The sequence below is a fragment of the Engystomops pustulosus genome, chromosome 9 (assembly GCF_040894005.1).
Source record: "Engystomops pustulosus chromosome 9, aEngPut4.maternal, whole genome shotgun sequence".
Lineage (NCBI taxonomy): Eukaryota > Metazoa > Chordata > Amphibia > Anura > Leptodactylidae > Engystomops > Engystomops pustulosus.
In genome coordinates, this window is record NC_092419.1 from 1,163,570 (window position 1) to 1,235,658 (window position 72,089).

The 72,089-nt window shown below is 46.1% G+C and overlaps 1 protein-coding gene across 1 annotated transcript; it reads left to right on the top strand.

The window, feature by feature from the left end:
• Window positions 1-5,938: 5,938 nt before the first annotated feature.
• Window positions 5,939-36,853, top strand: LOC140077903 (complement factor B-like). The gene is made up of 18 exons (XM_072125506.1): window positions 5,939-6,081; window positions 6,840-7,037; window positions 7,442-7,627; window positions 9,025-9,198; window positions 9,372-9,467; window positions 10,295-10,428; window positions 10,518-10,656; window positions 15,475-15,606; window positions 16,824-16,919; window positions 17,002-17,139; window positions 17,382-17,485; window positions 19,399-19,516; window positions 19,637-19,781; window positions 25,435-25,514; window positions 32,045-32,148; window positions 36,063-36,195; window positions 36,331-36,380; window positions 36,546-36,853. Exons 1-18 carry the CDS (start codon window positions 6,048-6,050, stop codon window positions 36,702-36,704), a joined length of 2,220 nt encoding a protein of 739 aa, XP_071981607.1. The 5' UTR covers window positions 5,939-6,047; the 3' UTR covers window positions 36,705-36,853.
• Window positions 36,854-72,089: the final 35,236 nt, after the last annotated feature.

Sequence of the window (72,089 nt, forward strand, 5' to 3'; positions counted from 1 at the left end):
TGCTCCTGGAGGGTCGGGAGAAGCGGCTCCTGGAGGGTTGGGAGAAGCGGCTCCTGGAGGACATTCTGCTCCATTCCTTATCCATGGAGGTGTTATTAGGGCGATCCCCTTGGCTGAGAAGCCCCCCCCCCCCACATGAATGGCTGCAGGAGCTTTACAGGTGCAGGAGACAGGACTGGGGCATCGCTCACCTTGTCTTCTCCCAACAATCGGAAAGGGGATTCATCAGAGACAATGGGGCAGATTTACTTACCCGGTCCATTCGCGATCCAGCGGCGCGTTCTCTGTGGAGGATTCGGGTCTTCTGGTGATTCACAAAGGTAGTGCGCCCGACGTCCACCTGGTGTCGCTGCTGCGCTGAAGTTCATCGGAGTTCACCAATCCGGGCCGAGTGCAGGTAAGCGCGTGTCCAGTGTCACTTTTTTTTTAAATGCGGCGGTTTCTCCGAATCCGCCGGGTTTTGTTCGGCCGCGCCCGCGATTTCCGTCGCGTGCACCCGGGGCAATTCAGGGAAAATCGGTGCAAAACGGAAAAATTCGGGTAACCCGCTGTAAAATGACCCCCAAGTCCTCAGCAGTCCACTCCCTGCACCTCCTGCAGAATATCCGTCTGTCCCCCAGTCCTCAGCGTCCACTCCCTGCACCTCCTGCAGAATATCCGTCTGTCCCCCAGTCCTCAGCGTCCCCTCCCTGCACCTCCTGCAGAATATCCGTCTGTCCCCCAGTCCTCAGCGTCCACTCCCTGCACCTCCTGCAGAATATCCGTCTGTCCCCCAGTCCTCAGCGTCCACTCCCTGCACCTCCTGCAGAATATCCGTCTGTCCCTGATGGTTTCTGGAGAGAAGCGGCTTCTGTGCTGCCCTCCTGGACACCAGGCCTTGCTCCGGGAGTCTCCGCAGTGTCACAGTGCGTGCAGATGCCTCACACCTGCTGCTGCCATTCCTGAGCTCTGCGATGCTGGGAGCCCCATCCCCAAGCTGAGACACTTGTAAGAGACGCTCCTGGCGCTTGCTGGTCCATCTTGGGCTCCTGGAGCCTTTTTGGTAACAATGGAGCCTCTCTCCTTGGATTCCTTGATGATGCGATAGATTGGTGACTGAGGTGCAATCTTTCTCGCTGCGATACTCTTCCTTGTTTGGACAGTTTTGTGCAATGATGACTGCACGTGTTTCTTTAGAGATAACCATGGTTACCGAAGAGAAACAATGATGCCAAGCACCAGCCTCCTTGTAAAGTGTCCAGGGGTGGGATTTTTACTTAATCCTGACACATTGTCCCCAGCCCTGTCCCCATCAGCCCCCGCACCTGTGTTACTGGAGACATCACTGACACCATGTTACCTGCTCCTATTATACTGCCCAGTGGTGATTGTTACTTACACATGACACATTGTCCCCCAGCCCTGTCCCCATCAGCCCCCGCACCTGTGTTACTGGAGACATCACTGACACCATGTTACCTGCTCCTATTATACTGCCCAGTGGTGATTGTTACTTACACATGACACATTGTCCCCAGCCCTGTCCTCATCAGCCCCCGCACCTGTGTTACTGGGGACATCACTGACACCATGTTACCTGCTCCTATTATACTGCCCAGTGGTGATGGTTACTTACACATGACACATTGTCCCCAGCCCTGTCCCCATCAGCCCCCGCACCTGTGTTACTGGAGACATCACTGACACCATGTTACCTGCTCCTATTATACTGCCCAGTGGTGATTGTTACTTACACATGACACATTGTCCCCCCAGCCCTGTCCCCATCAGCCCCCGCACCTGTGTTACTGGAGACATCACTGACACCATGTTACCTGCTCCTATTATACTGCCCAGTGGTGATTGTTACTTACACATGACACATTGTCCCCAGCCCTGTCCTCATCAGCCCCCGCACCTGTGTTACTGGAGACATCACTGACACCATGTTACCTGCTCCTATTATACTGCCCAGTGGTGATTGTTACTTACACATGACACATTGTCCCCCAGCCCTGTCCCCATCAGCCCCCGCACCTGTGTTACTGGGGACATCACTGACACCATGTTACCTGCTCCTATTATACTGCCCAGTGGTGATTGTTACTTACACATGACACATTGTCCCCAGCCCTGTCCCCATCAGCCCCCGCACCTGTGTTACTGGAGACATCACTGACACCATGTTACCTGCTCCTATTATACTGCCCAGTGGTGATTGTTACTTACACATGACACATTGTCCCCAGCCCTGTCCCCATCAGCCCCCGCACCTGTGTTACTGGAGACATCACTGACACCATGGCAGCTGCTCCTATTATACTGCCCAGTGGTGATTGTTACTTACACATGACACATTGTCCCCAGCCCTGTCCCCATCAGCCCCCGCACCTGTGTTACTGGAGACATCACTGACACCATGTTACCTGCTCCTATTATACTGCCCAGTGGTGATTGTTACTTACACATGACACATTGTCCCCAGCCCTGTCCTCATCAGCCCCCGCACCTGTGTTACTGGAGACATCACTGACACCATGTTACCTGCTCCTATTATACTGCCCAGTGGTGATTGTTACTTACACATGACACATTGTCCCCAGCCCTGTCCCCATCAGCCCCCGCACCTGTGTTACTGGGGACATCACTGACACCATGTTACCTGCTCCTATTATACTGCCCAGTGGTGATTGTTACTTACACATGACACATTGTCCCCAGCCCTGTCCCCATCAGCCCCTGCACCTGTGTTACTGGAGACATCACTGACACCATGTTACCTGCTCCTATTATACTGCCCAGTGGTGATTGTTACTTACACATGACACATTGTCCCCAGCCCTGTCCCCATCAGCCCCTGCACCTGTGTTACTGGAGACATCACTGACACCATGTTACCTGCTCCTATTATACTGCCCAGTGGTGATTGTTACTTACACATGACACATTGTCCCCAGCCCTGTCCCAATCAGCCCCCGCACCTGTGTTACTGGGGACATCACTGACACCATGTTACCTGCTCCTATTATACTGCCCAGTGGTGATTGTTACTTACACATGACACATTGTCCCCCAGCCCTGTCCCCATCAGCCCCCGCACCTGTGTTACTGGAGACATCACTGACACCATGTTACCTGCTCCTATTATACTGCCCAGTGGTGATTGTTACTTACACATGACACATTGTCCCCAGCCCTGTCCCCATCAGCCCCTGCACCTGTGTTACTGGAGACATCACTGACACCATGTTACCTGCTCCTATTATACTGCCCAGTGGTGATTGTTACTTACACATGACACATTGTCCCCAGCCCTGTCCCCATCAGCCCCGGCACCTGTGTTACTGGAGACATCACTGACACCATGTTACCTGCTCCTATTATACTGCCCAGTGGTGATTGTTACTTATACATGACACATTGTCCCCAGCCCTGTCCCCATCAGCCCCCGCACCTGTGTTACTGGAGACACTGACACCATGTTACCTGCTCCTATTATACTGCCCAGTGGTGATTGTTACTTACACATGACACATTGTCCCCAGTCCTGTCCCCATCAGCCCCCGCACCTGTGTTACTGGAGACATCACTGACACCATGTTACCTGCTCCTATTATACTGCCCAGTGGTGATTGTTACTTACACATGACACATTGTCCCCAGCCCTGTCCCCATCAGCCCCCCGCACCTGTGTTACTGGAGACATCACTGACACCATGTTACCTGCTCCTATTATACTGCCCAGTGGTGATTGTTACTTACACATGACACATTGTCCCCAGTCCTGTCCCCATCAGCCCCCGCACCTGTGTTACTGGGGACATCACTGACACCATGTTACCTGCTCCTATTATACTGCCCAGTGGTGACTGTTACTTACACATGACACATTGGGGCAGATTTACTTACCCGGTCCGTTCGCGATCCAGCGGCGCGTTCTCTGCACTGCATTCGGGTCCGGCTGGGATTCATCAAAGCAGTTCCTCCGCCGTCCACCAGGTGGCGCTGCTGCGCTGAAGTCCGCTGGAATGCCTCGAAATACACCAGCCTATCCAAGATGAAGGTGAGTGAAATTTTCGCGACACAAATTTTTTTTTAAATGCGGTGGTTTTTCCGAATACGTCGGGTTTTCGTTCGGCCACGCCCCCCCGATTTCTGTCGCGCGCATGCCGGCGCCGATGCGCCACAATTCGATCGCGTGCGCCAAAAACCTGGGGCGATTCAGGTACAATCGGCGCAAATCGGAAATATTCGGGTAACACGTCGGGAAAACGCGAATCGGGCCCTTAGTAAATGACCCCCATTGTCCCCAGCCCTGTCCCCATTAGCCCCTGCACCTGTGTTACTGGGGACATCACTGACACCATGTTACCTGCTCCTATTATACTGCCCAGTGGTGATTGTTACTTACACATGACACATTGTCCCCAGCCCTGTCCCCATCAGCCCCCGCACCTGTGTTACTGGGGACATCACTGACACCATGTTACCTGCTCCTATTATACTGCCCAGTGGTGATTGTTACTTACACATGACACATTGTCCCCAGCCCTGTCCCCATCAGCCCCCGCACCTGTGTTACTGGAGACATCACTGACACCATGTTACCTGCTCCTATTATACTGCCCAGTGGTGATTGTTACTTACACATGACACATTGTCCCCAGCCCTGTCCCCATCAGCCCCCGCACCTGTGTTACTGGAGACATCACTGACACCATGTTACCTGCTCCTATTATACTGCCCAGTGGTGATTGTTACTTACACATGACACATTGTCCCCCAGCCCTGTCCCCATCAGCCCCCGCACCTGTGTTACTGGGGACATCACTGACACCATGTTACCTGCTCCTATTATACTGCCCAGTGGTGATTGTCACTTACACATGACACATTGTCCCCAGCCCTGTCCCCATCAGCCCCTGCACCTGTGTTACTGGAGACATCACTGACACCATGTTACCTGCTCCTATTATACTGCCCAGTGGTGATTGTTACTTACACATGACACATTGTCCCCAGCCCTGTCCCCATCAGCCCCCGCACCTGTGTTACTGGGGACATCACTGACACCATGTTACCTGCTCCTATTATACTGCCCAGTGGTGATTGTTACTTACACATGACACATTGTCCCCCAGCCCTGTCCCCATCAGCCCCCGCACCTGTGTTACTGGGGACATCACTGACACCATGTTACCTGCTCCTATTATACTGCCCAGTGGTGATTGTTACTTACACATGACACATTGTCCCCTGCCCTGTCCCCATCATCCCCCGCACCTGTGTTACTGGGGACATCACTGACACCATGTTACCTGCTCCTATTATACTGCCCAGTGGTGATTGTTACTTACACATGACACATTGTCCCCAGCCCTGTCCCCATCAGCCCCCGCACCTGTGTTACTGGGGACATCACTGACACCATGGCCGCTGCTCCGCCTGAGGCGCCTGCAATAAAGGGGAAATGTGTTTTGGGGGAAAAAGTTTATTTTCTAGGCAAATACTGACTTTGTAATGAATTGCTGATAAGCTGATCCCTCTTTATAACATTCTGGAGAATATGCAAATTACCATTATAACACCTGATGCCGGAGACTTTGTAACAATTACCATTTGTATCATTCTCACAACTTTTGGCCATGACTGTACAGTGTCTGCAGCATCTGTCTCTCCTCCTTCCAGGGGATATGATGATACCGGGTACAATATCTCCATACGTTCCAGGGGTGTAACTACAGAGCAGCTGCTATGGGACCCACAGTGTCAGGGGCCCCCGTCTCCCCCAGACATAAGAGGCATGATGTAGTATGGAATGGTTGGTGCACCCCAGGGCCTTGGCCAAGCTTCTCCTCCCCCATCTACCATCCGTTATCTCTCTGGATAATCCTCCTCTCATTTATCCAGGGACTGGAGAATATCCCGGGCTCCTCCTCTCTGCAAACATCAGTTGTGAAAGCCAAACTTTACTGTGATCAGGATTTCACCCGTCCTTAACCCCTGCTATATATACACAGCACCAAACCCTCAGCGAGGATCAGACCTCGGGGGAGAGAACAGACAAGATGTTCCCTCTGCTGCTCCTCGGCCACATCGCAGGTGAGTGACCAGAGAAGATCCTGATCCATGTTACGTCCATCAGTTTGTGTAGCGTAATATTTCCCAATGCCGGTAATTTCATAGAATAGGAGACCTGGATCTCTATAAAGATATCGGGAAATATTTAGTAAAATGTTGGCAAATTGCTAATTGCCTGTTTAGCCCCTATGAGACCGATGGATTGTCCCTGTGCAGGGCGTAAAGCTGGTTCTTACCAGGATGAGAGAAAAACCTGCACAGACATTGAGAAACGAAGAGAACAGAACTGTGAATGCAGCTCTGGAGCATAATAATAATAATATAATAATAATATAATAATATAATAATAATGTCATAATAATATAACAATAATATAATAATAATGTCATAATAATAATAATATAATGCTAATAATGATGTAATAATAATAATAATAGTGTAATAATAATGTAATAATAATGTAATAATAATGCCATAATAATATAATAATAATAATAATATAATGCTAATAATAATAATATAATAATGTAATAATAATATAATAATAATGTCATAATAATATAACAATAATATAATAATAATGTCATAATAATAATAATAATAATATAATGCTAATAATGATGTAATAATAATAATAGTGTAATAATAATGTAATAATAATATAATAATAATAATAATAATAATAATAATAATAATAATAATAATAATATAATAATATAATAATAATGATGTTGGGTTGCTCCAGTGCTTCTGTATAACTCCGCATCCTCTGTTTTCAGTATCCATCGCTGCCCCTCAATGTGATCTTGATAAAATTGCCATTGAAGGTGGTGAATATCATGTGATCGCCGGGGTAAATGGGGGCAGTAAGGTCGAGTACTCCTGTCCTGAAGGAATGTACCCGCACCCGGGCCGCTCACGTCAGTGTCTCTACAATGGGCAATGGATGAATGAGAAAGAGAAGGCAAAATGCAAAGGTGAGAGGTGACCTGAGGCCACACCTGGGCCCCATATGAGATGACCCAGTACTGTAAGTGGGAGCAGGTAGGTGGGGCTCATTGATTCTGGATTCTGTCCCTGTAGCTTTCATCCGCACCATTATTACACCTGGAAATGTTGTATCATCTCCTCCGTAGTCTTCAGGGCAGGTGGGCAATGGCCAAAAGGGTTTTTACAAGAGCAAATGTAGGCCAAAAATCCCCAAAACATGGACCCATCACCAGGAGTCACGTGACCCGCCCTCACCTCATCCGTGGTCACTGCAGGACCTTTTGTGGTCATCATGGACTCCTGGTGCTTTTGGGGTCTATTATTGAAGAAGGGCCTCGTGGTATCAGAACAGATATTTATCATGTAATACTTGTGTCCCATCCCCCTCCAGCCGTGCAGTGCCCCCGACCACTCATGTTTGAGAATGGAGAGTTCCAACCCCGAAAAGCCAGATATTCGGTAGGAGACGTCCTGCACTTCGAATGCTGGGGAGGATTCCTAATGTACGGACCCGCAAACAGAACCTGCCAGGCAAACGGGAAATGGAGCGGAGAAGTAACGAGATGCGGAGACAATGGTCTGTATAATGTAATATATACAATGTCACTGAGAAAGCGCCTCCTCCATAGGTCGTGTGTGACCCTATTCCCGGCATAGGAGTTGTAATACCAGACATAACCTAATGATTGCTGTGGCGCTGCTCCTGGCATGAAAGATAATTCTGTATCCAGAAAAAATAATGGGGCACATTTACTTACCCGGCCCATTCGCGATCCAGCGGCGCGTTCTCTGCACAGGATTCGGGTCCGGCTGGGATTTAAGATGGTAGTTCCTCCGCCGTCCACCAGGTGGCGCTGCAGCGCCGAAAATAATCTTAACGCCCCGGAATGCACCATCCCATAGAAGGTGAAGGTGAGCGCTCCCCAAGCGACACATTTTCGGTTTTTAAATGCGGCGGTTTTTCCGAATACGTCGGGTTTTCGTTCGGCCACTCCCCCCCGATTTCTGTCGCGCGCATGCCGGCCACGATGCGCCACAATCCGACCGCGTGCGCCAAAAACCCGGGGCAATTCATGTACAAGCGGCGCAAATCGGAAATATTCGGGTAACACGTCGGGAAAACGCGAATCGGGCCCTTAGTAAATGACCCCCAATATGTTTATAGCTGATCTTCATTTTATCAAACATCCAAGAGTCGCCATCTTTTAGCCACCACTAGGGGGAGCTAGCTGCTACACATTGTAAAGGGCTCCCCTAGTGGTGGCTGTAGGTAAATACTACAGGAAAAAGTGCCCAGGACACATTGGGGCAGATTTATCAAGCAGTCTGAAAGTCATAATATTTCCAATTGCCCATGGCAACCAATCACAGCTCCCCTTTAAAATATTCATATACACTGGTGAAATGAAAGCTGAGCTGTGATTGGTTGCCATAGGCAACTGGAAATATTCTGACTTTCAGACTGCTTGATAAATCTGCACCATTATTTTGGTGCCATAGACCCATTTCCTTATGTCCTGCACCGTGTAATAGAGAGATAAGTGACCCCATTAAGGCACCTAAACCTAAAGCACAGAACATCTCCCCCCGGATCACTACATGACCCCTCCATAAGGACAACAGACACTTAAACCTCAAGCTCTTCTGTCTGCAGCTCCACTTACTTGTTGAGGACCTGCACACATGTGGTCAGGTGACCTGATCTGCGCAGGTCCTTCTACACAAACAGGTCCTGCAGTTATGGTCATGTGACCCTGTCGATAAGGGTCCATAAAAATGAAAAGGACATGTGCAGTAAATCCCTTTCCTCTCCCCCGATGGTCGGTGCCGGTTGGTAGTTTGGTGCCTGTCTACCTGTGGCGCAGAGTCCTGGTGTGATTGGAGGATATTACACTGATACATCCTCTCGTCTTTGTATCTTTCTTGTCACTTCTGACCCCCCCCCCATCTATTAACCCCTTCTCCCCTGCACAGACGGCGACTGCCCAAATCCAGGGATCCCCATTGGAGCCACTAAAGCCGGTTCCATCTATGAGTTTGGAGAGAAAGTGTCGTATGAATGTCAGACGGGGCTCAGGCTCTTGGGTTCCCGGGAGAGAAGGTGCATGAAGAGCGGCCGCTGGTCCGGAGCAGAACCCGCCTGCAGATGTAAGAATTTACATAAAACACATATAATCCGAGGTAAAGCAGATGTTGTAGAAGCTCCTCAGGGCCATCGCTGGTCACCAAACTACAGCGTCTGACAACACACAAGCTGTTTGTAGTCTGTAACCGTGGAAACACACTTTTTTGAAGATGGTGGATGTGACTTTCTCCCCCAGACTGGCACTCGTACGATACCCCCCAAGAGGTGGCGACTGCTTTCTCCGCCTCCATTTCTGAAACGATTGAATCATCAAACCCGGATAAAGTAGAAGGTAGGAGACCGGAAGATGCCTCCCCCATGGAGACCCCCGGGTGTGAGGAGGGGGGAGCAGCCCTGGGGCAGTAGTATCCATGATACAGGAGAAGGCAATGAGACCAAATATATCACGAGACGCGTCTGCGACACGGATCCCACGTGACATAAAGGCCTGAAGTTCCAGTGGGGGGGGGGGGGGGGGTATTAAACTCACCCCTCACAATCCATCCTGATGAACCAGGGACATAGATCCGGGCACCGGGACTGTGGCATCTTCTTATATCTGTTATCCATGGCCTCCTTACTTCTAATATCAACTTTTGCAATTATGCTAATGAGAAAGAGGGACTCTGGGGGTTGTTACCAGAGCCCCTCCATACTGTAGCTTCACAGGCTGTTACACTGTGCAGGAACAGGTCTGCCTCACCCCCCTTCTCAGCACTACCCCCTCCGTTTGCCTAGTGTAATCTCACACAGTGGGAGGGGGGGGGGTGTAACAGTGACGCTCAGACAGGGAGGGGCTCTGGTAACACGCCCTATAGCCCTTCAGGGCTCAAGTTGCTTTTAGAAGGAAGGAGGCCAAATATTAGATGATTCCCTCAGTCAGCACACAGCGCTGCTCCCCCCTCCCCTCTGCTTCCCGTATAGTGAACGGTAGAGCCGGCTATGGCACAGTACATAGACACACGCGTGCTCTCCATACTGGGCCCTTCATGTGGCCCTAATGTTACAGCCCGGTCCTGGCCCTGAAATGTCTGTTTCATTGAGTTTTTGGGATGTCCCAGGACAGAAGATATTTGTGATTGTACTTCTCTTTCTCACGTTTCTCTCATTTTTGCACAGAGACGAACACACGCAAGATACAAGTGCGAAAAGACGCCGACATGAACATCTTCATTGTCATTGATAGCTCTAAAAGCGTAGGACCGCAAAACTTTCACACCGCAAAGGAGGCCAGCGCCGTGTTCATAGAGAAGGTATGAGGATCAATCACCTAGGATACCTGTATATATATATACTTCTATGTTATATGACTCCCTGCACATGGATGTAATTGTCTCCCCAGATGGCCAGCTTTGACTTCACCCCTCGCTACGCTGTTATCTCCTACGCATCGTACGCCAAACCCATTGTGCGGCTCTCGGATGATGACAGCACGGACGCTGACGCCGTCATCGAGAGGATAAGAAAGTTCAGTTATCGAGGTGACGTCACTTTCCCCATAACAATATTCCGTGCAGTTAAAGGGGTTTCCAGGATCCTCGTTTCTGGGCCAGAGCGGAGACTGATTGAACAGAATGGGGCAGATTTACTTACCCGGTCCATTTGCGATCCACGGCGCATTCTCAGTGAAGGATTAGAGTCTTCCGGCGATTCCCTAAGGTCGTGCGCCCAATGTCCACTAGGTGTCGCTGCTGCGCTGAATTCCGTCGGAGTGCACTGGAGTTCACCGTCCTACGCTGGGTGCAGGTAAGTGCGTGTCAAGCGACACTTTTTTTTTTTTTAAATGCGGCGTTTTTTCCAAAACCGTCGGATTTTCTTATGGCCACGACACCCGATTTCCGTCGCGTGGAACCCGGCGCCGATGTGACACAATCCAATCGCGTCCGCCAAAATCCCGGGGCCAATCAGAGAAAATCGGCGCAAATCGGAAATATTTGGATAACTCGTCGGAAAAACGTGATTCGGGCCCTTAGTAAATGACCCCCAATGTCTCTCATTCCAGATGATCGGGTCCTACATACATCATTTCCCCTGGAGAGAAACCGCTAAAATTACTGCCAGGTTCTGTCCTTCTACATGAAGCTTTTCTATCCTTCTACATGAGGCTTTCTATCCTTCTACATGAAGCTTTTCTATCCTTCTACATGAAGCTTTTCTATCCTTCTACATGAGGCTTTTCTATCCTTCTACATGAGGCTTTTCTACCCTTCTACATGAGGCTTTTCTATCCTTCTACATGAGGCTTTTCTATCCTTCTACATGAGGCTTTTCTACCCTTCTACATGAGGCTTTTCTATCCTTCTACATGAAGCTTTTCTACCCTTCTACATGAGGCTTTTCTACCCTTCTACATGAAGCTTTTCTATTCTTCTACATGAGGCTTTTTTATCCTTCTACATGAGGCTTTTCTATCCTTCTACATGAGGCTTTTCTATCCTTCTACATGAGGCTTTTCTATCCTTCTACATGAGGCTTTTCTACCCTTCTACATGAGGCTTTTCTATCCTTCTACATGAAGCTTTTCTATCCTTCTACATGAGGCTTTTCTATCCATCTACATGAGGCTTTTCTATCCTTCTACATGAGGCTTTTCTATCCTTCTACATGAGGCTTTTCTACCCTTCTACATGAGGCTTTTCTATCCTTCTACATGAAGCTTTTCTATCCTTCTACATGAGGCTTTTCTATCCTTCTACATGAAGCTTTTCTATCCTTCTACATGAGGCTTTTCTATCCTTCTACATGAAGCTTTTCTATCCTTCTACATGAGGCTTTTCTATCCTTCTACATGAGACTTTTCTATCCTTCTACATGAGGCTTTTCTATCCTTCTACATGAGGCTTTTCTATCCTTCTACATGAGACTTTTCTATCCTTCTACATGAGGCTTTTCTATCCTTCTACATGAGGCTTTTCTATCCTTCTACATGAGGCTTTTCTATCCTTCTACATGAAGCTTTTCTATCCTTCTACATGAGGCTTTTCTATCCCTCTACATGAGGCTTTTCTATCCTTCTACGTGAGGCTTTTCTATCCTTCTACATGACGCTTTTCTATCCCTCTACATGAAGCTTTTCTATCCTTCTACATGAGGCTTTTCTATCCTTCTACATGAAGCTTTTCTATCCTTCTACATGAAGCTTTTCTATCCTTCTACATGAAGCTTTTCTATCCTTCTACATGAGGCTTTTCTATCCTTCTACATGAGGCTTTTCTACCCTTCTACATGAGGCTTTTCTATCCTTCTACATGAGGCTTTTCTATCCTTCTACATGAGGCTTTTCTATCCTTCTACATGAGGCTTTCTATCCTTCTACATGAAGCTTTTCTATCCTTCTACATGAGACTTTTCTATCCTTCTACATGAGGCTTTTCTATCCCTCTACATGAGGCTTTTCTACCCTTCTACATGAGGCTTTTCTATCCTTCTACATGAGGGTTTTCTATCCTTCTACATGAGGCTTTTCTATCCCTCTACATGAGGCTTTTCTACCCTTCTACATGAGGCTTTTCTATCCTTCTACATGAGGCTTTTCTATCCTTCTACATGAGGCTTTTCTATCCTTCTACATGAGGCTTTTCTATCTTTCTACATGAAGCTTTTCTATCCTTCTACATGAGGCTTTTCTATCCTTCTACATGAGGCTTTTCTATACTTCTACATGAGGCTTTTCTATCCTTCTACATGAGGCTTTTCTATCCTTCTACATGAGGCTTTTCTATCCTTCTACATGAGGCTTTCTACCCTTCTACATGAGGCTTTTCTACCCTTCTACATGAGGCTTTTCTACCCTTCTACATGAGGCTTTTCTATCCTTCTACATGAGGCTTTTCTATCCTTCTACATGAGGCTTTTCTATCCTTCTACATGAGGCTTTTCTATCCTTCTACATGAGGCTTTTCTATCCTTCTACATGAGGCTTTTCTATCCTTCTACATGAAGCTTTTCTATTCTTCTACATGAGGCTTTTTTATCCTTCTACATGAGGCTTTTCTATCCTTCTACATGAGGCTTTTCTACCCTTCTACATGAGGCTTTTCTATCCTTCTACATGAGGCTTTTCTATCCTTCTACATGAAGCTTGTCTAACCTTCTACATGAGGCTTTTCTATCCTTCTACATGAGGCTTTTCTATCCTTCTACATGAGGCTTTTCTATCCTTCTACATGAAGCTTTTCTACCCTTCTACATGAGGCTTTTCTATCCTTCTACATGAGGCTTTTCTATCCTTCTACATTAGGCTTTTCTACCCTTCTACATGAGGCTTTTCTATCCTTCTACATGAGGCTTTTCTATCCTTCTACATGAGGCTTTTCTATCCTTCTACATGAGGCTTTTCTATCCTTCTACATGAGGCTTTTCTATCCTTCTACATGAGGCTTTTCTATCCCTCTACATGAGGCTTTTCTACCCTTCTACATGAAGCTTTTCTATCCTTCTACATGAAGCTTTTCTATCCTTCTACATGAGGCTTTTCTATCCTTCTACATGAGGCTTTTCTATCCTTCTACATGAAGCTTTTCTATCCTTCTACATGAGGCTTTTCTATCCTTCTACATGAGGCTTTTCTATCCTTCTACATGAGGCTTTTCTATCCATCTACATGAGGCTTTTCTATCCTTCTACATGAGGCTTTTCTATCCTTCTACATGAGGCTTTTCTATCCTTCTACATGAGGTTTTTCTATCCTTCTACATGAGGCTTTTCTATCCTTCTACATGAGGCTTTTCTATCCTTCTACATGAGGCTTTCTATCCTTCTACATGAAGCTTTTCTATCCTTCTACATGAGGTTTTTCTATCCTTCTACATGAGGCTTTTCTATCCTTCTACATGAAGCTTTTCTATCCTTCTACATGAGGTTTTTCTATCCTTCTACATGAGGCTTTTCTATCCTTCTACATGAGGCTTTTCTACCCTTCTACATGAGGTTTTTCTACCCTTCTACATGAGGCTTTTCTATCCTTCTACATGAGGCTTTTCTACCCTTCTACATGAGGCTTTTCTATCCTTCTACATGAGGCTTTTCTTTTCTTCTACATGAGGCTTTTCTATCCTTCTACATGAGGCTTTTCTATCCTTCTACATGAAGCTTTTCTTTTCTTCTACATGAGGCTTTTCTACCCTTCTACATGAGGCTTTTCTACCCTTCTACATGAGGCTTTTCTATCCTTCTACATGAAGCTTTTCTTTTCTTCTACATGAGGCTTTTCTATCCTTCTACATGAAGCTTTTCTATCCTTCTACATGAAGCTTTTCTACCCTTCTACATGAGGCTTTTCTATCCTTCTACATGAGGCTTTTCTATCCCTCTACATGAAGCTTTTCTATCCTTCTACAGGAGACTTTTCTATCCTTCTACATGAGGCTTTTCTATCCTTCTACATGAGGCTTTTCTATCCTTCTACATGAGGCTTTTCTATCCTTCTACATGAGGCTTTTCTATCCTTCTACATGAGGCTTTTCTACCCTTCTACATGAGGCTTTTCTACCCTTCTACATGAGGCTTTTCTATCCTTCTACATGAGGCTTTTCTATCCTTCTACATGAGGCTTTTCTATCCTTCTACATGAAGCTTTTCTATCCTTCTACAGGAGACTTTTCTATCCTTCTACATGAGGCTTTTCTATCCTTCTACATGAGGCTTTTCTATCCTTCTACATGAGACTTTTCTATCCTTCTACATGAGGCTTTTCTATCCTTCTACATGAGGCTTTTCTACCCTTCTACATGAGGCTTTTCTATCCTTCTACATGAGGCTGTTGTATCCTTCTACATGAGGCTTTTCTATCCTTCTACATGAGGCTTTTCTATCCTTCTACATGAGGCTTTTCTATCCTTCTACATGAGGCTTTTCTACCCTTCTACATGAGGCTTTTCTACCCTTCTACTTGAGGCTTTTCTATCCTTCTACATGAGGCTTTTCTACCCTTCTACATGAGGCTTTTCTATCCTTCTACATGAGGCTTTTCTATCCTTCTACATGAAGCTTTTCTATCCTTCTACATGAGGCTTTTCTATCCTTCTACATGAGGCTTTTCTATCCTTCTACATGAGGCTTTTCTATCCTTCTACATGAGGCTTTTCTATCCTTCTACATGAGGCTTTTCTATCCTTCTACTTGAGGCTTTTCTATCCTTCTACATGAGGCTTTTCTATCCTTCTACATGAGGCTTTTCTATCCTTCTACATGAGGCTTTTCTACCTTTCTACACAAAGCTTTTCTACCCTTCTTTGTTCAGCTTTTCTAGGAAACCACCTGAAGATTTTGCTGACTATGTAGTGTTTTTTGTTTTGTAGAACATGAAGATAAAACAGGAACGAATACTCGGGGAGCTTTACGAGAGGTTTACAGTATGTTGGCTTTGGATCTTATTACAAATCACCAAAAATTCTTGGAGAGGAAAAATGTTATCCTGCTGTTGACTGATGGTGAGTATCAGCCTCTGGACATTAAGTTGCGTCCTTATACAATGTGTAGTGTATTTTTCTTGTAACCAATTTCTATCTGACAGTTGTATGTTTTTACGTTTGCACTGCCCCTTTTGGCATCTTAAACCCTTAGAATGTAATAAGTCGCTTTTTGTAGACCTAAAGGACTTAGGTTTTCTGAAGAGATAATGTTACAGATACCAATTGTTAAGTTATCTTGTAGATAATTGGATTATCTATATTTTGGTTTACTAAATTGCTAAGGGATTTCTGTAGACAGGCGCCCATTTGCCTACTTACTATTAATGAGAAAAGTAATAGGTGGCGGGAGCTTAGGTGGGTAAGTGCAGGTCTAGAGGAGAATTGAATTTAGTGTAAAGGAGCCATCTGTATCTGCTAAATTGTGAGGTTCCCCAGTGTAGGTGCACCCTGTGATGTAACTGGAAGGTGGGGGCCTTGTCACAGTTTAGTATCAGTTACAATGAATATACACACAATACACATAACATTACGGCCTTACTAATGAATAACACCAGATATTCACACTGTGAGGTTTCAGCAGAAGATTCTTCCAGGCGTCCCCCCCATGTGGTCAATGAATTCCCCAAAAGATCTCAGATCTTCATCTGTAATATCCTGGCTCATGAGAGCACCAGAAGATCCTGTGGTGGACTTAGGTGTGGACAGGGTTATTAATGGGCTTGGAGAAGATGTGACCGTGGAAACAGATCAGGTCTGGTTGTTAAAATATGATTCTTAAGTAACCTCAAGTGAGATCTTAGTGGTCTTAGGTTAGACCCACTGCAGGTCCATCAAGTTCTCCCTATAATCCTTTGGTGTTGATCTAGAGAAAGGCAACCCCCCCCCCCCTACAAAACGGTTGATAGGCCTATAGTAGGAACCGATTATTTCCCAACCTCAATTATGTCAGAATAACTCCCTGGATGAACATCACATGACTAAGTATTTTGTTCCCATTATCTATGATATGTTTGCTGTCAAGAAAGGCATCCGGGTCCATCTCTAACATGTTCCAGTCCTGTTTGTAATGTAAGATAAAGGGTTAACCCTCAGAATTATCTCTTCAGGGCCCCCAAAACTCTAACAATGTCCTTATCTTCCTTGGAATTTGCGGATGATGCTTTATTCTCTCCCGATATCCATAACGACATTCATTGTCACCGTGTCCTCCTCACCACATGTCTTTTACCTATCAGGAAAGCATAACATGGGTGGACTCCCAAATCTAGAGATTATGAAGATCCGAAAACTTCTAAACATCCAGAAAGACTCGAATCGGGAAGACTTTCTGGGTATGAAATGCCCATCCAGGTATCAGATACAACCCACCAATGTCCAAAGAACCATGACCAGACTATATCTCTATCTCTACAGACGTCTATGTCTTCGCTCTGGGTGTCGATATAAATGAAAACGCCATCAATGACATTGCCTCCAAGAAAGATCCTGAGAAGCACGTCTTCAAGATGGAGTCTGTAGATCATATGAAGGAGGCCTTCGATATCATGTTAGGTAAGATATTGTATTCTGTATTTTGTGATAGTGTCATGGTCCTGTACAGGTAGGTATAGTCATGTGTGCTTCAGGTGTGTGGAGCTCTACAGACGTCAGGGGTCACAGCGTGGTCTCGTTTATGTTCCTGTGAAGGGCTATCAGTAATGTGCAGGCCTCATACATAAAGAATGATATATACATGTGGGCCATATACACATAGTTGTGTCTGTTCAACATGGCTGCTTCTTCTTCCCTCACAGATGAAGAAGAAGTTCTCCAGATGTGTGGCCTTTCCAAAGATCCATCTATAGGGGAAGAAGGAGTGCAAGAAGTGTATCCCTGGATTGCCAGAATTACCATCACTGTACGTATCCATCACCAGCTCTTAATAAAAAGGAAACCTCAAACCATTTTCGTCTTCATATGATAAGACTATTTCCAGAGGTCAGGCAGTTACAAGCCGGGGTCAGGGCAGGAGGAGGACAAGTGAATGGCTAGGCCATAGGTCAGCACAGATACAAAACCAGAGACAAGCCAGGGTCAGGGCAGGAGGAGGACAAGTGAATGGCTAGGCCATAGGTCAGCACAGATACAAAACCAGAGACAAGCCAGGGTCAGGGCAGGAGGAGGACAAGTGAATGGCTAGGCCATAGGTCAGCACAGATATAAAACCAGAGACAAGCCGGGGTCAGGGCAGGAGGAGGACAAGTGAATGGTTCAGCCATAGGTCAGCACAGATATAAAACCAGAGACAAGCCAGGGTCATGGCAGGAGGAGGACAAGTGAATGGCTAGGCCATAGGTCAGCACAGATATAAAACCAGAGACAAGCCGGGGTCAGGGCAGGAGGAGGACAAGTGAATGGCTAGGCCATAGGTCAGCACAGATACAAAACCAGAGACAAGCCAGGGTCAGGGCAGGAGGAGGACAAGTGAATGGCTAGGCCATAGGTCAGCACAGATACAAAACCAGAGACAAGCCAGGGTCAGGGCAGGAGGAGGACAAGTGAATGGCTAGGCCATAGGTCAGCACAGATATAAAACCAGAGACAAGCCGGGGTCAGGGCAGGAGGAGGACAAGTGAATGGTTCAGCCATAGGTCAGCACAGATATAAAACCAGAGACAAGCCAGGGTCATGGCAGGAGGAGGACAAGTGAATGGCTAGGCCATAGGTCAGCACAGATATAAAACCAGAGACAAGCCGGGGTCAGGGCAGGAGGAGGACAAGTGAATGGCTAGGCCATAGATCAGCACAGATATAAAACCAGAGACAAGCCGGGGTCAGGGCAGGAGGAGGACAAGTGAATGGCTAGGCCATAGGTCAGCACAGATATAAAACCAGAGACAAGCCAGGGTCAGGGCAGGAGGAGGACAAGTGAATGGCTAGGCCATAGGTCAGCACAGATATAAAACCAGAGACAAGCCGGGGTCAGGGCAGGAGGAGGACAAGTGAATGGTTCAGCCATAGGTCAGCACAGATACAAAACCAGAGACAAGCCAGGGTCAGGGCAGGAGGAGGACAAGTGAATGGCTAGGCCATAGGTCAGCACAGATATAAAACCAGAGACAAGCCGGGTTCAGGGCAGGAGGAGGACAAGTGAATGGCTAGGCCATAGGTCAGCACAGATATAAAACCAGAGACAAGCCGGGGTCAGGGCAGGAGGAGGACAAGTGAATGGCTAGGCCATAGGTCAGCACAGATATAAAACCAGAGACAAGCCGGGGTCAGGGCAGGAGGAGGACAAGTGAATGGTTCAGCCATAGGTCAGCACAGATACAAAACCAGAGACAAGCCAGGGTCAGGGCAGGAGGAGGACAAGTGAATGGCTAGGCCATAGGTCAGCACAGATATAAAACCAGAGACAAGCCGGGTTCAGGGCAGGAGGAGGACAAGTGAATGGCTAGGCCATAGGTCAGCACAGATATAAAACCAGAGACAAGCCGGGGTCAAAACAAGAAATCAATAGGTGACTCTTGAATGTTTTTGCTCAGGACCCGCCCAGTTGGGGAAGGAGTCTCATCCATCCCTTAGTCACTGGGTATTGGTTGGGGAGAGGACGTGGGCGGCTCTGCATGCTGGTCCTTTAAGAAGAAGTAGGAGCTCGTGCACCCAATGGGAAGAGAAGGAGCGGGAGGGGAAAGGGACAGAGCTGAGGTCCAGGACTCCTAGCAGAGGGGGTGTCAGAGTTACTTAGGTTTCTTGTCATTTTCTGTATTTAGTGGGACTGTTATGCATTTATTTTTATTGACTTTTGGTTCATTTATTCTTCTATGAAAGCGTCCGGGATCTGAAGAAAAATGTAAAGGATCAATCGTGAGCAAATCTTTTATCCTGACGGCTGCTCACTGCTTCCATCTGGATGACTCCCCCCAGGCTGTCAATGTCAGAGTTGGAGGTAAGTCCATCAGTCCCTCCGAGCTCCTGCTGTGGTCCACCTTGGAGACGACCCTGGAAGTGTGAGGAGCACAGGACCTTGAATGTTTCCGCTAACTCTATCCTCTTCTGTCTCTTGTAGATAAGACACTGAAAGTGAAGAATATTCACCGTCACAGAAAGTACAACCCCGCCGGGAAACAGGACAAGAAGGTGGAGAAATCCTTTGACTATGATTTGGCTCTCATCGAGCTGGAAAATAAGATTGAATACTCCAGAAAAGTCAGGTAAAATGAGCAGAGATTGTGTTAACCCTCATAATACCATAAAATGGAAACACTGGACCATAAGGTCCTACATAGACATCATATAAATATTTATATATACTGTATATACACTCAGTGGCCACTTTATTAGGTGCACCATGCTAGTAACGGGTTGGACCCCCTTTTGCCTTCAGAACTGCCTCAATTCTTCGTGGCATAGATACAACAAGGTGCTGGAAGCTCCTCAGAGATTTTGCTCCATAGTGACATGATGGCATCACACAGTTGCCGCAGATTTGTCGGCTGCACATCCATGATGCGAATCTCCCGTTCCACCACATCCCAAAGATGCTCTATTGGATTGAGATCTGGTGACTGTGGAGGCCATTTGTGTCCAGTGACCTCATTGTCATGTTCAAGAAACCAGTCTGAGATGATTCCAGCTTTATGACCTGGCGCATTATCCTGCTGAAAGTAGCCATCAGATGTTACAGGGTACATTGTGCTCATAAAGGGATGGACATGGTCAGCAACAATACTCAGGTAGGCTGTGGCGTTACCAAGGGGCCCAAAGACACCATGACACCAGCACCACCAGCCTGACCCGCTGATACAAGGCAGGATGGATCCATGACACCCCCACCACCAGCCTGAGCCGCTGATACAAGGCAGGATGGATCCATGACACCACCACCACCAGCCTGAGCCGCTGATATAAGGCAGGATGGATCCATGACACCACCACCACCACCAGCCTGAGCCGCTGATACAAGGCAGGATGGATCCATGACACCACCACCACCAGCCTGAGCCGCTGATACAAGGCAGGATGGATCCATGACACCACCACCACCAGCCTGAGCCGCTGATACAAGGCAGGATGGATCCATGACACCACCACCAGCCTGAGCCGCTGATACAAGGCAGGATGGATCCATGACACCAGCACCACCAGCCTGAGCCGCTAATACAAGGCAGGATGGATCCATGACACCAGCACCACCAGCCTGACCCGCTGATACAAGGCAGGATGGATCCATGACACCAGCACCACCAGCCTGAGCCGCTGATACAAGGCAGGATGGATCCATGACACCACCACCACCAGCCTGAGCCGCTGATACAAGGCAGGATGGATCCATGACACCAGCACCACCAGCCTGATCCGCTGATACAAGGCAGGATGGATCCATGACACCACCACCACCAGCCTGAACTGCTGATACAAGGCAGGATGGATCCATGACACCAGCACCACCAGCCTGAGCCGCTGATACAAGGCAGGATGGATCCATGACACCACCACCACCAGCCTGAGCCGCTGATACAAGGCAGGATGGATCCATGACACCAGCACCACCAGCCTGACCCGCTGATACAAGGCAGGATGGATCCATGACACCACCACCACCAGCCTGACCCGCTGATACAAGGCAGGATGGATCCATGACACCACCACCACCAGCCTGAACCGCTGATACAAGGCAGGATGGATCCATGACACCACCACCACCAGCCTGAGCCGCTGATACAAGGCAGGATGGATCCATGACACCACCACCACCAGCCTGAACCGCTGATACAAGGCAGGATGGATCCGTGACACCACCACCACCAGCCTGAGCCGCTGATACAAGGCAGGATGGATCCATGACACCACCACCACCAGCCTGACCCGCTGATACAAGGCAGGATGGATCCATGACACCACCACCACCAGCCTGAGCCGCTGATACAAGGCAGGATGGATCCATGACACCACCACCACCAGCCTGAGCCGCTGATACAAGGCAGGATGGATCCATGACACCACCACCAGCCTGAGCCGCTGATACAAGGCAGGATGGATCCATGACACCACCACCACCAGCCTGACCCGCTGATACAAGGCAGGATGGATCCATGACACCACCACCACCAGCCTGAGCCGCTGATACAAGGCAGGATGGATCCATGACACCACCACCACCAGCCTGAGCCGCTGATACAAGGCAGGATGGATCCATGACACCACCACCACCAGCCTGAGCCGCTGATACAAGGCAGGATGGATCCATGACACCACCACCACCAGCCTGAGCCGCTGATACAAGGCAGGATGGATCCATGACACCACCACCACCAGCCTGACCCGCTGATACAAGGCAGGATGGAAACCATGACACCACCACCACCAGCCTGACCCGCTGATACAAGGCAGGATGGATCCATGACACCAGCACCACCAGCCTGAGCCGCTGATACAAGGCAGGATGGATCCATGACACCACCACCACCAGCCTGAGCCGCTGATACAAGGCAGGATGGATCCATGACACCACCACCACCAGCCTGAGCCGCTGATACAAGGCAGGATGGATCCATGACACCACCACCACCAGCCTGAGCCGCTGATACAAGGCAGGATGGATCCATGACACCACCACCACCAGCCTGACCCGCTGATACAAGGCAGGATGGAAACCATGACACCACCACCACCAGCCTGACCCGCTGATACAAGGCAGGATGGATCCATGACACCACCACCACCAGCCTGACCCGCTGATACAAGGCAGGATGGATCCATGACACCACCACCACCAGCCTGACCCGCTGATACAAGGCAGGATGGATCTATGACACCACCACCACCAGCCTGAGCCGCTGATACAAGGCAGGATGGATCCATGACACCACCAGCCTGACCCGCTGATACAAGGCAGGATGGATCCATGACACCACCACCACCAGCCTGAGCCGCTGATACAAGGCAGGATGGATCCATGACACCAGCACCACCAGCCTGACCCGCTGATACAAGGCAGGATGGATCCATGACACCACCACCACCAGCCTGACCCGCTGATACAAGGCAGGATGGATCCATGACACCACCACCACCAGCCTGAGCCGCTGATACAAGGCAGGATGGATCCATGACACCACCACCACCAGCCTGAGCCGCTGATACAAGGCAGGATGGATCCATGACACCACCACCACCAGCCTGAACCGCTGATACAAGGCAGGATGGATCCGTGACACCACCACCACCAGCCTGAGCCGCTGATACAAGGCAGGATGGATCCGTGACACCACCACCACCAGCCTGACCCGCTGATACAAGGCAGGATGGATCCGTGACACCACCACCACCAGCCTGACCCGCTGATACAAGGCAGGATGGATCCGTGACACCAGCACCACCAGCCTGAGCCGCTGATACAAGGCAGGATGGATCCATGACACCACCACCACCAGCCTGACCCGCTGATACAAGGCAGGATGGATCCATGACACCACCACCACCAGCCTGAGCCGCTGATACAAGGCAGGATGGATCCATGACACCACCACCACCAGCCTGAGCCGCTGATACAAGGCAGGATGGATCCATGACACCACCACCACCAGCCTGAACCGCTGATACAAGGCAGGATGGATCCGTGACACCACCACCACCAGCCTGAGCCGCTGATACAAGGCAGGATGGATCCGTGACACCACCACCACCAGCCTGACCCGCTGATACAAGGCAGGATGGATCCGTGACACCACCACCACCAGCCTGACCCGCTGATACAAGGCAGGATGGATCCGTGACACCAGCACCACCAGCCTGAGCCGCTGATACAAGGCAGGATGGATCCATGACACCACCACCACCAGCCTGAGCCGCTGATACAAGGCAGGATGGATCCATGACACCACCACCACCAGCCTGAGCCGCTGATACAAGGCAGGATGGATCCATGACACCACCACCACCAGCCTGACCCGCTGATACAAGGCAGGATGGAAACCATGACACCACCACCACCAGCCTGACCCGCTGATACAAGGCAGGATGGATCCATGACACCACCACCACCAGCCTGAGCCGCTGATACAAATCAGGATGGATCCATGACATCACCACCACCAGCCTGACCCGCTGATACAAGGCAGGATGGATCTATGACACCACCACCACCAGCCTGAGCCGCTGATACAAGGCAGGATGGATCCATGACACCACCACCACCAGCCTGAGCCGCTGATACAAGGCAGGATGGATCCATGACACCACCACCACCAGCCTGAGCCGCTGATACAAGGCAGGATGGATCCATGACACCACCACCACCAGCCTGACCCGCTGATACAAGGCAGGATGGATCCATGACACCAGCACCACCAGCCTGACCCGCTGATACAAGGCAGGATAGATCCATGACACCAGCACCACCAGCCTGAGCCGCTGATACAAGGCAGGATGGATCCATGACACCACCACCACCAGCCTGAGCCGCTGATACAAGGCAGGATGGATCCATGACACCACCACCACCAGCCTGACCCGCTGATACAAGGCAGGATGGATCCATGACACCACCACCACCACCAGCCTGACCCGCTGATACAAGGCAGGATGGACCCATGACACCACCACCACCAGCCTGAGCCGCTGATACAAGGCAGGATGGAAACCATGACACCACCACCACCAGCCTGAGCCGCTGATACAAGGCAGGATGGATCCATGACACCACCACCACCAGCCTGAGCCGCTGATACAAGGCAGGATGGATCCATGACACCACCACCAGCCTGAGCCGCTGATACAAGGCAGGATGGATCCATGACACCACCACCACCAGCCTGAGCCGCTGATACAAGGCAGGATGGATCCATGACACCACCAGCACCAGCCTGACCCGCTGATACAAGGCAGGATGGATCCGTGCTTTCATGTTGTTGTACCAAATTCTGACCCTACCATCCGAATGTCGCAGCAGAAATCGAGACTCATCAGACCAGGCAACGTTTTTTCCAATCTTCTACTGTCCAGTTTCGATGAGCTTGTGCAAATTATAGCCTCAGTTTCCTGTTCTTAGCTGAAAGGAGTGGCACCTGGTGTGGTCTTCTGCTGCTGTAGCCCATCTGCCTCAGAGTTGGACGTACTGTGCGTTCAGAGATGCTCTTCTGCCTACCTTGGGTGTAACGGTGGTGATTTGAGTCACTGTTGCCTTTCTATCAGCTCGAACCAGTCTGCCCATTCTCCTCTGACCTCTGGCATCAACAAGGCATTTCCGCCCACAGAACTGCCGCTCACTGGATGTTTTTTCTTTTTCGGACCATTCTCTGTAAACCCTAGAGATGGTTGTGCGTGAAAATCCCAGTAGATCAGCAGTTTCTGAAATACTCAGACCAGCCCTTCTGGCACCAACAACCATGCCACGTTCAAAGGCCACAAATCACCTTTCTTCCCCATACTGATGCTCGGGAGAACTGCAGGAGATTGTCTTCACCATGTCTACATGCCTAAATGCACTGCCGCCATGTGATTGGCTGATTAGAAATTAAGTGTTAACGAGCAGTTGGACAGGTGGACCTAATAAAGTGGCCGGTGAGTGTATATATATATATATAGAAGGGTCCTGCATAGACATCATATATATATGTGTTAATGATAGAGATTTCCTATCTACACGACCTCGGAGGCTTTTATTATAATATCATGAATGTCATTGAAAACCCTAATTATCCAGTAATGTCCTATAATACAGGGGGCCCAAGCCTTCTAGGGGCCCATGGCCACCCAAACCACCCACCAAATGTCATCCTGAGAAGGACCTTGTACATGGCGCCGGCTCAAGGTGGTGATGCATGTGATTATAATGATGTGTATAACCTCTCGCTGTCCCCGCAGACCCGTCTGTCTTCCATGTACCACCGGGACCTCCTGGGCATTAAAGCAACGCGGGAAAGCTGTGACCTGCAGCGATCATGGTAAGTGCTCCCTGTACAGGAAAGTATTCACACCCCGTACATTCTGCACTCGTTGTTTCATTGCAGCCAATTGGTCACAGCAAATGAGTTTGTTTATTGCTCATTAATGTGCGGTCACCCCCCCCAGTAATGTGCACTCACCCCCCCCAGTAATGTGCAGTCACCCCCCCCCAGTAATGTGCACTCACCCCCCCCAGTAATGTGCACTCACCCCTCCCCAGTAATGTGCACTCACCCTCCCCAGTAATGTGCACTCACCCCCCCCCCCAGTAATGTGCACTCACCCCTCCCAGGAATGTGCACTCACCCCCCCCCCCCAGTAATGTGCACTCACCCCCCCCCAGTAATGTGCAGTCACCCCCCCCCCAGTAATGTGCACTCACCCCCCCCAGTAATGTGCACTCACCCCCCCCAGTAATGTGCACTCACCCCCCCCCCCCTGTAATGTGCACTCACCCCCCCCAGTAATGTGCACTCACCCCCCCCCCCCAGTAATGTGCACTCACCCCTCCCAGGAATGTGCACTCACCCCCCCCCCCCAGTAATGTGCACTCACCCCCCCCAGTAATGTGCAGTCACCCCCCCCCCAGTAATGTGCACTCACCCCCCCAGTAATGTGCACTCACCCCCCCCTGTAATGTGCACTCACCCCCCCCCCCAGTAATGTGCACTCACCCCCCCCCCCAGTAATGTGCACTCACCCCTCCCAGGAATGTGCACTCACCCCCCCCCAGTAATGTGCACTCACCCTCCCCCAGGAATGTGCACTCAACCCCCCAGTAATGTGCACTCACCCCCCCCCCAGTAATATGCACTCACCCCCCCAGTAATGTGCACTCACCCCCCCCAGTAATGTGCACTCACCCCCCCAGTAATGTGCCCTCTGCCCCCCCCCAGTAATGTGCCCTCTCCCTCCCCCAGTAATGTGCCGTCAGCCTCCCTCAGTAATGTTCCCTCAGCCTCCCCCAGTAATGTGCACTCACCCCCCCCAGTAATGTGCCCTCAGTAATGTTCCCTCTGCCCCCCCAGTAATGTGCACTCACCCCCCCCCAGTAATGTGCCCTCAGCCTCCCTCAGTAATGTGCCCTCAGCCCCCAGTAATGTGCCCTCTGCCCCCAGTAATGTGCCCTCTGCCCCCCAGTAATGTGCCCTCTGCCCCTCCAGTATTGTGCCCTCTGCCCCCCCAGTAATGTGCCCCCTGCCCCCTAGCAATGTGCCCTCTGCCTCCCTCCAGTAATGTTCCCTTTGCCCCCCAGTAATGTGCCCTCTGCCGCCCCAGTAATGTCCCTCTGCCCCCCAGTAATGTGCCCTCTGTCGCCCCAGTAATGTGCCCTCTGCCTCCCCCCAGTAATGGGCCCTCTGCCCCCCCCAGTAATGTGCACTCTGCCCCCCCAGTAATGTGCCCTGTGCCTCCCCCCAGTAATATGCCCTCTGCCCCCAGTAATGTGCCCTCTGCCCCCCTCAGTAATGTGCCCTCTGCCCCCCAGTACTGTGCCCTCTGCCCCCCAGTAATGTGCCCTCTGCCCCCAGTAATGTGCCCTCTGCCCCCAGTAATGTGCCCTCTGCCCCCCCAGTAATGTGCACTCTGCCCCCCCAGTAATGTGCCCTGTGGCTCCCCCCAGTAATGTGCCCTCTGCTCCCCCCAGTAATGTGCCCTCTGCCTCCCCCCAATAATGTGCCCTCTGCCCCCCCCCAAGTAATGTGCACTCTGCCCCCCCAGTAATGTGCCCTCAGCCTCCCTCAGTAATGTGCCCTCTGCCCCCCAGTAATGCGCACTCTGCCCCCAGTAATGTGCCCTCTGCCTCCCCCCAGTAATGTGCCCTCTGCCCCCCCAGTAATGTGCACTCTGCCCCCCAGTAATGTGCCCTCTGCCCCCCCAGTAATGTGGCCTCAGCCTCCCCCAGTAATGTGCACTCTGCCCCCCCAGTAATGTGCACTCTGCTCCCCCCAATACTGTGCACTCTCCCCCCCCAGTAATGTGCCCTCTGCTCCCCCCCAGTAATGTGCCCTCTGCTCCCCCCATTAATGTGCACTCTGCCCCCCCCCAAGTAATGTGCACTCTGCCCCCCCAGTAATGTGCCCTCAGCCTCCCTCAGTAATGTGCCCTCTGCCCCCCAGTAATGTGCACTCTGCCCCCAGTAATGTGCCCTCTGCCTCCCCCCAGTAATGTGCACTCTGTCCCCCAGTAATGTGCACTCTGTCCCCCCAGTAATGTGCCCTCTGTCCCCCCAGTAATGTGCCCTCTGTTTCCCCCAGTAATGTGCCCTCTGTCCCCCCCAGTAATGTGTCCTCTGCCCCCCAGTAATGTGCACTCTGCCCCCCAGTAATGTGCCCTCTGCCTCCCCCAGTAATGTGCACTCTGCCCCCCGAGTAATATGCCCTCTGCCCCCCAGTAATGAGCACTCTGCCGCCCGAGTAATATTCCCTCTACCCCCCAGTAATATGCACTCTGCCCCCCAAGTAATATGCCCTCTGACCCCCAGTAATGTGCACTCTGCCCCCAAAGTAATATGCACTTTGACTCCCAGTAATGTGCCCTCTGCCCCCCAGCAATATGCACTTTGCCCCCCAGCAATGTGCACTGCGCCCCCCAGCAATGTGCACTGCGCCCCCCAGCAATGTGCACTCTGCCCCCAGTAATGTGCACTCTGCCCCCCAGCAATGTGCACTGCGCCCCCCACTAATGTGCCCTCTGCCCCCCAGTAATGTGCACTCTGCCCCCCAGTAATGTGTCCTCTGCCCCTCCAGTAATGTGTTCTCTGCCCCCCAGTAATGTGCCCTCTGCCCCCCCAGTAATGTGCCCTCTGCCTCCCCCAGTAATGTGCCCTCTGCCCCCCAGTAATGTGCCCTCTGCCCCCCAGTAATGTGCCCTCTGCCCCCCAGCAATGTGCACTCTGCCCCCCAGTAATGTGTCCTCTGCCACTCCAGTAATGTGCCCTCTGCCCCCCAGTAATGTGCCCTCTGCCTCCCCCAGTAATGTGCCCTCTGCCCCCCAGCAATGTGCACTCTGCCCCCCAGTAAAGTGCCCTCTGCCTCCCCCAGTAATGTGCCCTCTGCCCCCCAGCAATGTGCACTCTGCCCCCCAGTAATGTGCACTCTGCCCCCCAGTAATGTGTTCTCTGCCCCTCCAGTAATGTGTTCTCTGCCCCCCCAGTAATGTGCCCTCTGCCTCCCCCAGTAATGTGCCCTCTGCCTCCCCCAGTAATGTGCCCTATGCCCCCCAGTAATGTGCCCTCTGCCCCCCAGTAATGTGTCCTCTGCCCCCCAGTAATGTGCACTCTGCCCCCCAGTAATGTGCCCTCTGCCTCCCTCAGTAATGTGCACTCTGCCCCCCGAGTAATATGCCATCTGCCCCCCAGTAATGAGCACTCTGCCGCCCGAGTAATATTCCCTCTACCCCCCAGTAATATGCACTCTGCCCCCCAAGTAATATGCCCTCTGACCCCCAGTAATGTGCACTCTGCCCCCCGAGTAATATGCACTTTGCCCTCCCAGTAATGAGCCCTCTGCCCCCCAGCAATATGCACTTTGCCCCCCAGCAATGTGCACTGCGCCCCCCAGCAATGTGCACTGCGCCCCCCAGCAATGTGCACTGCGCCCCCCAGTAATGTGCCCTCTGCCCGCAGTAATGTGCACTCTGCCCCCCAGCAATGTGCACTGCGCCCCCCACTAATGTGCCCTCTGCCCCCCAGTAATGTGCCCTCTGCCCCCCAGTAATGTGTCCTCTGCCCCTCCAGTAATGTGTTCTCTGCCACTCCAGTAATGTGCCCTCTGCCCCCCAGTAATGTGTCCTCTGCCCCCCAGTAATGTGTCCTCTGCCACTCCAGTAATGTGCCCTCTGCCCCCCAGTAATGTGCCCTCTGCCTCCCCCAGTAATGTGCCCTCTGCCCCCAAGTAATGTGCCCTCTGCCCCCCAGTAATGTGCCCTCTGCCCCCCAGTAATGTGCCCTCTGCCCCCCAGTAATGTGCACTCTGCCCCCCAGTAATGTGCACTCTGCCCCCCAGTAATGTGTCCTCTGCCCCCCAGTAATGTGCCCTCTGCCTCCCCCAGTAATGTGCCCTCTGCCCCCAAGTAATGTGCCCTCTGCCTCCCCCAGTAATGTGCCCTCTGCCCCCCAGTAATGTGCCCTCTGCCCCCCAATAATGTGCCCTCTGCCCCCCAGTAATGTGCACTCTGCCCCCCAGTAATGTGTCCTCTGCCACTCCAGTAATGTGCCCTCTGCCCCCCAGTAATGTGCCCTCTGCCTCCCCCAGTAATGTGCCCTCTGCCCCCCAGTAATGTGCCCTCTGCCCCCCAGTAATGTGCCCTCTGCCCCCCAGTAATGTGTCCTCTGCCACTCCAGTAATGTGCCCTCTGCCCCCCAGTAATGTGCCCTCTGCCTCCCCCAGTAATGTGCCCTCTGCCCCCAAGTAATGTGCCCTCTGCCCCCCAGTAATGTGCCCTCTGCCCCCCAGTAATGTGTCCTCTGCCACTCCAGTAATGTGCCCTCTGCCCCCCAGTAATGTGCCCTCTGCCCCCCAGTAATGTGCCCTCTGCCTCCCCCAGTAATGTGCCCTCTGCCCCCAAGTAATGTGCCCTCTGCCCCCCAGTAATGTGCCCTCTGCCCCCCAGTAATGTGCCCTCTGCCCCCCAGTAATGTGTCCTCTGCCACTCCAGTAATGTGTCCTCTGCCACTCCAGTAATGTGCCCTCTGCCCCCCAGTAATGTGCCCTCTGCCTCCCCCAGTAATGTGCCCTCTGCCTCCCCCAGTAATGTGCCCTCTGCCCCCCAGTAATGTGCCCTCTGCCCCCCAGTAATGTGCACTCTGCCACTCCAGTAATGTGCCCTCTGCCCCCCAGTAATGTGCCCTCTGCCTCCCCCAGTAATGTGCCCTCTGCCCCCCAGTAATGTGCCCTCTGCCCCCCAGTAATGTGCCCTCTGCCCCCCAGTAATGTGTTCTCTGCCCCCCAGTAATGTGCACTCTGCCCCCCAGTAATGTGTCCTCTGCCACTCCAGTAATGTGCCCTCTGCCCCCAAGTAATGTGCCCTCTGCCTCCCCCAGTAATGTGCCCTCTGCCCCCCAGTAATGTGCCCTCTGCCTCCCCCAGTAATGTGCCCTCTGCCCCCCAGTAATGTGCCCTCTGCCTCCCCCAGTAATGTGCCCTCTGCCCCCCAGTAATGTGCCCTCTGCCCCCCAGTAATGTGCCCTCTGCCCCCCAGTAATGTGCACTCTGCCCCCCAGTAATGTGTCCTCTGCCACTCCAGTAATGTGCCCTCTGCCCCCCAGTAATGTGCCCTCTGCCTCCCCCAGTAATGTGCCCTCTGCCCCCCAGTAATGTGCCCTCTGCCCCCCAGTAATGTGCCCTCTGCCCCCCAGTAATGTGTCCTCTGCCACTCCAGTAATGTGCCCTCTGCCCCCCAGTAATGTGCCCTCTGCCTCCCCCAGTAATGTGCCCTCTGCCCCCAAGTAATGTGCCCTCTGCCCCCCAGTAATGTGCCCTCTGCCCCCCAGTAATGTGTCCTCTGCCACTCCAGTAATGTGCCCTCTGCCCCCCAGTAATGTGCCCTCTGCCCCCCAGTAATGTGCCCTCTGCCTCCCCCAGTAATGTGCCCTCTGCCCCCCAGTAATGTGCCCTCTGCCCCCCAGTAATGTGCCCTCTGGCCCCCAGTAATGTGTCCTCTGCCACTCCAGTAATGTGTCCTCTGCCACTCCAGTAATGTGCCCTCTGCCCCCCAGTAATGTGCCCTCTGCCTCCCCCAGTAATGTGCCCTCTGCCTCCCCCAGTAATGTGCCCTCTGCCCCCCAGTAATGTGCCCTCTGCCCCCCAGTAATGTGCCCTCTGCCCCCCAGTAATGTGCCCTCTGCCCCCCAGTAATGTGCCCTCTTTTCTTTACTGAATAAAAAATATTATATAATAATAATATTAATATATATAATAATATATTGATATATATAATAATAATATTTTCCATTGTGTATCTAATTCTGTGCTCGGGTCCTGTTTCTGGAGACGACCTTTTCCTGACCCTCATCAGACACTCAGTAAGCTGAGAAAAGCATTGCCTTGCATGCACAGCACTCGCCCTTGTGATTCTCCGCTCCTTCTGGCAGGGGGCAGGTTGGTTTATAAAGTTCATTTTCTGGGGATAGAAACTATGCATTTGTTTTCTAGCTGACAGCAGTGGGCGAGAGTCTGCATAGAGCTATGGGAACCTGTCATTAGGTTTGTTAGTGGAAATCTGGTGACAGTTTCCCTTTAAGTTAAATAAATGAAAGAGAGAAATAATTGAACATTAGGCCCGGGAGGCAGGACGCGAGATTCGTATTATGCAGAGGGAGTCTCTGTATTAGGGCAGCATTTGGGGGAAAGAGGAGTAAACTCTATGTCCCCTTTAGGGCTTGTACGCGCCCCAGCACTTCCTCATCGGTGACGCCTTCACGTTCATTGTGACCCTGAGGTCTGGACTAGTCCCTGGTAAAGCGGAAAACTCCTTTCATGATATAAAATATGTGAAAATTCTTAAACCCAGAACATTTTATATTTTCTAGAAAAGACGCTTTACGGCTCAGAATTGGTGAGGTCCATGTTTGTGGCGGAGGAAACCAGAGATAAATTTGAGCGGATGGATGTCACCATAAAGCGCGGGGATAAGGTAAGGAGTATGAAAAGGCAAAAAACAGGAGCCCTAAACTCCAAGAGCCCTGCCCGCTTGCCTCTGCATATCCAAATCTCTGTACAACCACTAAGACAGTCCCTCCCTAGACTGTACAGACATGTAACACATAAGGGGTAGTAAACAGTTCAGCTCACACCTGCAAGAGCCTATAGGGAACAGAAGTGCAAATACAGAAGAGTAGTCACTAATCAAAGCCAGGAATCAAATACTAAGAGCAAATAAAGCAGAGCAGAAAATCAGCAAAAACCAGCAAGGACTGAGCTGCACGCAGGATATTTATAGTAAGGATGACCCGGGTGGTAGGTGCAGGCACTCACAGGTCAGAGCCCGGCTGCCGTTGTGGTGATTACAACCACTAGAACATGGCTGTCACCGGTGGTCACAGTACATGCTCCGCAGAGGCGTGCACAGTACATGCTCCGCAGAGGCGTGCACAGTACATGCTCCGCAGAGGCGTGCACAGTACATGCTCCGCAGAGGCGTGCACAGTACATGCTCCGCAGAGGCGTGCACAGTAGATGCTCCGCAGAGGCGTGCACAGTACATGCTCCGCAGAGGCGTGCACAGTACATGCTCCGCAGAGGCGACAAGCATTGGTTCAGCTGACACCAACTGTGACCAGCAGAAGGGGTGATCGTGGCTGTTTAACCACATAGATGCCGTGGTCAATTGCATTTTTTAGTCACCAACCTTTACCCAATTAAAGTAATGGAAAAAAAACTGAAAGAAAACTGTATGTACCCCATAATGTATGTACCCCATAATGTATGTACCCCATAATGTATGTACCCCATAATATATGCACCCCTTAATGTATGTACCCCATAATGTATGTACTCCGTAATGTATGTACCCCGTAATATGTGTACCCCGTAATGTATGTACCCCGTAATGTATGCACCCCGTAATGTATGCACCCCGTAATGTATGCACCCCGTAATGTATGTACCCCGTAATGTATGCTCCCTGTAATGTATGTACCCCGTAATATATGCACCCCATAATGTATGTACCCCGTAATGTATGTACCCCGTAATGTATGTACCCCGTAATATATGCACCCCGTAATGTATGCACCCCGTAATGTATGCATCCCGTAATGTATGCACCCCGTAACGTATGCACCCCGTAATGTATGCACCCCGTAATGTATGTACCCCGTAATGTATGCACCCCGTAATGTATGCACCCCGTAATGTATGCAGCCCGTAACATATGCACCCCGTAATGTATGCACCCCGTAACCTATGCACCCCATAATGTATGCACCCCATAATGTATGCACCCTGTAATGTATGCACCCCGTAATGTATGCACCCCATAATGTATGTACCCCATAATGTATGTACCCCGTAATATATGCACCCCATAATCTATGCACCCCATAATCAATGCACCCCGTAATGTATGTACCCCGTAATGTATGTACCCCGTAATGTATGTACCCCGTAATGTATGTACCCCATAATGTATGTACCCCGTAATGTTTGTACCCCGTAATGTATGTAACCCATAATGTATGTACCCCATAATGTATGCACCCCGTAATATATGCACCCCATAATATATGCACCCCATAATGTATGCACCCTGTAATGTATTTACCCTGTAATGTATGTACCCCGTAATGTATGCTCCCCATAATGTATGTACCCCGTAATATATGCACCCCGTAATGTATGTACCCCGTAATGTATGTACCCCGTAATGTATGCACCCCGTAATGTATGCACCCCGTAATGTATGCACCCCGTAATGTATGTACCCCGTAATTACACAATATATAGACGTAAATTTAAAAAAGGTCTCAGAATATGGCGATGCAAAAAAAATGTTTTCTTAAACATAAGATCCCCAGGGCGTGTGTATTACCAGATGGTGGGCGGATCAGGGCGTGTGTATTACCAGATGGTGGGCGGATCAGGGCGTGTGTATTACCAGATGGTGGGCGGATCAGGGCGTGTGTATTACCAGATGGTGGGCGGATCAGGGCGTGTGTATTACCAGATGGTGGGCGGATCAGGGCGTGTGTATTACCAGATGGTGGGCGGATCAGGGCGTGTGTATTACCAGATGGTGGGCGGATCAGGGCGTGTGTATTACCAGATGGTGGGCGGATCAGGGCGTGTGTATTACCAGATGGTGGGCGGATCAGGGCGTGTGTATTACCAGATGGTGGGCGGATCAGGGCGTGTGTATTACCAGATGGTGGGCGGATCAGGGCGTGTGTATTACCAGATGGTGGGCGGATCAGGGCGTGTGTATTACCAGATGGTGGGCGGATCAGGCGTGTGTATTACCAGATGGTGGGCGGATCAGGGCGTGTGTATTACCAGATGGTGGGCGGATCAGGGCATGTGTATTACCAGATGGTGGGCGGATCAGGGCGTGTGTATTACCAGATGGTAGGCGGATCAGGGCGTGTGTATTACCAGATGGTGGGCGGATCAGGGCGTGTGTATTACCAGATGGTGGGCGGATCAGGGCGTGTGTATTACCAGATGGTGGGCGGATCAGGGCGTGTGTAATACCAGATGGTGGGCGGATCAGGGCGTGTGTATTACCAGATGGTGGGCGGATCAGGGCGTGTGTATTACCAGATGGTGGGCGGATCAGGGCGTGTGTATTACCAGATGGTGGGCGGATCAGGGCGTGTGTATTACCAGATGGTGGGCGGATCAGGGCGTGTGTATTACCAGATGGTGGGCGGATCAGGGCGTGTGTATTACCAGATGGTGGGCGGATCAGGGCGTGTGTATTACCAGATGGTGGGCGGATCAGGGCGTGTGTATTACCAGATGGTGGGCGGATCAGGGCGTGTGTATTACCAGATGGTGGGCGGATCAGGGCGTGTGTATTACCAGATGGTGGGCGGATCAGGGCGTGTGTATTACCAGATGGTGGGCGGATCAGGGCGTGTGTATTACCAGATGGTGGGCGGATCAGGGCGTGTGTATTACCAGATGGTGGGCGGATCAGGGCGTGTGTATTACCAGATGGTGGGCGGATCAGGGCGTGTGTATTACCAGATGGTGGGCGGATCAGGGCGTGTGTATTACCAGATGGTGGGCGGATCAGGGCGTGTGTATTACCAGATGGTGGGCGGATCAGGGCGTGTGTATTACCAGATGGTGGGCGGATCAGGCGTGTGTATTACCAGATGGTGGGCGGATCAGGGCGTGTGTATTACCAGATGGTGGGCGGATCAGGGCATGTGTATTACCAGATGGTGGGCGGATCAGGGCGTGTGTATTACCAGATGGTAGGCGGATCAGGGCGTGTGTATTACCAGATGGTGGGCGGATCAGGGCGTGTGTATTACCAGATGGTGGGCGGATCAGGGCGTGTGTATTACCAGATGGTGGGCGGATCAGGGCGTGTGTAATACCAGATGGTGGGCGGATCAGGGCGTGTGTATTACCAGATGGTGGGCGGATCAGGGCGTGTGTATTACCAGATGGTGGGCGGATCAGGGCGTGTGTATTACCAGATGGTGGGCGGATCAGGGCGTGTGTATTACCAGATGGTGGGCGGATCAGGGCGTGTGTATTACCAGATGGTGGGCGGATCAGGGCGTGTGTATTACCAGATGGTGGGCGGATCAGGGCGTGTGTATTACCAGATGGTGGGCGGATCAGGGCGTGTGTATTACCAGATGGTGGGCGGATCAGGGCGTGTGTATTACCAGATGGTGGGCGGATCAGGGCGTGTGTATTACCAGATGGTGGGCGGATCAGGGCGTGTGTATTACCAGATGGTGGGCGGATCAGGGGACGGTAATAAAGAATAACTCGTTCTGCAGAAATAACAAAGTTACAGCCGCGTTTAGATCAGCAGATAAAAGTCCTGGACCCCCAGGGACATTGACGACTTCCCCCTCTCCCCCGCAGAGGTCGGCCTGTCTGGAGGACACCAAGAAGATAGATATATACAAGGACATCCCGCAGATCACAGACCTCATCTCTGACAACTTCTTATGTACGGGGGGCACAGAGCCTCAGGTGGAGCCACCAACCTGCAGAGGTAAGTCACACTCCAAGTATTAGAAATAGGGTAAAATGTTGTGTGGACCTCGCCAGGGGCTTTGTACCAGGGAGGTAGGTCCTGCGGGAGGAGTGGCCTCAGAGGTGTGAGAGTCTCCGTGTCTTCTTCTTCCAGGTGATGGGGGGGGACCTCTTCTTGTTCAGTTCAGACAGCGCTACATTCAGGTAAGTGACCCACAAATACTCACGGTAGGTCCTATAATCCGCCCTGTGTATCAGAGGACCCAGGGAAGTCCTTGTTGGTTTTGTAAGGTTGAGCCTGCGCCATGACTGTGGGGGAACCCAGCAGCAGCAGTTTCTATTTGTACTGACTTCTCCTTTCCCGTTCAGGTGGGTGTCATCAGCTGGGGGACCATCAACAGTTGTATTGGACCCAAAAGGAAACCTGAACCAGTACCGGCGCTGTCTCGGGACTTCCATACTGACCTGTTCCACATGATGGATTGGCTGAAAGAAATGCTAAGGGAAGACCTAGAATTCCTGAACTGAAGCTTCTGGGTGCTAAAGCCGAACCAATAACGAGGTCAAAAAGTGATGCGAAAAAAACTTTCAGAAAGCGATAATAATGCAAAGTAACATAAAATCATCTGTGCAAAAAATATCACAAGTTTTGAATAAAAAATGGCGTCTTCCCGTTACTGTGATTTGTTATATGGTAAAATGGATGTATAAATCCCGGGAGGGGCCGGTGGTGACCCGTCTCTCATGGTCAATATAGAAACAATGGTCGAATACATGGTAGGTGGAGGAACCTCATAGGACATCTACCACCAGGATGAAGGACTGTAAACCAAGTACTGACATACTGGTGTGCGCCCCCTCTGGCAGGATCTGCTCCTCTTTTAGCTTCTTATTGTTTTTTTTGTTTTTTTTTTAAGTTTTTTTAAAATTATGCAAATGTCTGAGGGGCTCCAGGCTCCATAAGTGTTAATAGTCTGGAGCCCCTCAGGCTCATTTGCATAATTTTAAAGTCTTCTCTGCTCCAGGACATCCATGTAATGTCCCCCCTCTCAGAGGAGGGAGAGGGAGGAGGAGAATGAGTTATTACTCTACTGCCACAGCTCCTCCTGTTCGGCAGAGCTCAGCGATGTAAAGAAAGAATCATTGAGGGTCTGCACTCAGTATAAACGTAGGTAGCAGGACGGCTGAATCAGTTGTTGAACATTCAAGGTATAATGATGGCTTGGGCACAGGGAGGACAGACAGGACAGTGAGCCCTAAACTGAGCCCCCCAAAACTGTCACCTGCCTACTTACCTCATGTACCCTAGGCTGATACCGGACAACCACAAGACAAATGTTACCCTAGAATGATGGTATAAAAATACAAGTCCCTACAATAAAAACACAAATAAAAAAATAGTAAAACCAAGTTCTATAAAAACAGTTTAGAATAAGTTTCTGCCTGGTGGCCCTTATACGAGGCGCGACGTTTACTTGTTCTTGTCATTTCAAGTGTTTGAGGGATTTGTTTTAAATGAGACTGTTGGGACTGGGGGAAATCAGTAAATTTGGGTAAATTAATGATTTACTGATAACAGGGGTGGGGATCTCATCATTGAGACCGCCACCGATCAGCAAGTTAGGCCCTATCCTGTAGATAGGGCTTAACTTAAATTCATGTGAAAACCTCTTTAATGGCACATTCTCAGATTGGGTTGATGTTACCAGTGGAGGCCACAGGGGTCAGTATTGGGGCCACTTCTTTTTAATATTTTTATTAATGACCTTGTAGTGGGTTTACACAGTCAAGTTTCAATATTTGCAGATGATACTAAGCTGTGTAAAGTAATAAATACTGAAGTCGATAGTTTAGCATTACACAGGGATATGTGGAAGCTTGAGGGATGGGCAGAGAAATGGTTGATGAGGTTTAATGTAGATAAATGTAAAGTTATGCACTTGGGACATGGAAACAAAAAGTATAATTATGTTCTAAACGGTCGATTACTTAGTAAAACTGAAGCTGAAAAGGACTTGGGCGTATTGGTGGATGGTAAACTTAACTGTAGTGACCAGAGCCAGGCGGCTGCTGCTAAAGCAAATAAAATCATGGGATGTATCAAGAAAGGAATAGATTCTCATGATAAAGACTAGAGATGGGCGAATTTGTTAAAATTCGTTTCATCCCGATTCGTCGAATTTTACGAAAAAATTTGATTCGACCCGAATCGAATCAAAACGAATCACATTAAAAAACCAGGCATTTCCTGGCTGCAGAGAGCCTGCAGGGTGCTGTAGAACGTTGTGCCATGCTTAAATATACATAGGGAGCGCGGTTTGGTCTTCAAACAATGCTGTGTTTTAGTATGACATGCACATGACAATTTATTAGCAGAGCTGTCCTAAGACAGATCGGAGCCTTATAGGTCAGGCCTAAAACATAACTTTTATTTCGTCGATAAAAGATTAAATCATAAAGTTTTGACACACATTGTTAAAAACCGCAAGTGTGAGGCTGTAAACTGTCCTACTCTGATAAGTAATGCTGGGTGTAGACTCAGCCTATAGATGTATATCTGGGTCCCTGCAGCGACCCATTAATTAGACAGCCTCAGACCAAGCACGTTAAAAGCCATACAATAGCCCCCCCGCCTTGTTTCGCCGGAGAACCAGCGTCATCAGGGGATCGGGGCTAATGAGTTGTGGGAGGAGCTAGGGTAGGTATTTATAGGTTTTAGGGCGGTTCCCATCCCATCCCGATCCCCTGATGAGGCTGTCTAATTAATGGGTCGCTGCAGGGACCCAGATATACATCTATAGGCTGAGTCTACACCCAGCATTACTTATCAGAGTAGGACAGTTTACAGCCTCACACTTGCGGTTTTTAACAATGTGTATCAAAACTTTATGATTTCATCTTTTATCGACGAAATAAAAGTTATGTTTTAGGCCTGACCAATAAGGCTCCAATCTGTCTTAGGACAGCTCTGTTAATAAATTGTCATTGCCTTGGCAGTCCTAAAAGGGCTCCTTTTTGTAAAAAACATGCACATGACAGCCGCCGCTCTTAGATACGCTTCACTCTTCACTTCCATGTGCACTTACAGAGGCCAACTTCCCCAAATAAGCGACGCGGGAACGCAGCCTGACAAGGTAACGTCTGTGCCGGCTCGAAAGGACCGAGCTGAGGGCCAAGATCCCACTATAACTTCACAGAGTGCAGTCTATTACACTGACATCAGATGATTCCATAGATTACGACAGAACCTGTTCTGTTACACGCGGATACATGTAGAAACCCCCCAAAAGAGTGCAGAGGGTGTCGGCAGTAATTTTGCATTGACGTCACTGATCATTTTGCCGCTTTTAATCGGTTAATAATCCATCAGTATTGCTAAAGCCAAAAACAAACAGGAGTTGATCCAGAATAGACATGAGCAGTAAATGGGATACTTGCATGTCCTCTGTGTTCTGTATCCACTGCTGCTTTTGGCTCAATCCTGAGGCTTTTCATTCCTTCTGACAGATGAAATGAAGGGGAAAACCAAACATAGCGGCAACGTCATAGAGCGATGGAGGGTGAAAACAGCATTATGGAAATCACAGGGTGTTCCAGGGAGACAGCGGTCATTTGGCAGCAGCATGAGTAGGCCGCAGAGTGGCACAATGACAAATTATGGAGGTGGCGGAAACATGGTAGACCACAAAGTGGCACAATGATAAGAGTGTGGAGGTGGCGACAGAAGAAGCAGCAGCAGGAGTCCACAGGTGTCAGCAACAGGGAAAGCCACAGAGTCGCACAATGAATTAGTGTGGAAGTGGCATCAACAGCAGGATCCCACAGGTGGCAGCAACATGGTGGCAGTAACAGGGAAAGCCACAGAGTGGCACAATTATATAGTGTGGAGGTGGCATCAGCAGCAGCAGCAACAGGAGGCCACAAAGTGGCACAATGATAATAGTGTGGAGGTGGTGACAGAAGAAGCAGCAGCAGCAGGAGTCCACAGGTGTCAGCAACATGGTGGCAGCAACAGGGAATGCCACAGAGTGGCACAATGATATAGTGTGAAGGTGGCATCAGAAGCAGCAGGAGCCCGCAGAGTGGCACAATGACATAGTGTGAAGGTGGCATCAGAAGCAGCAACAGCACGAGCCCACAGAGTGGCACAATGATATAGTGTGAAGGTGGCATCAGAAGCAGCAGGAGCCAGCAGAGTGGCACAATGATATAGTGTGAAGGTGGCATCATTAGCAGCAGCAGAAGCAGGTGTAGCACAATGATATAGTGTGAAGGTGGCATCAGAAGCAGCAGGTGCTTGCAGAGTGGCACAATGATATAGTGCGTTGGTGGCATCAGTAGCAGCAGGAGCCCGCAGAGTGGCACAATGATATAGTGTGTTGGTGGCATCAGAAGCAGCAGGAGCCCGCAGAGTGGCACAATGATATAGTGTGAAGGTGGCATCAGAAGCAGCAGGAGCCTGCAGAGTGGCACAATGATATAGTGCGTTGGTGGCATCAGTAGCAGCAGCAGCAGGAGCCCACAGAGTGCCCAGCCCGCAGGCTTAAGGTTTAAGCCGGTGGGCTGCAGGACTGGCTGTGCTCCATACATCAGGAGCGCAGCCCCTCCTGCTGCCCTTTAACCCGGGCCACCGATTGGTTGCCCATTTGGCCACTGGGGGCAGTGGTCTGCTGGTTATTAAAGTTTGAGCGCGGAGCTAGTCCTTCCTCTTTTGACTGCTCTGCGTTCAAGAGACTTTGGCCCCGCAAGTATGGCGGACCCGGCGTTATTAGCCTTACTGGAGGAGAAGCTGAGGAGAGAGAAGTCCGGCTGGACATGTGCCTACCGATGGGTTGTTCAATATCTTGCAAATTGTTTGAAATGTTCGGCAGTTTTTTAGAATGGGTAGTTCGTTGGGAGTCTGGTTCGAACTGGGTCATTCACTATTTGGATGATTTCCTATTTGTAGGAGCAAAGGATTCGCCTGACTGTTTGCGGCTGTTGAATTTGTTCCGTCATTTGGCAGGATATTTTGGCGTCCCCTTGTCGGCGGAGAAGACTGAGGGTCCTTACCCACCAGTTAACCTTTTTAGGCATTTTGATAAATACTAAGGATATCACTCTCAGTCTTCCGGCCGATAAGTTGGAGCGTTTACGAGGTGACATTGATTTTTGTCTTATTTCGCTTACAATCATTGTTGGGTCAGTTGGCCTTTGCTTGTAGGATTTTTCCTATGGGCAGGGTGTTTGCAAGAAGGCTGTCTATGGCTACGGCTGGTACGACCAAGCCTTATCATCACATCCGTTTGACGACAGTGCTAAAAGATGATTTGAAGGTTCGGAGGTCTTTTTTGACAGATTATAGCGGTGTTTCGGCTTTTCTGGAACCTGAGATGGATAATGCAGATTTACAGTTGTATACTGATGCAGCTGGGTCCATTGGTTATGGGGCCATCTTCGGCAAACAGTGGTCGGCTGAGCGTTGGCCGCCGCAGTGGTTGGAGATGGGTCTTAATAAAAATCTGACGCTGTTGGAATTGTTTCCTATTGTGGTTGCGGTGGAGCTGTGGGGTTTGGAGATGGAGAATAAGAGGATTCGGTTCTGGTCTGACAACGAAGGTACAGTACAAGCCTTGAATAACCTCACGTCAAGTTCTTTGCAGGTTTTAGCACTGCTGCGGCATCTGGTGTTGCGTTGTTTATAACTCAATATTGTGTTCAGGGCCAGACATGTTCCTGGCGAGGTTAATGTGGTTGCTGACGTGTTGTCTCGTTTTCAGCTCCAGCGTTTCAGGGATTTCCAACCCCTGGCGGACCTGGAAGGGTCCCCCTGCCCCCCTTTCCTGTGGGACCTAGTGGTCAGCTGTTGACTCCTTTGCTCCAGACCTCTTTGGCGGAAAGCACGTGGAACAGCCATGGTAAGGCGTGGGGCGAGTGGTATAGCATGCTGACGGAGGAGCGGGGGGAGCGGGTATCATTGGCCAAGGTCAATACGTTGCTTTATATAGCTCGACTGCACACTGAAGGTGTGTCTATAGCAGCGGTTAAAAAACAGCTGGCCGGGGTTTCATTTATCTTTAAATTGTGGGGGATCCAGGATGTTACAAAGGATTTACAGATAAAATTGCTGCTAAGGGGGTGAGAGAAGGAGCCAGTCCGCAGGGACGCTCGTAGGCCGGTTTCGTTTGCATTGCTGCAGCGATTGCGCATGGCGGCTGTGGATGTGTGCTCTTCTCCATTCCAGGTGTTATTGTTGCAATGCAGTTTTGCGCTGGCTTTCTTTTGCGTCCTGTGGGTCAGTGAGTTGGTTGCTCCATCGGGCCGCGCTCCGGCTAGCTTGGGTGAAGGAGACGTTCTGCTAGTGGGGGACTTCGTCAAAGTGCATGTCAAGAAGTCTAAAACTGACATATATGGCACCGGGTGTTGGCTTTCGGTGGGTAGTCTGGGAAGCCCCTTTTGCCCTTTTCAACTCTTGGGAAGTTTTATAGCGCAGCGCCCAAAAGCGCCAGCTTTTCTGTGCCATCAGGATGGTTCCCCTCTCAGAAAATTTGTGCAGAGTGGCACAATGACATAGTGTGAAGGTGGCATCAGAAGCAGCAGGAGCCTGCAGAGTGGCACAATGACATAGTGTGAAGGTGGCATCAGAAGCAGCAGGAGCCTGCAGAGAAGCACAATGATATAGTGTGAAGGTGGCATCAGAAGCAGCAGGAGCCCGCAGAGTGGCACAATGATATAGTGTGAAGGTGGCATCAGAAGCACTAGGAGCCTGCAGAGTGGCACAATGATATAGTGCATTGGTGGCATCAGTAGCAGCAGCAGCAGGAGCCCACAGAGTGGCACAATGATAGAGTGTGAAGGTGGCATCAGAAGCAGGAGGAGCCCGCAGAGTGGCACAATGATATAGTGTGTTGGTGGCATTAAAAGCAGCAGCAGGAGCCCGCAGAGTGGCACAATGATATAGTGTGAAGGTGGCATCAGTAGCAACAGCAGCAGGAGGAGCCCACAGAGTGGCACAATGATATAGTGTGTTGGTGGCATCAGAAGCAGCAGGAGCCTGCAAAGTGGCACAATGGTATAGTATGAAGGTGGCATCAGAAGCAGCAAGAGTGGCACAATGATATAGTGTGTTGGTGGCATCAAAAGCAGTAGCAGCAAGAGCGCACAGAGTGGCACAATGATATAGTGTGAAGGTGGCCTTAGAAGCTGCAAGAGCGGCAGAGTGGCACAATGATATAGTGTGAAGGTGGCATCAAAAGCAGCAGCAGCAGGAGCATGCAGAGTGGCAGAATGATATAGTGTGAAGGTGGCATCAGAAGCAGCAGCAGGAGCCCGCAGAGTGGCACAATGATATAGTGTGAAGGTGGCATCAGAAGCAGCAGCAGCAGGAGCCCGCAGAGTGGCACAATGATATAGTGTGAAGGTGGCATCAGAAGCAGCAGAAGGAGCCCGCAGAGTGGCACAATGATATAGTGTGAAGGCGGCATCAGAAGCAGCAGCAGGAACCCGCAGAGTGGCACAATGATATAGTGTGAACGTGGCATCAGAAGCAGCAGCAGAAGCCTGCAGAGTGGCACAATGATATAGTGTGAAGGTAGCATCAGAAGCAGCAGCAGGAGGAGCCCACAGAATGGCAAAATGAAATAGTGCATTGGTGGCATTAGTAGCAGCAGCAGCAGGAGCCCACAGAGTGGCACAATGATATAGTGTGAAGGTGGCATCAGAAGCAGCAGGAGCCCGCAGAGTGGCACAATGATATAGTGTGTTCCTGGCATTACAAGCAGCAGCAGCAGCAGGGGCCCACAGAGTGGCACAATGATATAGTGTGAAGGTGGCATCAGTAGCAGCAGCAGGAGGAGCCCACAGAATGACAAAATGAAATAGTGTGTTGGTGGCTTCAGAAGCAGCAGCAGCAGGAGCCCGCAGAGTGGCACAATGATATAGTGTGAAGGTGGCATCAGAAGCAGCAGGAGCCTGCAGAGTGGCACAATGATATAGTGTGAAGGTGGCATCAGAAGTAGCACGAGTGGCAGAGTGGCACAATGATATAATGTGTTGGTGGCATCAAAAGCAGCAGCAGCAGGAGCCCACAGAGTGGCACAATGATATAGTGTGAAGGTGGCATCAGAAGCTGCAAGAGCAGCAGAGTGGCACAATGATATAGTGTGAAGGTGGCATCAGAAGCTGCAAGAGCGGCAGAGTGGCACAATGATATAGGGTGTTGGTGGCATCAGAAGCAGCAGCAGCAGGAGCCCGCAGAGTGGCACAATGATATAGCGTGAAGGTGGCATCAGAAGCAGCAACAGGGGCCCGCAGAGTGGCACAATGATATAGTGTGAAAGTGGCATCAGAAGCAGCAGCAGGAGCCCGCAGAGTGGCAAAATGATATAGTGTGAAGGCGGCATCAGAAGCAGCAGCAGGAGCCCGCAGAGTGGCACCATGATATAGTGTGTTGGTGGCATCAGAAGCAGCAGCAGGAGCCCGCAGAGTGGCACAATGATATAGTGTGAAGGTGGCATCAGAAGCAGCAGCAGGAGCCTGCAGAGTGGCACAATGATATAGTGTGATGGTGGCATCAGAAGCAGCAGGAGCCTGCAGAGTGGTACAATGATATAGTGCGTTGGTGGCATCAGTAGCAGCAGCAGCAGGAGCCCACAGAGTGGCACAATGAAATAGTGTGAAGGTGGCATCAGAAGCAGCAGGAGCCCGCAGAGTGGCACAATGATATAGTGTGTTCCTGGCATTACAAGCAGCAGCAGCAGCAGGAGCCCACAGAGTGGCACAATGATAAAGTGTGAAGGTGGCATCAGTAGCAGCAGCAGGAGGAGCCCACAGAATGGCACAATGAAATAGTGTGTTGGTGGCATCAGAAGCAGCAGCAGCAGCAGGAGCCCGCAGAGTGGCACAATGATATAATGTGTTGGTGGCATCAAAAGCAGCAGCAGCAGGAGCCCACAGAGTGGCACAATGATATAGTGTGAAGGTGGCATCAGAAGCTGCAAGAGCAGCAGAGTGGCACAATGATATAGTGTGAAGGTGGCATCAGAAGCTGCAAGAGCGGCAGAGTGGCACAATGATATAGGGTGTTGGTGGCATCAGAAGCAGCAGCAGCAGGAGCCCGCAGAGTGGCACAATGATATAGCGTGAAGGTGGCATCAGAAGCAGCAACAGGGGCCCGCAGAGTGGCACAATGATATAGTGTGAAAGTGGCATCAGAAGCAGCAGCAGGAGCCCGCAGAGTGGCAAAATGATATAGTGTGAAGGCGGCATCAGAAGCAGCAGCAGGAGCCCGCAGAGTGGCACCATGATATAGTGTGTTGGTGGCATCAGAAGCAGCAGCAGGAGCCCGCAGAGTGGCACAATGATATAGTGTGAAGGTGGCATCAGAAGCAGCAGCAGGAGCCTGCAGAGTGGCACAATGATATAGTGTGATGGTGGCATCAGAAGCAGCAGGAGCCTGCAGAGTGGTACAATGATATAGTGCGTTGGTGGCATCAGTAGCAGCAGCAGCAGGAGCCCACAGAGTGGCACAATGAAATAGTGTGAAGGTGGCATCAGAAGCAGCAGGAGCCCGCAGAGTGGCACAATGATATAGTGTGTTCCTGGCATTACAAGCAGCAGCAGCAGCAGGAGCCCACAGAGTGGCACAATGATAAAGTGTGAAGGTGGCATCAGTAGCAGCAGCAGGAGGAGCCCACAGAATGGCACAATGAAATAGTGTGTTGGTGGCATCAGAAGCAGCAGCAGCAGCAGGAGCCCGCAGAGTGGCACAATGATATAGTGTGAAGGTGGCATCAGTAGCAACAGCAGCAGGAGGAGCCCACAGAGTGGCACAATGATATAGTGTGTTCGTGGCATCAGAAGCAGCAGGAGCCTGCAGAGTGGCACAATGATATAGTGTGAAGGTGGCATCAGAAGTAGCAAGAGTGGCAGAGTGTCACAATGATATAATGTGTTGGTGGCACCAAAAGCAGCAGCAGCAAGAGCCCACAGAGTGGCACAATGATATAGTGTGAAGGTGGCATCAGAAGCTGCAAGAGCGGCAGAGTGGCACAAAGATATAGTGTGTTGGTGGCACCAGAAGCAGCAGCAGCAGGAGCCCGCAGAGTGGCACAATGATATAGTGTGAAGGTGGCATTAGAAGCAGCAGAAGGAGCCCGCAGAGTGGCACAATGAAATAGTGTGAAGGCGGTATCAGAAGCAGCAGCAGGAGCCCGCAGAGTGGCACAATGATATAGTGTGAAGGTGGCATCAGAAGCAGCAGCAGGAGCCTGCAGAGTGGCACAATGATATAGTGTGATGGTGGCATCAGAAGCAGCAGGAGCCTGCAGAGTGGTACAATGATATAGTGCGTTGGTGGCATCAGTAGCAGCAGCAGCAGGAGCCCACAGAGTGGCACAATGAAATAGTGTGAAGGTGTCATCAGAAGCAGCAGGAGCCCGCAGAGTGGCACAATGATATAGTGTGTTCCTGGCATTACAAGCAGCAGCAGCAGCAGGAGCCCACAGAGTGGCACAATGATAAAGTGTGAAGGTGGCATCAGTAGCAGCAGCAGGAGGAGCCCACAGAATGGCACAATGAAATAGTGTGTTGGTGGCATCAGAAGCAGCAGCAGCAGCAGGAGCCCGCAGAGTGGCACAATGATATAGTGTGAAGGTGGCATCAGTAGCAACAGCAGCAGGAGGAGCCCACAGAGTGGCACAATGATATAGTGTGTTCGTGGCATCAGAAGCAGCAGGAGCCTGCAGAGTGGCACAATGATATAGTGTGAAGGTGGCATCAGAAGTAGCAAGAGTGGCAGAGTGTCACAATGATATAATGTGTTGGTGGCACCAAAAGCAGCAGCAGCAAGAGCCCACAGAGTGGCACAATGATATAGTGTGAAGGTGGCATCAGAAGCTGCAAGAGCGGCAGAGTGGCACAAAGATATAGTGTGTTGGTGGCACCAGAAGCAGCAGCAGCAGGAGCCCGCAGAGTGGCACAATGATATAGTGTGAAGGTGGCATCAGAAGCAGCAGAAGGAGCCCGCAGAGTGGCACAATGAAATAGTGTGAAGGCGGTATCAGAAGCAGCAGCAGGAGCCCGCAGAGTGGCACAATGATATAGTGTGAAGGTGGCATCAGAAGCAGCAGCAGGAGCCTGCAGAGTGGCACAATGATATAGTGTGATGGTGGCATCAGAAGCAGCAGGAGCCTGCAGAGTGGCACAATGATATAGTGTGTTCCTGGCATTACAAGCAGCAGCAGAAGCCCACAGAGTGTCACAATGATATAGTATGAAGGTGGCATCAGTAACAGCAGCAGGAGGAGCCCACAGAATGGCACAATGAAATAGTGTGTTGGTGGCATCAGAAGCAGCAGCAGCAGGAGCCCGCAGAGTGGCACAATGATATATTGTGAAGGTGGCATCAGTAGCAACAGCAGCAGGAGGAGCCCACAGAGTGGCACAATGATATAGTGTGTTGGTGGCATCAGAAGCAGCAGGAGCCTGCAGAGTGGCACAATGATATAGTGTAAAGGTGGCATCAGAAGTAGCACGAGTGGCAGAGTGGCACAATGATATATTGTGTTGGTGGCACCAAAAGCAGCAGCAGCAAGAGCCCACAGAGTGGCACAATGATATAGTGTGAAGGTGGCATCAGAAGCTGCAAGAGCGGCAGAGTGGCACAATGATATAGTGTGTTGGTGGCATCAAAAGCAGCAGCAGGAGCCCGCAGAGTGGCACAATGATATAGTGTGAAGGTGGCATCAGAAGCAGCAGCAGGAGCCTGCAGAGTGGCACAATGATATAGTGTGAAGGTGGCATCAGAAGCAGCAGGAGCCCGCAGAGTGGCACAATGATATAGTGTGAAGGTGGCATCAGAAGCAGCAGGAGCCTGCAGAGTGGCACCATGATATAGTGTGGAGGTGGCGGACAATTCCAGTCCCTGGTAAAGATGGTAGGAGGCAGATGGTGCAACTGGCAGCAGATGTGTGGCATCAGGCGGGTGGCAGCATCAGAATAGTGGCTGAGGCAGGTAGTTAGAACCCCGACTAATTTCTCAACGTTTGGAGGAGGCGTCATGGCTGATCTAATTTGATGCATTAGGCATTGGTGAGTTGAAATCCTGGCCGATCCAAGCCTGATTCATCTTGACAAAGGTCAGTCTCTCCACGGGTGGACAAGCAGGTTCTCCTTTGGGTAACGATGGCCCCCGCCGCACTGAACACCCGCTCTGATGCCACAATACTGGGCGGGCAGGACAGTTTCTCTACTGAAAACTCCGCAAGTTGCGGCCACGCATCAAGTTTGGCTGCCCAGTAGTCCATGGGATCCTCTACCTCAGGTGGTAAATTGCTCTCCAAGTAGGCCACCACCTACTGGTGCAGGGTCTGCTCCATGTCCTGCTGCTGCTACTGGTGGCGGCTACCCTCCTCACTAGGCGGGTGAAGGAAATTGCTCATTAAGGAATCCATACTCAAGCGACTGTTTATGGAACTGCTACTGCTCCTACCCCCCCCCCCCCAGCTCCCCACAGCAGCCGTGGTAGTAGTACGTGAGCAATGACTGTCAGGAATCCGCCGGTCAGACCTGACAGAGGATGGACAATGGCGCACATAGGCAGCGGCCAACTGTGTGCTCAGTATTTCTCTATAGTATGCCAGTTGTTCCTTCCTCTCAGCAGCAGGAAAAAAGTCACCCATTTTGGACCGGTAGCGAGGGTCCAAGAGGGTGGAGAGCCAAAAGTCATCCCTATGCCGGATGTTGACTATTCGGCTGTCACTAGTTAGGCAAAGCAGCATGCTGCGTGCCATCTGCGCAAGTGACTCTGAGGGACTCCCGGCCTCCATATCCACAGTATACTGCCACGGTGCTTCTGGGTCATCTGCCTCGTCTTCTACCTCCTCCAGATGCTCCTGCACCTCCTCTCCTGTCACCTGAGTAGAAAAACCACAAATTGCACCAGACTCTGCTTGTGCTCCAATGTCCTCCTCCTCCTCCTCCTGTTCAGCCCCCACTGGACTCATGTGGCCATGAGATGTACTCTCCACTTCTCCAGTGCCCTGACCAGACAGATTTTGCAGCATGAGTTCCAGAACATGAAGCAGTGGAATGACGTTATTTATCCCGCAGTCCTGGCGACTGACAAATAACGTGGCCTCTTCAAAGGGCCTGAGCAACCGGCAGGTGTCACGCATGAGCTGCCAGTGGCTGATATCAAAGTTACACAGGGGAGTACTACGGTCCACTTGCATCATCAAAAAAATCATTAATGGCTTTTCTCTGTTCATACAGGTGGTCTAACATATGGAGGCTGGAAATCCAACGGGTGGAAACATCGCATATCAGACTATGTTGTGGTAGGCCGTTCTGGCGCTGCAACTCGAGGAGGGTGTGCTTGGCTTTGTAAGAATGGCTGAAGTGCGTGCACAGTGTCCTGGCCATTTTTAGAATGTCTTGCAGATGGGTGTAAGACTTCAGGAACTTGTTGACTACCAGATTGCACAAGAGCGCCATGCAGGGCGCATGGACCATCCCTCCTCGGTGCAGCGCGGACACCATGTTCCTTCCATTGTCTGTCACCATGGTTCCAATTTTTAGTTGTCGCGGAGAAAGCCACACATTGATTTCTTCTTGCATGACGCAGAGCAGTTCCTCCCCTGTGTGACTTCATTCGCCCAGGCAAACCAGGTGTAGAACTGCGTGACACCGCTGTGCCCTGCACATGTGGTATGATGGAGCAGCACTTGTGGAGGCTGAGGTGGTGGTGGAGAAGGAGGAGGCAGACACTGGCGCAGGACCAGCAGTTTGACAATGTGGAGGAGAAAGCGCCGTCTCTTGTTGAAGTTGTTGGTGTGGCTGGGAGGGAAGCACATTCACCAGTGGGCCATAAAGGACATGTACTGGCCCTGACCATAATTACAGCTCCACATGTCTGCGCTTCCGTGCACCTTGGAAGAAACTGATAAGCTCAAGGACTGGCCCACCTTCTGTTGTACATATTGGTGAAGGGCTGGCACAGCCTTTTTGGAAAAAAATTGCGGCTTGGAACTCTCCACCTCAGTTCGTCACAAGCCATTAGTTCTCTGAAGGGTGCAGAGTCCACGACTTGTAAGGGAGAGACTGCAGTACCAACAACTTCGACAAGAGCACGGTCAGCTTCTGCACCTTAGGATGGCTGGACGCATAGAGTTGTCTTTTTGTAATCGCCTCGCTCAACGAGTGCTGGCGCCATGCGTAGCGAGGAGCAGGAGCATCTGGAGATGATGTCAAAGACAAACAGCTCCTTTCGGCAGAGGTGCTGGAGCCTTGTCTTGCTGAAACAGCACGTGTGCCACTAGGTGCTGCTGCTGTTGCTGCGTCTACAGGATGGACCATATCTGACACCCGTTTCTCCCAGGCTTTTGGATGGTGACGCTGCATGTGTTGGCGCAGGGCCGTGGTGCCAAGGTTAGCTCCCTGGCCACGCTTAACTTTCTACAATCAGATACGACATATACCCACACTCGGCTCCTCTGGTGTCTTTACAAAAAACTGCCACACCGCTGAGGTGGTAATTTTACTGCCAACATTTTGCACTGAGCGACTACTACCGCGGCTGCCTTGCTGAGCCCCTGTGGAACTGCTTATTTGGGCCTGCGAATGGGGATTTGTACCCCGCTGACGTTTGGCTCCCGTCCTCGCACTGCTGCCACCCTGCTGACTCACAGCCACAGTAGCGACTTGCTGCCTGCTCCGCAAGCTGACACTCTCTTCGCCCGACGATGATGAATCCCCTGCTACACCCGGCTCCCACGTGCGATTGGCTACATCATCGTCAATTTGCGTTTCCCGGTCACTGCTACTCTCCTCACCGATGTCAGTATGCACAGGCTGCCTACTGCAGGAAGCAGCGGAAGTCTACCCCACCACTTCACTGCCAAGCAGCTGCTGACTGTCCTCAGACACTTCGTCCTCGCTGAATAGTGGGGCGGAGCCCAGACCACCTAGTAGCTCTGTGGCTGCGGGAAAGGAACAGGACAGAGTCTGGTTGAGGACAGGTGAGGGCCGCTGACCTGCTCCTGGGCCATGCCAACTAATTGTTGTATCAGAGGAACCTACGGACTCTTGGCTGGGGTTGTCAGTTGTTGATCAACACACTGCCACTAGATGACAATGGCAGTTCTGGCCTCACAGAGTCACCCCTGCTGCGACTTACTCTGCTGCCACCTCTGCCTGCTCCACCTGCCACCTTTCTGTCTGACATAGTGGTTTATAAACTACGTGGATTTGACACGTAAATCTGGCTGTAAAGTAGAGCCCCCAAAAGGTATTACAATGTGCGTTATACAGATACCCCACAACTGACAGCTGACAACTACTACAGATGCATGAAAGTCAAACAGATTTCTTCCTATTCGATTTTGTCACTAAATAGAACTGCTATTTGGGGTATACAGATCCCCCTTAGAGAACAGCGAGGGATTGCAGGAAGAATCGCACAGCACAATAGCAGCTGCTGGACGCTACAACATGAAGTGTGAAGTGCTGAGATAGAAAATGGCTGGTTTTATAGGGCTGTGTGACATCACATAAGCCTGCCGGTCACTGATTGGCTTACAGGTCTGCAGATGTCATCGGGGGTGTTCTTTTCTCCTTCCCAGAGTTCTCTGCCCCATGTAACACGTTCATTCCCGCGAATCAGCATAAACTTTGACTTCGTGGCGAATCAAATTTTTCCTGAATTTCTAACAGAAATTAGAATCATTAGATTGTGATGCAATAAATGTGATGCAGTCAGTAATAAATGTGATGCAGTCAGAAATAAATGTGATACAGTCAGTAATAAATGTGGAGCAGTCAGTAATAAATGTGGAGCAGTCAGTAATAAATGTGGAGCAGTCAGTAATAAATGTGATGCAGTCAGTAATAAATGTGGAGCAGTCAGTAATAAATGTGGAGCAGTCAGTAATAAATGTGATGCAGTCAGTAATAAATGTGATGCAGTCAGAAATAAATGTGATGTAGTCAGTAATAAATGTGGAGCAGTCAGTAATAAATGTGATACAGTCAGTAATAAATGTGGTGCAGTCAGTAATAAATGTGGAGCAGTCAGTAATAAATGTGGTGCAGTCAGTAATAAATGTGATGTAGTCAGTAATAAATGTGATACAGTCAGTAATAAATGTGGTGCAGTCAGTAATAAATGTGATGCAGTCAGTAATAAATGTGGTGCAGTCAGTAATAAATGTGATGTAGTCAGTAATAAATGTGATACAGTCAGTAATAAATGTGATGTAGTCAGTAATAAATGTGATGCAGTCAGTAATAAATGTGATGCAGTCAGTAATAAATGTGATGTAGTCAGTAATAAATGTGATGCAGTCAGTAATAAATGTGATGCAGTCAGTAATAAATGTGATGCAGTCAGTAATAAATGTGGAGCAGTCAGTAATAAATGTGGTGCAGTCAGTAATAAATGTGATGCAGTCAGAAATAAATGTGATACAGTCAGTAATAAATGTGATGCAGTCAGTAATAAATGTAATACAGTCAGTAATAAATGTGGAGCAGTCAGTAATAAATGTGATGTAGTCAGTAATAAATGTGGAGCAGTCAGTAATAAATGTGATACAGTCAGTAATAAATGTGATGTAGTCAGTAATAAATGTGGAGCAGTCAGTAATAAATGTGATACAGTCAGTAATAAATGTGGTGCAGTCAGTAATAAATGTGGAGCAGTCAGTAATAAATGTGGTGCAGTCAGTAATAAATGTGATGCAGTCAGTAATAAATGTGGTGCAGTCAGTAATAAATGTGGAGCAGTCAGTAATAAATGTGGAGCAGTCAGTAATAAATGTGTTGCAGTCAGTAATAACTGTGATGTAGTCAGTAATAAATGTGGTGCAGTCAGTAATAAATGTGGAGCAGTCAGTAATAAATGTGATACAGTCAGTAATAAATGTGATGCAGTCAGTAATAAATGTGGTGCAGTCAGTAATAAATGTGGAGCAGTCAGTAATAAATGTGGAGCAGTCAGTAATAAATGTGATACAGTCAGTAATAAATGTGATGCAGTCAGTAATAAATGTGGTGCAGTCAGTAATAAATGTGGAGCAGTCAGTAATAAATGTGGAGCAGTCAGTAATAAATGTGATGTAGTCAGTAATAAATGTGGAGCAGTCAGTAATAAATGTGGAGCAGTCAGTAATAAATGTGGTGCAGTCAGTAATAAATGTGGTACAGTCAGTAATAAATGTGGAGCAGAAAGTAATAAATGTGTTGCAGTCAGTAATAACTGTGATGTAGTCAGTAATAAATGTGATGCAGTCAGTAATAAATGTGGAGCAGTCAGTAATAAATGTGGTACAGTCAGTAATAAATGTGGAGCAGTCAGTAATAAATGTGGAGCAGTCAGTAATAAATGTGATGCAGTCAGTAATAAATGTGATACAGTCAGTAATAAATGTGATGCAGTCAGTAATAAATGTGATGTAGTCAGTAATAAATGTGATGCAGTCAGTAATAAATGTGAAGCAGTCAGTAATAAATGTGGAGCAGTCAGTAATAAATGTGATGCAGTCAGTAATAAATGTGATGCAGTCAGTAATAAATGTGAAGCAGTCAGTAATAAATGTGGAGCAGTCAGTAATAAATGTGATGCAGTCAGTAATAAATGTAATGCAGTCAGTAATAAATGTGATGCAGTCAGTAATAAATGTGGAGCAGTCAGTAATAAATGTGATGCAGTCAGTAATAAATGTGGAGCAGTCAGTAATAAATGTGGAGCAGTCAGTAATAAATGTGGTGCAGTCAGTAATAAATGTGATGCAGTCAGTAATAAATGTGAAGCAGTCAGTAATAAATGTGGAGTAGTCAGTAATAAATGTGGAGCAGTCAGTAATAAATGTAGTGCATTCAGTAATAAATGTGGAGCAGTCAGTAATAAATGTGGAGCAGTCAGTAATAACTGTGATGTAGTCAGTAATAATGTGATGCAGTCAGTAATAAATGTGGTGCAGTCAGTAATAAATGTGGAGCAGTCAGTAATAAATGTGTAGCAGTCAGTAATAAATGTGATGTAGTCAGTAATAAATGTGATGCAGTCAGTAATAAATGTGAAGCAGTCAGTAATAAATGTGATGCAGTCAGTAATAAATGTGATGCAGTCAGTAATAAATGTGATGCAGTCAGTAATAAATGTGGAGCAGTCAGTAATAAATGTGGAGCAGTCAGTAATAAATGTGATGCAGTCAGTAATAAATGCGATGCAGTCAGTAATAAATGTGATACAGTCAGTAATAAATGTGGTGCAGTCAGTAATAAATGTGATGCAGTCAGTAATAAATGTGATGTAGTCAGTAATAAATGTGATGTAGTCAGTAATAAATGTGGAGCAGTCAGTAATAAATGTGATGCAGTCAGTAATAAATGTGATGCAGTCAGTAATAAATGTGGAGCAGTCAGTAATAAATGTGGAGCAGTCAGTAATAAATGTGATGCAGTCAGTAATAAATGTGGTGCAGTCAGTAATAAATGTGGAGCAGTCAGTAATAAATGTGATGCAGTCAGTAATAAATGTGATGCAGTCAGTAATAAATGTGATGCAGTCAGTAATAAATGTGGAGCAGTCAGTAATAAATGTGGAGCAGTCAGTAATAAATGTGATACAGTCAGTAATAAATGTGGAGCAGTCAGTAATAAATGTGATGTAGTCAGTAATAAATGTGATGCAGTCAGTAATAAATGTGGAGCAGTCAGTAATAAATGAGGAGCAGTCAGTAATAAATGTGGTGCAGTCAGTAATAAATATGGAGCAGTCAGTAATAAATGTGGAGCAGTCAGTAATAAATGTGGAGCAGTCAGTAATAAATGTGATGCAGTCAGTAATAAATGTCATGCAGTCAGTAATAAATGTGATACAGTCAGTAATAATTGTGATGCAGTCAGTAATAAATGTGATGCAGTCAGTAATAAATGTGGAGCAGTCAGTAATAAATGTGGAGCAGTCAGTAATAAATGTGATACAGTCAGTAATAAATGTGGAGCAGTCAGTAATAAATGTGATGTAGTCAGTAATAAATGTGATGCAGTCAGTAATAAATGTGGAGCAGTCAGTAATAAATGAGGAGCAGTCAGTAATAAATGTGGTGCAGTCAGTAATAAATGTGGAGCAGTCAGTAATAAATGTGGAGCAGTCAGTAATAAATGTGGAGCAGTCAGTAATAAATGTGATGCAGTCAGTAATAAATGTCATGCAGTCAGTAATAAATGTGATACAGTCAGTAATAATTGTGATGCAGTCAGTAATAAATGTGATGCAGTCAGTAATAAATGTGATGCAGTAAGTAATAAATGTGATATAGTCAGTAATAAATGTGGTGCAGTCAGTAATAAATGTGATGCAGTCAGTAATAAATGTCATGCAGTCAGTAATAAATGTGATACAGTCAGTAATAAATGTGGTGCAGTCAGTAATAAATGTGATACAGTCAGTAATAAATGTGATGCAGTCAGTAATAAATGTGATGTAGTCAGTAATAAATGTTGAGCAGTCAGTAATAAATGTGGAGCAGTCAGTAATAAATGTTGAGCAGTCAGTAATAAATTTGGTGCATTCAGTAATAAATGTGATGTAGTCAGTAATAAATTTGGTGCATTCAGTAATAAATGTGGAGCAGTCAGTAATAAATGTGAAGCAGTCAGTAATAAATGTGGAGCAGTCAGTAATAAATGTGGAGCAGTCAGTAATAAATGTGAAGCAGTCAGTAATAAATGTGGAGCAGTCAGTAATAAATGTGGAGCAGTCAGTAATAAATGTGATGCAGTCAGTAATAAATGTGATGCAGTCAGTAATAAATGTGGAGCAGTCAGTAATAAATGTGGAGCAGTCAGTAATAAATGTGATGCAGTCAGTAATAAATGTGATACAGTCAGTAATAAATGTGGTGCAGTCAGTAATAAATGTGATACAGTCAGTAATAAATGTGGAGCAGTCAGTAATAAATGTGATACAGTCAGTAATAAATGTGGTGCAGTCAGTAATAAATGTGGAGCAGTCAGTAATAAATGTGGTGCAGTCAGTAATAAATGTGATGCAGTCAGTAATAAATGTGGTGCAGTCAGTAATAAATGTGGAGCAGTCAGTAATAAATGTGGAGCAGTCAGTAATAAATGTGTTGCAGTCAGTAATAACTGTGATGTAGTCAGTAATAAATGTGGTGCAGTCAGTAATAAATGTGGAGCAGTCAGTAATAAATGTGATACAGTCAGTAATAAATGTGATGCAGTCAGTAATAAATGTGGTGCAGTCAGTAATAAATGTGGAGCAGTCAGTAATAAATGTGGAGCAGTCAGTAATAAATGTGGAGCAGTCAGTAATAAATGTGATACAGTCAGTAATAAATGTGATGCAGTCAGTAATAAATGTGGTACAGTCAGTAATAAATGTGGTGCAGTCAGTAATAAATGTGGAGCAGTCAGTAATAAATGTGGAGCAGTCAGTAATAAATGTGATACAGTCAGTAATAAATGTGATGCAGTCAGTAATAAATGTGGTGCAGTCAGTAATAAATGTGGAGCAGTCAGTAATAAATGTGGAGCAGTCAGTAATAAATGTGATGTAGTCAGTAATAAATGTGGAGCAGTCAGTAATAAATGTGGAGCAGTCAGTAATAAATGTGGTGCAGTCAGTAATAAATGTGGTACAGTCAGTAATAAATGTGGAGCAGAAAGTAATAAATGTGTTGCAGTCAGTAATAACTGTGATGTAGTCAGTAATAAATGTGATGCAGTCAGTAATAAATGTGGAGCAGTCAGTAATAAATGTGGTACAGTCAGTAATAAATGTGGAGCAGTCAGTAATAAATGTGGAGCAGTCAGTAATAAATGTGATGCAGTCAGTAATAAATGTGATACAGTCAGTAATAAATGTGATGTAGTCAGTAATAAATGTGATGCAGTCAGTAATAAATGTGATGCAGTCAGTAATAAATGTGATGCAGTCAGTAATAAATGTGGAGCAGTCAGTAATAAATGTGATGCAGTCAGTAATAAATGCGATGCAGTCAGTAATAAATGTGATACAGTCAGTAATAAATGTGATTCAGTCAGTAATAAATGTGATGCAGTCAGTAATAAATGTGATGCAGTCAGTAATAAATGCGATGCAGTCAGTAATAAATGTGATACAGTCAGTAATAAATGTGGTGCAGTCAGTAATAAATGTGATACAGTCAGTAATAAATGTGGTGCAGTCAGTAATAAATGTGATGTAGTCAGTAATAAATGTGGAGCAGTCAGTAATAAATGTGATGCAGTCAGTAATAAATGTGATGCAGTCAGTAATAAATGTGATGCAGTCAGTAATAAATGTGGAGCAGTCAGTAATAAATGTGGAGCAGTCAGTAATAAATGTGATGCAGTCAGTAATAAATGTGATGCAGTCAGTAATAAATGTGATGCAGTCAGTAATAAATGTGGAGCAGTCAGTAATAAATGTGGAGCAGTCAGTAATAAATGTGTTGCAGTCAGTAATAACTGTGATGTAGTCAGTAATAAATGTGGTGCAGTCAGTAATAAATGTGGAGCAGTCAGTAATAAATGTGGAGCAGTCAGTAATAAATGTGATGCAGTCAGTAATAAATGTGATGCAGTCAGTAATAAATGTGATGCAGTCAGTAATAAATGTGGAGCAGTCAGTAATAAATGTGGAGCAGTCAGTAATAAATGTGTTGCAGTCAGTAATAACTGTGATGTAGTCAGTAATAAATGTGGTGCGGTCAGTAATAAATGTGATGTAGTCAGTAATAAATGTGGAGCAGTCAGTAATAAATGTGATACAGTCAGTAATAAATGTGATGCAGTCAGTAATAAATGTGGTGCAGTCAGTAATAAATGTGAAGCAGTCAGTAATAAATGTGGAGTAGTCAGTAATAAATGTGGAGCAGTCAGTAATAAATGTAGTGCATTCAGTAATAAATGTGGAGCAGTCAGTAATAAATGTGGAGCAGTCAGTAATAACTGTGATGTAGTCAGTAATAATGTGATGCAGTCAGTAATAAATGTGATGCAGTCAGTAATAAATGTGGAGCAGTCAGTAATAAATGTGATGCAGTCAGTAATAAATGTGGAGCAGTCAGTAATAAATGTGGAGCAGTCAGTAATAAATGTGGTGCAGTCAGTAATAAATGTGATGCAGTCAGTAATAAATGTGAAGCAGTCAGTAATAAATGTGGAGTAGTCAGTAATAAATGTGGAGCAGTCAGTAATAAATGTAGTGCATTCAGTAATAAATGTGGAGCAGTCAGTAATAAATGTGGAGCAGTCAGTAATAACTGTGATGTAGTCAGTAATAATGTGATGCAGTCAGTAATAAATGTGGTGCAGTCAGTAATAAATGTGGAGCAGTCAGTAATAAATGTGTAGCAGTCAGTAATAAATGTGATGTAGTCAGTAATAAATGTGATGCAGTCAGTAATAAATGTGAAGCAGTCAGTAATAAATGTGATGCAGTCAGTAATAAATGTGATGCAGTCAGTAATAAATGTGATGCAGTCAGTAATAAATGTGAAGCAGTCAGTAATAAATGTGGAGTAGTCAGTAATAAATGTGGAGCAGTCAGTAATAAATGTAGTGCATTCAGTAATAAATGTGGAGCAGTCAGTAATAAATGTGGAGCAGTCAGTAATAACTGTGATGTAGTCAGTAATAATGTGATGCAGTCAGTAATAAATGTGATGCAGTCAGTAATAAATGTGGAGCAGTCAGTAATAAATGTGGAGCAGTCAGTAATAAATGTGGTGCAGTCAGTAATAAATGTGGAGCAGTCAGTAATAAATGTGGAGCAGTCAGTAATAAATGTGGTGCAGTCAGTAATAAATGTGATGCAGTCAGTAATAAATGTGAAGCAGTCAGTAATAAATGTGGAGTAGTCAGTAATAAATGTGGAGCAGTCAGTAATAAATGTAGTGCATTCAGTAATAAATGTGGAGCAGTCAGTAATAAATGTGGAGCAGTCAGTAATAACTGTGATGTAGTCAGTAATAATGTGATGCAGTCAGTAATAAATGTGGTGCAGTCAGTAATAAATGTGGAGCAGTCAGTAATAAATGTGTAGCAGTCAGTAATAAATGTGATGTAGTCAGTAATAAATGTGATGTAGTCAGTAATAAATGTGGAGCAGTCAGTAATAAATGTGATGCAGTCAGTAATAAATGTGATGCAGTCAGTAATAAATGTGGAGCAGTCAGTAATAAATGTGGAGCAGTCAGTAATAAATGTGATGCAGTCAGTAATAAATATGGTGCAGTCAGTAATAAATGTGATACAGTCAGTAATAAATGTGGAGCAGTCAGTAATAAATGTGATGCAGTCAGTAATAAATGTGATGCAGTCAGTAATAAATGTGGAGCAGTCAGTAATAAATGTGATGCAGTCAGTAATAAATGTGGAGCAGTCAGTAATAAATGTGGAGCAGTCAGTAATAAATGTGATACAGTCAGTAATAAATGTGGAGCAGTCAGTAATAAATGTGATGTAGTCAGTAATAAATGTGATGCAGTCAGTAATAAATGTGGAGCAGTCAGTAATAAATGAGGAGCAGTCAGTAATAAATGTGGTGCAGTCAGTAATAAATGTGGAGCAGTCAGTAATAAATGTGGAGCAGTCAGTAATAAATGTGGAGCAGTCAGTAATAAATGTGATGCAGTCAGTAATAAATGTCATGCAGTCAGTAATAAATGTGATACAGTCAGTAATAATTGTGATGCAGTCAGTAATAAATGTGATACAGTCAGTAATAAATGTGGAGCAGTCAGTAATAAATGTGGAGCAGTCAGTAATAAATGTGGAGCAGTCAGTAATAAATGTGGTACAGTCAGTAATAAATGTGATGCAGTAAGTAATAAATGTGATATAGTCAGTAATAAATGTGGTGCAGTCAGTAATAAATGTGATACAGTCAGTAATAAATGTGGAGCAGTCAGTAATAAATGTGGAGCAGTCAGTAATAAATGTAAAGCAGTCAGTAATAAATGTGGTACAGTCAGTAATAAATGTGATGCAGTAAGTAATAAATGTGATATAGTCAGTAATAAATGTGGTGCAGTCAGTAATAAATGTGATGCAGTCAGTAATAAATGTCATGCAGTCAGTAATAAATGTGATACAGTCAGTAATAAATGTGGTGCAGTCAGTAATAAATGTGATACAGTCAGTAATAAATGTGATGCAGTCAGTAATAAATGTGATGTAGTCAGTAATAAATGTTGAGCAGTCAGTAATAAATGTGGAGCAGTCAGTAATAAATGTGATGTAGTCAGTAATAAATTTGGTGCATTCAGTAATAAATGTGGAGCAGTCAGTAATAAATGTGAAGCAGTCAGTAATAAATGTGGAGCAGTCAGTAATAAATGTGGAGCAGTCAGTAATAAATGTGAAGCAGTCAGTAATAAATGTGGAGCAGTCAGTAATAAATGTGGAGCAGTCAGTAATAAATGTGATGCAGTCAGTAATAAATGTGATGCAGTCAGTAATAAATGTGGAGCAGTCAGTAATAAATGTGGAGCAGTCAGTAATAAATGTGATGCAGTCAGTAATAAATGTGATGCAGTCAGTAATAAATGTGATATAGTCAGTAATAAATGTGGTGCAGTCAGTAATAAATGTGGTGCAGTCAGTAATAAATGTGATGCAGTCAGTAATAAATGTCATGCAGTCAGTAATAAATGTGATACAGTCAGTAATAAATGTGGTGCAGTCAGTAATAAATGTGATACAGTCAGTAATAAATGTGATGTAGTCAGTAATAAATGTTGAGCAGTCAGTAATAAATGTGGAGCAGTCAGTAATAAATGTGGAGCAGTCAGTAATAAATGTGGTGCAGTCAGTAATAAATGTGGTGCAGTCAGTAATAAATGTTGAGCAGTCAGTTATAAATGTGATACAGTCAGTAATAAATGTGGAGCAGTCAGTAATAAATGTGGTGCAGTCAGTAATAAATGTGGAGCAGTCAGTAATAAATGTGGAGCAGTCAGTAATAAATGTGATACAGTCAGTAATAAGTGTGGAGCAGTCAGTAATAAATGTGATGCCATCAGTAATAAATGTGGAGCAGTCAGTAATAAATGTGGAGCAGTCAGTAATTAATGTGATGTAGTCAGTAATAAATGTGATGCAGTCAGTAATAAATGTGGAGCAGTCAGTAATAAATGTGATACAGTCAGTAATAAATGTGATGCAGTCAGTAATAAATGTGGTGCAGTCAGTATTAAATGTGGAGCAGTCAGTAATAAATGTGATGCAGTCAGTAATAAATGTGGAGCAGTAAGTAATAAATGTGATACAGTCAGTAATAAATGTGATGCAGTCAGTAATAAATGTGGTGCAGTCAGTAATAAATGTGGAGCAGTCAGTAATAAATGTGGTGCAGTCAGTAATAAATGTGGTGCAGTCAGTAATAAATGTGGAGCAGTCAGTAATAAATGTGATGTAGTCAGTAATAAATGTGATACAGTCAGTAATAAATGTTATGCAGTCAGTAATAAATGTGGTGCAGTCAGTAATAAATGTGGAGCAGTCAGTAATAAATGTGATGCAGTCAGTAATAAATGTGATGTAGTCAGTAATAAATGTGATACAGTCAGTAATAAATGTGATGTAGTCAGTAATAAATGTGATGCAGTCAGTAATAAATGTGATGCAGTCAGTAATAAATGTGATGCAGTCAGTAATAAATGTGGAGCATTCAGTAATAAATGTGGAGCAGTCAGTAATAAATGTGATGCAGTCAGTAATAAATGTGGTGCAGTCAGTAATAAATGTGGAGCAGTCAGTAATAAATGTGATGCAGTCAGTAATAAATGTGATGCAGTCAGTAATAAATGTGGAGCAGTCAGTAATAAATGTGATACAGTCAGTAATAAATGTGGAGCAGTCAGTAATAAATGTGATGTAGTCAGTAATAAATGTGGAGCAGTCAGTAATAAATGTGATGCAGTCAGTAATAAATGTGATGCAGTCAGTAATAAATGTGGTGCAGTCAGTAATAAATGTGGAGCAGTCAGTAATAAATGTGATGCAGTCAGTAATAAATGTGATGCAGTCAGTAATAAATGTGGAGCAGTCAGTAATAAATGTGATACAGTCAGTAATAAATGTGGAGCAGTCAGTAATAAATGTGATGTAGTCAGTAATAAATGTGGAGCAGTCAGTAATAAATGTGATGCAGTCAGTAATAAATGTCATGCAGTCAGTAATAAATGTGATACAGTCAGTAATAAATGTGGAGCAGTCAGTAATAAATGTGGTGCAGTCAGTAATAAATGTGGAGCAGTCAGTAATAAATGTGATGTAGTCAGTAATAAATTTGGTGCAGTCAGTAATAAATGTGGAGCAGTCAGTAATAAATGTGGAGCAGTCAGTAATAAATGTGGAGCAGTCAGTAATAAATGTGATACAGTCAGTAATAAATGTGGAGCAGTCAGTAAATAAAGGTCATGCAGTCAGTAATAAATGTGATACAGTCAGTAATAAATGTGGAGCAGTCAGTAATAAATGTGGTGCAGTCAGTAATAAATGTGGAGCAGTCAGTAATAAATGTTGAGCAGTCAGTAATAAATGTGGAGCAGTCAGTAATAAATGTGATGCAGTCAGTAATAAATGTGATGTAGTCAGTAATAAATGTGGAGCAGTCAGTAATAAATGTGATGCAGTCAGTAATAAATGTGATGTAGTCAGTAATAAATGTGGAGCAGTCAGTAATAAATGTGATACAGTCAGTAATAAATGTGATGCAGTCAGTAATAAATGTGATGTAGTCAGTAATAAATGTGATGTAGTCAGTAATAAATGTGGAGCAGTCAGTAATAAATGTGATGCAGTCAGTAATAAATGTGATGCAGTCAGTAATAAATGTGGAGCAGTCAGTAATAAATGTGATGCAGTCAGTAATAAATGCGATGCAGTCAGTAATAAATGTGATGTAGTCAGTAATAAATGTGATGCAGTCAGTAATAAATGTGATGCAGTCAGTAATAAATGTGATGCAGTCAGTAATAAATGTGATGTAGTCAGTAATAAATGTGATGCAGTCAGTAATAAATGTGATGCAGTCAGTAATAAATGTGGAGCAGTCAGTAATAAATGTGGAGCAGTCAGTAATAAATGTGATGCAGTCAGTAATAAATGCGATGCAGTCAGTAATAAATGTGATACAGTCAGTAATAAATGTGATTCAGTCAGTAATAAATGTGATGCAGTCAGTAATAAATGTGATGCAGTCAGTAATAAATGCGATGCAGTCAGTAATAAATGTGATACAGTCAGTAATAAATGTGGTGCAGTCAGTAATAAATGTGATACAGTCAGTAATAAATGTGGTGCAGTCAGTAATAAATGTGATGTAGTCAGTAATAAATGTGGAGCAGTCAGTAATAAATGTGATGCAGTCAGTAATAAATGTGATGCAGTCAGTAATAAATGTGATGCAGTCAGTAATAAATGTGGAGCAGTCAGTAATAAATGTGGAGCAGTCAGTAATAAATGTGATGCAGTCAGTAATAAATGTGATGCAGTCAGTAATAAATGTGATGCAGTCAGTAATAAATGTGGAGCAGTCAGTAATAAATGTGGAGCAGTCAGTAATAAATGTGTTGCAGTCAGTAATAACTGTGATGTAGTCAGTAATAAATGTGGTGCAGTCAGTAATAAATGTGGAGCAGTCAGTAATAAATGTGGAGCAGTCAGTAATAAATGTGATGCAGTCAGTAATAAATGTGATGCAGTCAGTAATAAATGTGATGCAGTCAGTAATAAATGTGGAGCAGTCAGTAATAAATGTGGAGCAGTCAGTAATAAATGTGTTGCAGTCAGTAATAACTGTGATGTAGTCAGTAATAAATGTGGTGCAGTCAGTAATAAATGTGGAGCAGTCAGTAATAAATGTGATACAGTCAGTAATAAATGTGATGCAGTCAGTAATAAATGTGGTGCAGTCAGTAATAAATGTGGAGCAGTCAGTAATAAATGTGGAGCAGTCAGTAATAAATGTGGAGCAGTCAGTAATAAATGTGATGTAGTCAGTAATAAATGTGGAGCAGTCAGTAATAAATGTGGAGCAGTCAGTAATAAATGTGATGTAGTCAGTAATAAATGTGGTGCAGTCAGTAATAAATGTGGAGCAGTCAGTAATAAATGTGATGCAGTCAGTAATAAATGTGATGCAGTCAGTAATAAATGTGGAGCAGTCAGTAATAAATGTGGAGCAGTCAGTAATAAATGTGTTGCAGTCAGTAATAACTGTGATGTAGTCAGTAATAAATGTGGTGCAGTCAGTAATAAATGTGGAGCAGTCAGTAATAAATGTGATACAGTCAGTAATAAATGTGATGCAGTCAGTAATAAATGTGGTGCAGTCAGTAATAAATGTGGAGCAGTCAGTAATAAATGTGGAGCAGTCAGTAATAAATGTGGAGCAGTCAGTAATAAATGTGATGTAGTCAGTAATAAATGTGGAGCAGTCAGTAATAAATGTGGAGCAGTCAGTAATAAATGTGGTGCAGTCAGTAATAAATGTGGTACAGTCAGTAATAAATGTGGAGCAGAAAGTAATAAATGTGTTGCAGTCAGTAATAACTGTGATGTAGTCAGTAATAAATGTGATGCAGTCAGTAATAAATGTGGAGCAGTCAGTAATAAATGTGGTACAGTCAGTAATAAATGTGGAGCAGTCAGTAATAAATGTGGAGCAGTCAGTAATAAATGTGATGCAGTCAGTAATAAATGTGATACAGTCAGTAATAAATGTGATGCAGTCAGTAATAAATGTGATGTAGTCAGTAATAAATGTGATGCAGTCAGTAATAAATGTGAAGCAGTCAGTAATAAATGTGGAGCAGTCAGTAATAAATGTGATGCAGTCAGTAATAAATGTGATGCAGTCAGTAATAAATGTGAAGCAGTCAGTAATAAATGTGGAGCAGTCAGTAATAAATGTGATGCAGTCAGTAATAAATGTAATGCAGTCAGTAATAAATGTGATGCAGTCAGTAATAAATGTGGAGCAGTCAGTAATAAATGTGATGCAGTCAGTAATAAATGTGGAGCAGTCAGTAATAAATGTGGAGCAGTCAGTAATAAATGTGGTGCAGTCAGTAATAAATGTGATGCAGTCAGTAATAAATGTGAAGCAGTCAGTAATAAATGTGGAGTAGTCAGTAATAAATGTGGAGCAGTCAGTAATAAATGTAGTGCATTCAGTAATAAATGTGGAGCAGTCAGTAATAAATGTGGAGCAGTCAGTAATAACTGTGATGTAGTCAGTAATAAATGTGATGCAGTCAGTAATAAATGTGGTGCAGTCAGTAATAAATGTGGAGCAGTCAGTAATAAATGTGTAGCAGTCAGTAATAAATGTGATGTAGTCAGTAATAAATGTGATGCAGTCAGTAATAAATGTGAAGCAGTCAGTAATAAATGTGATGTAGTCAGTAATAAATGTGAAGCAGTCAGTAATAAATGTGAAGCAGTCAGTAATAAATGTGATGTAGTCAGTAATAAATGTGGTACAGTCAGTAATAAATGTGTAGCAGTCAGTAATAAATGTGATGTAGTCAGTAATAAATGTGATGCAGTCAGTAATAAATGTGAAGCAGTCAGTAATAAATGTGATGTAGTCAGTAATAAATGTGAAGCAGTCAGTAATAAATGTGAAGCAGTCAGTAATAAATGTGATGTAGTCAGTAATAAATGTGGTACAGTCAGTAATAAATGTGTAGCAGTCAGTAATAAATGTGATGTAGTCAGTAATAAATGTGATGCAGTCAGTAATAAATGTGAAGCAGTCAGTAATAAATGTGATGTAGTCAGTAATAAATGTGGAGCAGTCAGTAATAAATGTGTAGCAGTCAGTAATAAATGTGATGTAGTCAGTAATAAATGTGATGCAGTCAGTAATAAATGTGATGCAGTCAGTAATAAATGTGATGCAGTCAGTAATAAATGTGATACAGTCAGTAATAAATGTGATTCAGTCAGTAATAAATGTGATGCAGTCAGTAATAAATGTGGAGCAGTCAGTAATAAATGTGGAGCAGTCAGTAATAAATGTGATGCAGTCAGTAATAAATGCGATGCAGTCAGTAATAAATGCGATACAGTCAGTAATAAATGTGGTGCAGTCAGTAATAAATGTGATGCAGTCAGTAATAAATGTGATGTAGTCAGTAATAAATGTGATGTAGTCAGTAATAAATGTGGAGCAGTCAGTAATAAATGTGATGCAGTCAGTAATAAATGTGATGCAGTCAGTAATAAATGTGGAGCAGTCAGTAATAAATGTGGAGCAGTCAGTAATAAATGTGATGCAGTCAGTAATAAATGTGGTGCAGTCAGTAATAAATGTGGAGCAGTCAGTAATAAATGTGATGCAGTCAGTAATAAATGTGATGCAGTCAGTAATAAATGTGATGCAGTCAGTAATAAATGTGGAGCAGTCAGTAATAAATGTGGAGCAGTCAGTAATAAATGTGATACAGTCAGTAATAAATGTGGAGCAGTCAGTAATAAATGTGATGTAGTCAGTAATAAATGTGATGCAGTCAGTAATAAATGTGGAGCAGTCAGTAATAAATGAGGAGCAGTCAGTAATAAATGTGGTGCAGTCAGTAATAAATGTGGAGCAGTCAGTAATAAATGTGGAGCAGTCAGTAATAAATGTGGAGCAGTCAGTAATAAATGTGATGCAGTCAGTAATAAATGTCATGCAGTCAGTAATAAATGTGATACAGTCAGTAATAATTGTGATGCAGTCAGTAATAAATGTGATGCAGTCAGTAATAAATGTGATGCAGTAAGTAATAAATGTGATATAGTCAGTAATAAATGTGGTGCAGTCAGTAATAAATGTGATGCAGTCAGTAATAAATGTCATGCAGTCAGTAATAAATGTGATACAGTCAGTAATAAATGTGGTGCAGTCAGTAATAAATGTGATACAGTCAGTAATAAATGTGATGCAGTCAGTAATAAATGTGATGTAGTCAGTAATAAATGTTGAGCAGTCAGTAATAAATGTGATACAGTCAGTAATAAATGTGATGTAGTCAGTAATAAATTTGGTGCATTCAGTAATAAATGTGGAGCAGTCAGTAATAAATGTGAAGCAGTCAGTAATAAATGTGGAGCAGTCAGTAATAAATGTGGAGCAGTCAGTAATAAATGTGAAGCAGTCAGTAATAAATGTGGAGCAGTCAGTAATAAATGTGGAGCAGTCAGTAATAAATGTGATGCAGTCAGTAATAAATGTGATGCAGTCAGTAATAAATGTGGAGCAGTCAGTAATAAATGTTGAGCAGTCAGTAATAAATGTGATGCAGTCAGTAATAAATGTGATGCAGTCAGTAATAAATGTGATACAGTCAGTAATAAATGTGGTGCAGTCAGTAATAAATGTGATGCAGTCAGTAATAAATGTCATGCAGTCAGTAATAAATGTGATACAGTCAGTAATAAATGTGGTGCAGTCAGTAATAAATGTGATACAGTCAGTAATAAATGTGATGTAGTCAGTAATAAATGTTGAGCAGTCAGTAATAAATGTGGAGCAGTCAGTAATAAATGTGGAGCAGTCAGTAATAAATGTGGTGCAGTCAGTAATAAATGTTGAGCAGCCAGTTATAAATGTGATACAGTCAGTAATAAATGTGGAGCAGTCAGTAATAAATGTGGTGCAGTCAGTAATAAATGTGGAGCAGTCAGTAATAAATGTGATGTAGTCAGTAATAAATGTTGAGCAGTCAGTAATAAATGTGGTACAGTCAGTAATAAATGTGATACAGTCAGTAATAAATGTGATACAGTCAGTAATAAATGTGGAGCAGTCAGTAATAAATGTGATGCAGTCAGTAATAAATGTGGAGCAGTCAGTAATTAATGTGATGTAGTCAGTAATAAATGTGATGCAGTCAGTAATAAATGTGGAGCAGTCAGTAATAAATGTGATACAGTCAGTAATAAATGTGATGCAGTCAGTAATAAATGTGGTGCAGTCAGTATTAAATGTGGAGCAGTCAGTAATAAATGTGGTGCAGTCAGTAATAAATGTGGAGCAGTCAGTAATAAATGTGGAGCAGTCAGTAATAAATGTGATGCAGTCAGTAATAAATGTGGAGCAGTAAGTAATAAATGTGATACAGTCAGTAATAAATGTGATGCAGTCAGTAATAAATGTGGTGCAGTCAGTAATAAATGTGGAGCAGTCAGTAATAAATGTGATGTAGTCAGTAATAAATGTGATGCAGTCAGTAATAAATGTGGAGCAGTCAGTAATAAATGTGATGCAGTCAGTAATAAATGTGATGCAGTCAGTAATAAATGTGGAGCATTCAGTAATAAATGTGGAGCAGTCAGTAATAAATGTGATGCAGTCAGTAATAAATGTGGTGCAGTCAGTAATAAATGTGGAGCAGTCAGTAATAAATGTGATGCAGTCAGTAATAAATGTGATGCAGTCAGTAATAAATGTGGAGCAGTCAGTAATAAATGTGATACAGTCAGTAATAAATGTGGAGCAGTCAGTAATAAATGTGATGTAGTCAGTAATAAATGTGGAGCAGTCAGTAATAAATGTGATGCAGTCAGTAATAAATGTCATGCAGTCAGTAATAAATGTGATACAGTCAGTAATAAATGTGGAGCAGTCAGTAATAAATGTGGTGCAGTCAGTAATAAATGTGGAGCAGTCAGTAATAAATGTGATGTAGTCAGTAATAAATTTGGTGCAGTCAGTAATAAATGTGGAGCAGTCAGTAATAAATGTGGAGCAGTCAGTAATAAATGTGGAGCAGTCAGTAATAAATGTGATACAGTCAGTAATAAATGTGGAGCAGTCAGTAAATAAAGGTCATGCAGTCAGTAATAAATGTGATACAGTCAGTAATAAATGTGGAGCAGTCAGTAATAAATGTGGTGCAGTCAGTAATAAATGTGGAGCAGTCAGTAATAAATGTTGAGCAGTCAGTAATAAATGTGGAGCAGTCAGTAATAAATGTGATGCAGTCAGTAATAAATGTGATGTAGTCAGTAATAAATGTGGAGCAGTCAGTCATAAATGTGATGCAGTCAGTAATAAATGTGATGTAGTCAGTAATAAATGTGGAGCAGTCAGTAATAAATGTGATACAGTCAGTAATAAATGTGATGCAGTCAGTAATAAATGTGATGTAGTCAGTAATAAATGTGATGTAGTCAGTAATAAATGTGGAGCAGTCAGTAATAAATGTGATGCAGTCAGTAATAAATGTGATGCAGTCAGTAATAAATGTGGAGCAGTCAGTAATAAATGTGATGCAGTCAGTAATAAATGTGATGTAGTCAGTAATAAATGTGATGCAGTCAGTAATAAATGTGATGCAGTCAGTAATAAATGTGATGCAGTCAGTAATAAATGTGATGTAGTCAGTAATAAATGTGATGCAGTCAGTAATAAATGTGATGCAGTCAGTAATAAATGTGGAGCAGTCAGTAATAAATGTGGAGCAGTCAGTAATAAATGTGATGCAGTCAGTAATAAATGCGATGCAGTCAGTAATAAATGTGATACAGTCAGTAATAAATGTGATTCAGTCAGTAATAAATGTGATGCAGTCAGTAATAAATGTGATGCAGTCAGTAATAAATGCGATGCAGTCAGTAATAAATGTGATACAGTCAGTAATAAATGTGGTGCAGTCAGTAATAAATGTGATACAGTCAGTAATAAATGTGGTGCAGTCAGTAATAAATGTGATGTAGTCAGTAATAAATGTGGAGCAGTCAGTAATAAATGTGATGCAGTCAGTAATAAATGTGATGCAGTCAGTAATAAATGTGCTGCAGTCAGTAATAAATGTGGAGCAGTCAGTAATAAATGTGGAGCAGTCAGTAATAAATGTGATGCAGTCAGTAATAAATGTGGTGCAGTCAGTAATAAATGTGGAGCAGTCAGTAATAAATGTGATGCAGTCAGTAATAAATGTGATGCAGTCAGTAATAAATGTGGAGCAGTCAGTAATAAATGTGGAGCAGTCAGTAATAAATGTGATACAGTCAGTAATAAATGTGGAGCAGTCAGTAATAAATGTGATGTAGTCAGTAATAAATTTGATGCAGTCAGTAATAAATGTGGAGCAGTCAGTAATAAATGAGGAGCAGTCAGTAATAAATGTGGTGCAGTCAGTAATAAATGTGGAGCAGTCAGTAATAAATGTGGAGCAGTCAGTAATAAATGTCATGCAGTCAGTAATAAATGTGATGCAGTCAGTAATAAATGTCATGCAGTCAGTAATAAATGTGGAGCAGTCAGTAATAAATGTGGTGCAGTCAGTAATAAATGTGGAGCAGTCAGTAATAAATGTTGAGCAGTCAGTAATAACTGTGGAGCAGTCAGTAATAAATGTGATGCAGTCAGTAATAAATGTGATGTAGTCAGTAATAAATGTGGAGCAGTCAGTAATAAATGTGATGTAGTCAGTAATAAATGTGATGTAGTCAGTAATAAATGTGGAGCAGTCAGTAATAAATGTGGAGCAGTCAGTAATAAATGTGAAGCAGTCAGTAATAAATGTGATGCAGTCAGTAATAAATGTGATGCAGTCAGTAATAAATGTGGAGCAGTCAGTAATAAATGTGATTCAGTCAGTAATAAATGTGATGCAGTCAGTAATAAATGTGGAGCAGTCAGTAATAAATGTGATGTAGTCAGTAATAAATGTGATGCAGTCAGTAATAAATGTGGAGCAGTCAGTAATAAATGTGGAGCAGTCAGTAATAAATGTGATGCAGTCAGTAATAAATGCGATGCAGTCAGTAATAAATGTGATACAGTCAGTAATAAATGTGGTGCAGTCAGTAATAAATGTGATGCAGTCAGTAATAAATGTGATGTAGTCAGTAATAAATGTGATGCGGTCAGTAATAAATGTGATGTAGTCAGTAATAAATGTGGTGCAGTCAGTAATAAATGTGATGCAGTCAGTAATAAATGTGATGTAGTCAGTAATAAATGTGATGCGGTCAGTAATAAATGTGATGCAGTCAGTAATAAATGTGGAGCAGTCAGTAATAAATGTGGAGCAGTCAGTAATAAATGTGATGCAGTCAGTAATAAATGCGATGCAGTCAGTAATAAATGTGATACAGTCAGTAATAAATGTGGTGCAGTCAGTAATAAATGTGATGCAGTCAGTAATAAATGTGATGTAGTCAGTAATAAATGTGATGTAGTCAGTAATAAATGTGGAGCAGTCAGTAATAAATGTGATGCAGTCAGTAATAAATGTGGTGCAGTCAGTAATAAATGTGGAGCAGTCAGTAATAAATGTGATGCAGTCAGTAATAAATGTGATTCAGTCAGTAATAAATGTGATGCAGTCAGTAATAAATGTGATTCAGTCAGTAATAAATGTGATGCAGTCAGTAATAAATGTGGAGCAGTCAGTAATAAATGTGGAGCAGTCAGTAATAAATGTGATACAGTCAGTAATAAATGTGGAGCAGTCAGTAATAAATGTGATGTAGTCAGTAATAAATGTGATGCAGTCAGTAATAAATGTGGAGCAGTCAGTAATAAATGAGGAGCAGTCAGTAATAAATGTGGTGCAGTCAGTAATAAATGTGGAGCAGTCAGTAATAAATGTGGAGCAGTCAGTAATAAATGTGGAGCAGTCAGTAAAAAATGTGAGGCAGTCAGTAATAAATGTCATGCAGTCAGTAATAAATGTGATACAGTCAGTAATAATTGTGATGCAGTCAGTAATAAATGTGATGCAGTCAGTAATAAATGTGATATAGTCAGTAATAAATGTGGTGCAGTCAGTAATAAATGTGATACAGTCAGTAATAAATGTGATGTAATCAGTAATAAATGTGATACAGTCAGTAATAAATGTGATGTAGTCAGTAATAAATGTGATGCAGTCAGTAATAAATGTCATGCAGTCA

Excerpts from the sequence above, each read along its gene's own strand:
- LOC140077903 (XM_072125506.1), top strand. The coding sequence starts at position 6,048 with ATGTTCCCTCTGCTGCTCCTCGGCCACATCGCAG. Across the intron at positions 7,628-9,024 it reads AACGAGATGCGGAGACAATG|ACGGCGACTGCCCAAATCCA; the intron begins GTCTGTATAATG and ends TCCCCTGCACAG. Across the intron at positions 32,149-36,062 it reads CCATAAAGCGCGGGGATAAG|AGGTCGGCCTGTCTGGAGGA; the intron begins GTAAGGAGTATG and ends TCTCCCCCGCAG.